This window comes from Lynx canadensis, chromosome E2 (assembly GCF_007474595.2).
Source record: "Lynx canadensis isolate LIC74 chromosome E2, mLynCan4.pri.v2, whole genome shotgun sequence".
Classification (NCBI taxonomy): Eukaryota; Metazoa; Chordata; class Mammalia; order Carnivora; family Felidae; genus Lynx; species Lynx canadensis.
Genome location: NC_044317.1, coordinates 17934270 through 18006358, shown reverse-complemented (window position 1 = coordinate 18006358; position 72089 = coordinate 17934270). Strand labels below are relative to the sequence as shown.

Sequence of the window (72089 nt, the reverse complement as noted above, 5' to 3'; positions counted from 1 at the left end):
TCGAGCAGTATTGCTCTGAAAAAGTGAGGAGGCCTCTGTATACAGTGACCAGGAAACTTTGCCCTGGCAACATTGGTATAGGGCTGGATTTTCTGAGGGATCTGGGTAGGTTGGGGGTCACTGGGCCTCAAGACTACTGCACTGATTCTAAGAGAAGACTGGTTCCTACTCTCAGCAAGAACTTGGGGTACATGTGATGGGCACCACAGGCCCTTCTTCCCTGGCTTGTAGTGTAACACAATCAGTTATAGCCCAGCTGGCGGGGGGCGCGGGGGGAGAGGGGCTGTGCAGCCCAGGGCTGACACTGGCCTGGCTGGCCTAGGTATCCTTGTCCACAGTGAGTCTCTATGGGTCTTTTGGGCTATGCTATTCCCGTTCTTTTCCAAATGAAGGACTTGAGGACCAAGGCAGGGAAACTGTTCTCTGGACCAAGCAGTGGGCCCTGTCTTAGGAGAGGGGAGTGATGTTCAGGTCTGCATCAAGGAAAGGAACCTAAGGCAGGGTCAGACCTCCCCTGTGAGCGTAGAGGAGGTGACCCTCAAGGTCAGGTTTGACTTGACACTGGCAGAAGCTGCCTAGCTCCCCCTCCCTGACCTGTCAGTCTACCTCTCCCCTTTCTCATTCTTCCCAGGAATTCCTGGGAACATTTTCCAGAAACACATAGGTCTCAGTAGAGCCTACCATGGGGTGCTCTGTGAGTATTTGGTACAGATGCTTTCTACCGCCTCCCCAGTCATGCTTTTTATCGACCGTAAAAAGGGCCATGGGCTGTGATTCTGTGGCAAGAATCAATTTCATAGATGTCAATAAACTACAAAGAGGATTAATTCAGACTGTGAGGCTGAGCATGACAGCTATTTTGGGTCAAGTCCACATTTTGTTCCTGAATGGACTCTGGCTTCTGCATCCTTTCCCCGGTCCAGCTCCTCAGCCTTCATTTTGAGTTCAGCACACTGAGTTTGGCCATGTGCCTATGAGGAAGCCCTGGACTAATTTCCAATCTTGGGGGCTGTTCCCTGCCATCTCCTGTTCATTGTAAAAACCAAGCAACATAGAAGAGAATTTGGAAACTTATCAGGCAGAATCCCGCCCCTCCCATAGCAACAAATTCTCTACAGCTTTCCTCTTCCGTCTGGGTCCATGTGTGTGATGGCTGGACAAGGACACTCGCTTTATGGTCTATTTATTCAGTTAATGTTAACTGTGTCTCCATGTGGCCTTTGAGTCTTTGAGCCCATCATTTCCAGTGGCTTCAAAATGTCATAGTCATGTCAAGTGGATAGACATGCATTATTTAATCATTTGCCTTCTGTGCACATTATTGCTGGAAGCCAGGTCACCTGACCTGATTTGGGCTCATAATGCACACTTGCTCGTCCCAGAGAAGGGAGGCACAAAAGTGGGGCCAGAATTCAAATGTATTTATTTATGAAACATTTATTAACTGTCTGCTAAAGACAAGGAAGTATACCAGGGAGAGCACGTGGTTTGGGGGGAGTAAGAAAATGTGGTTCTGGATACCCAATTGCTTGAGAGTCTGGGGTCAGAAGACAGGCCTCTGGTGTCACAGGACAAGGAGGGGGATGTTAGGGCTTGTGAGCTCCAAGGAAGCTGTGATGTGCCTGGTTCTGAGAAACTAGGTTCTCAAATAGTTGGGAGTTGTCTTTTAGACATTGGTGCATTCCCGTTTATTTGTCACTGATGGTACGATAATGAAGGTTTTGACTAATTTCCATGAAAAGGCAAGTAAGCAAAGATTCTGGGAGCTTTTCCTATTATCACTTCATTTCTAGTCACGTGCCTTTGGATGTTTCTTGAGTGGGCGGAGAAAGGTTGTGGAAGTAGAGCTGTATGGCTGGGAATTGTGGGAAGCCCAGGAATTTTTCCCAGAACGACTCGCATCCATTATGTGCAGTGGCAGGGGCACAGAGGCTAAAACGCGCTGCTTGATAGAAGCATAACTGCTATGTTTAACTGAGCTCCTGCTGCAAGCAGACACTGTACTAGGCATGTTGTGCAGGGAAGCACGATTTTCTTTACAGCAGTATTTTAAGGTAGGTAGGATTCCCTTCACTTTTAAGAAGAGGAGCTTGCAAATTAGACAAGTTAAGTGACTTGCTAGAGGTGACTTAGCAGCGTCTCTTCTCTGGAGCCCGGTAGCTGCACAGTATTTCATGAAACCCTGTTTCTAAAGAGTGGTCTCATGCATGTTTGCCTTTCAAAACAAAATGGTAACTAGATAGCAACCCAGACCTAGGAATGCAAGAGAAATTATATGCAATAATTTTAGAAAGCTCTGTTAAAGTCATTTACTTCCCATTGAGAGTATGTACTTAGAGCTGAGATTGATAAGAATATATGTTTAGGGTTAGTAGTTAAGTTTATTTTTATCATTTTCAAAAGAAACTGTACCTTAAAATTAACATACCACATCACTGGGCTAAAAAACTGATCTCATCTTTACTCTTTTGGCTGGTAGATTAAAGACTTCAGAGTTATTTACAGACTTTCTATTCTGCCCTGAAAAGTTAGGAGGCCAGACCAGAAACTACTGCCCAACAAATCTCGGTGGTGGAGCGGGTCTGTCCGCTGAACCAGTAGCTGGATGTGTGTGGTGGGCAGAAGAGAATTTGAGGGATCCCACATGAGTGTTCCAAGGGCCAGGTCAGTCTAAGCCTGGTTTTTATTTTTTATTTTTTTATTTTGTTTATTTTTTAATTTTTTTTAACGTTTATTTATTTTTGAGACAGAGAGAGACAGAGCATGAACGGGGGAGGGTCAGAGAGAGGGAGACACAGAATCCGAAACAGGCTCCAGGCTCCGAGCTGTCAGCACAGAGCCCGACGCGGGGCTCGAACTCACGGACTGCGAGATCGTGACCTGAGCTGAAGTCGGCCGCTCAACCGACTGAGCCACCCAGGCGCCCCTAAGCCTGGTTTTTAAATTTGATTTTGTTTTGCTTGATTACTGCCACAATCCTGATTCATTGCCCTGTACATCAGAGATGTAAGTGTTGTTTGCAAGTGGCATAGACAGAACTATGCCCAAGGTGATGGTTTATCTAATTCTTTCATGGAAACCTGCTTTGACCTCTGACCATGGATGCCTACATGCTCTCACCACTACCCCTTGGGGCATCCCTGCTTCACATTCAATCCCTGTGCCCTACCATCATGTGTTCAGAGAGGCTTCACTGACTGTTTCCTCTTTAGGCATGTCCACTGTGCCTGCCCCACATCTGTGGGTTGACCTGGAAACACACACCCTGGAAACTCTGTGAGGAGTCTGGGGATAGAGATGCATTCATGAGTTCTTGGCATACAGAGGGAACTGCATCCCTTTACAGGAGTAGGTAAGGTCACCAGGGGCATGGGAGGAGGGGAAAAGCAAGACCAGGTCTGTCTCTGGGGAAACCACAGTTAAGCTGTCACTGGAGGATAGAAGGGTTGCAAAGGCTCAGTAGAAGAGGTGGGAGTGGAGTTGGGAAAACACAGTTGCCCCCAGGGTTTTGAGGAGGGAGAGACCTTGTGGTTCTAGAAGGGCTGGGAGCCCCAGGCTGTGTGGGGCCTGCTGGGATTCCTGTTTGCTGTTCTTGTTAAATTTTACCGAAATTTTAAAAATCATAAGCCCTATGCCATGGGGATGAGTCTAAAACTAACTTTTTTTTTTTCCAGTTCACTTTCTTAAACTCATAGAATATTATATGATCATTAAAGAACATTTGGAAAGAGAAAGTGGAAAGAAATTTTAAATACCTAAATTTGAACCTTTCTGAACACACCAAATGTTAACATTTTGGTCTATTTTCTTTCAGTGGTTTTTCAGTGGCTAAGGGTTTTTAAAACTGTGATTATAATTATACTGTATATATAAATCTGCGCTCAATTTAACATTTATATCCCAAGTACCAATCTATGATGGTCTTTTAAAATGTGGCAAACATCATTCAGACTGGTATAAAGTTCAGCACCCACCTTTTAATTCAGTCTTCTTCAGAATATTACTCGTTTCTGTTGTTATATATGTTCTGGCTACTAGACATCAGGTTCTGAGAATAGTATGTAAATTAATGCCCACAACCGTCTTCATCTTGTATTTCCAATGGTGATGGGTTTTGCCTCAAGTGTCCTGATGCTAGAATACTGAGTGTACAAATGTTCAGAACAGTTAGGTTTTCACAATTGCTCCTATGAATATAAAATTGCCCTTTTTATACTGCTTGATGCTACTTATTGCCTCAAATTGTGCTTTGTCTGACATAGGCACTCAGGCTTTTTCTTTTGTTTGCATTTACCTGGTATAGCTTTGCCCACCCTGGCATTGTTTTATTTTGGGTGAGTCTCTTGTATTTATTTAATCTGGAAGCCTTTGTCTTGGAACAAGGGAATGTTAAATGCTTACATTTATTGTCCTAACCATTGTGGGTAGCCTCCTGTCACCCTGTTTTATGTTTTCTGCATTTCCTTTCTTTTCTGACTTTTGAGCCATAGCTGATGATTTCTTTTATCTTCTGCAGTGATTTGGAAGGGAGACATCTTGTTTCTCACTCCACTGATCTGCATTCTATTGCCTCCAATGAATGTTTTGATTTGTCTCTGTGTTCGGTTTCTAAGCAGCTCTGCTTATCTCAGCCTGGCCTCTTCTCATCTCCTTTGGTGGAGGCGACATCCTTTGTGGAATGGTTTTAAAGGCCCTCTGTTGATTTTTCTTTGTTTGCTCACTCTGGGAAGGGAGTCCCGCATAGCTGCCCAGTCGCGCTTCCTGCAAGATGAAGGGACCATCCAGGCCCCAGCCAGAGGGGGGGTGTGTTTGGTGACGGTGAGGTGGCAAGGCAGGAAGTATCCTCAGCATCACCTGTGGAAGCCCCAGGAAGAGGTGCCTGCTGGCTCTCAGTGGAGAAAAGCACCCTGCACAGACCTGGTCCCAGCTGGCAATGATGAGCTCTCTGCAGAGAGAGGGGCGCAGGGCTGAAGGATGAGAGGGAGAGTGGGGAGACCTGAGCTGGCTGGGTCTTGGCTCTGGCCTAGAGAGGTGGTTCAGAGCCTGTCAGTCTTCTGCATGAAATTTCCTGGGCACATGAATTATTTGAAAAAATGCTTTTTAAGACTGGTAAAAGGAATTTCAGTGAGGGCTTTTTCAGTGCGTCCATTTGTCTGCTCTCTTAACCAGGTATTGCTGTAAAGTATTGTATACTAAAATTCTCTCTATGGAGCAATTAAAAACTTTAAATGACTTGCTTAAATTAAACACTCTGGGGGCGCCTGGGTGGCTCAGTCGGTTAAGCGTCTGACTTCAGCTCAGGTCACGATCTCGCGGTCCGTGAGTTCGAGCCCCGCATCGGGCTCTGGGCTGATGGCTCAGAGCCTGGAGACTGCTTCCGATTCTGTGTCTCCCTCTCTCTCTGACCCTCCCCTGTTCATGCTCTGTCTCTCTCTGTCTCAAAAATAAATAAACGTTAAAAAAAATTTTTTTTTAAACACTCCGGCATTTTTAAAATTGATGCAAGATAGCTGCTCCTCTGTATTCCCAACACAGAGGTCCCAGTTCTGGGAAGGGCACTGCCACACCCACAGACAAGAGTGGGTTGGGTCCCCAGGAACAGCAAGGTGGGACTGGCTGGGGAGGACAGCCTGCCAGGGCTGAAGAAGGTCTCCAGAGGGAGACACAGGCTGAGTAAAGCTTTTCTTTTCTTTTTTTCTCCCCCAGCTTTATTGAGATCTTATTGACATACAACATGTTAGTTGAAGGTGTCCAACATGATGATTTGGTATGCAAGTATGTTGAGAAATGGTTGTCACAGGGCTTTGTCTTCTCAAGGGCCTGGAGGCAGGGGTGGGCTTGGTCTGCCAGCAGTGACCGTCCCATGATCAGGCCAAGGCTTTCCAAAGCAGGCCTCAGACCTGCTGGTAAGAAGGGAGCAGGGTAGCACATGCAGTGTAGAGTTTTGAGGGGGCCGGCCTGGCTTCTGGGATTGGTGGTAAAACCAAGTAGTGATTTAGAAGAGCTAGACCATTTGTTTGGATACCAAAAGCCCTCACAAATGACAAGTTCCTCTATGCCCAGCATCTCAGCTGATCCTCTGGAATCCCTTGGAATATTTCAGCCAGAATTAAAAAGGTCCAGACAGGGGTGCGTGGGTGGCTCAGTTGGTTAAGCATCCGACTTTGGCTCAGGTCATGATCTCACAGTTCATGGGTTTGAGCCCCATGTTGGGCTCTGTGCTGACAGCTTGGAGCCTGGAGCCTGCTTCAGATTCTGTGTCTTCTTCTCTCTCTACTCATCCCCCACTTGCTCTCTCTCTCTCTCTCTCTCTCAAAAATAAATAAACATTAAAAAATATTTTTTAAAAGAGGGTCTAGACAAGCAGGTTCCAAGGAGGCCTCGAGACTGGGACAAGTCCAGGCCTTGGCCAACAAGATCAAGCTCATCCCTCTAATCTCCATGTTGTTCCAGGCCCACATGGTCAGGATGGCCACTACCACATCCTTGGAGTACCTGATGAGGGAACTGAGGTCCAGAGATAGATACATCCAAAATCACTCAACAGGCCAATCCCAACTTCTTTCAGTGTCCTAATATTTCAACCTATTTGCTTTTTCCTTTCTATATGTGTTGGTGTAAAACCCTGTAACTTAGATGTTAACATCTGGGCCATGAGAGAGAGAGAGAGAGAGAGAGAGAGAGAGAGAGAGAGAGAGAGAGTGTTTGTTACTCCCCCTCGTCCCCCATGAGAGTTGGTCACTCCTTCTCTGTGCCTTTAGTGCTCTCTGCTCATCCCCCCATTGCACCACTTACTTTGCTGCGCTATAATTATCTGTCTGTGTTTGTTCTCCTTGTAGGAGGCAGTACCTAAGGGCAGGGACTTTGTGCCACTCTTTGTATACAGTAGACATACATGAATTTTGTTAAATGAATGTTGATGAATTCATAATTCCACTCACTGTATATACATAGGTTACAGTGCTTTGGTCCAATTAAATGTGCAATTCTTTTTTGATCAATTAATTTAAAATTATGTTCAACTGAAGGTTAACAACTGGAAAGCTATTTTGCTCAGCATGCCATGCCTGTGGAGGGTGTGTCTACTTGGACCACACTTCATGGTGCTTCATGGTGCTCCTTGTGGCAGCATGCTCTAATTGCAGGCAAAGCGTCTCAAGAGCAGGTCTTTCAAACAAAGCATGTAAAGGAAAAACATCTTCAGTGAGTGCACCCAACACATTTCTGCAATATACCAGCCTCTGCCTCCTTCACTTTCATGCTGCTATCTCAGCTTCCACAGCTGGACCTGTTCAGATGTGATGTGAGATAAGGTTGCCTGTAGAAGATCCCAATTTGGCTCACCTGCTGGGCTACATTATTCCGGAGGTGTGAGGAAGCACCTAGAAGGTAACATCATGAGGTAACCATGTTCATTTGCACATTTCCTACAGTGTATTCCTTGTTCTATTTTGGAATTGACTAACCCCCTATGGACAGGCACTGTGTTTCATTCACTTCCATCTCTCCATTGCCTGGCCACAGGGCTTAGCACACAGTAGTGTTAAATGCGTGAGCAAGCTGTGAACACTTGCTGAGCACCTACTGTGTGCTAGGCCCTGAGTTGGGGGCTGATCACAGGAACATCTAAGAATTGACCCTCGGGGTCAGAATGATGAGGTAAAAGGGACTTGGCTGGTAAAGTTATTCTGCAGTAACATCAGCTACACTTCCTGATGCCCAACCATTCTAAACATCTATACCTTTAGTATTATTATTTTGATTTTCCAGTTTGATTTTATCCTTCAGAAGTCACCATTCCACCCTGTTATATTCAGTGTCTGACACACATTAATCATTATGGGGTCAATGGCCAGAGGAGTCCTTGACATTCTATTACCAAGTGTGTGTCATTTCTCATTAGCAATACGTTTAAAATCCCTAGGGACTTATTCCTGGATAACTTGTCAAAATTTCTGTGGCCTTGCCCACCAGTTTATTTATCCTTCCAGAACTGTGGAGGGCACCTGGAATCCTACCATGACTTTCTAGAGAAAACATAGTAAGCACCATGATCTCTTTCATCTTCTATCATCTTGCACATCAGAACTCCTCCTTTACTCATCAAGGGGTTCTCTCAAAGCTGTGCAAGTTCCCTCCCCATTGCTTCACATCCTTCACAGAACCGCAGGTGCCTCTTGGAAGAAGTGCCCCATCTGTGCCCCTCTCCTTTCCCGCCTTTGTTTTCCACTGTTATTCAAAGTGTAGCCATGGAGAGAAATCTGGTGGTCAGCAATGACTGCAGCCATTAGAAAAGATAGATTTTTCTTCTAACCCCCCTAAGGAGAATAGGTTTGGTTTCTGGTCCCTGTAGTTTGCAGAGAAATGAACACAATGAATTCAAGATGGCAAATTCAGAAAAATCTCCTTTTGTGAAATAAGCTCTCTGCACGGGAGGGGGCCACTGGCTGACAGATGCTGCGTGGGGTTTGTTTGCAGTGACCCTGACTCAGGCCCTCACCACCACTCAGGGGTGTCACTGGGAAATCATGGACCAAAGGATGACACTGCCTGCTTCCTGGAGCACAGAGAAAAGGACTGAGTCCTGTGGGCAAGGCATCTGCCTCCTCCCCCACAGAAAAAGTCCTCCTAAGCTTTTTGCCTGGGTTTGAGCACTGCAGCTGTGCTTGGCATCTGCGTTTCCTGGCAGCCCATGCTGCCTGCCACTTGATACAGTCAGCAATGCGGGTAGCAGACCTCCCACCTGGCTCTTGCCTAGGGCTTTTGTGAAGACCAAATGAAAGAAAAGGCTATGCACATTAGATAGCAAGGAGCACTGGTAGGAATGCTAGACTGTGGTCTGGCCACACTCTCCACAAACTTTGGCTTTGGGCATGCTTGGTGAACCTGCTCCTCACTGCAACAATATGCCCAAATCCAATGAGATGCTTCAAACTGGTGCTTTCAGATTTCATATCCCATCTTTTTCCTGTGAACTTTTTTGTTTTTCTAACACTTGTTAGCCTGATATCCAAGGCTTTTCAAACTCTTCTTTCTAAACATCTGTTTCCTACTGAAAACCTCTTCTCCATTTCAGGACTCCCAGAACACATCATTGGCATTCCCAGCCCTGTTCATTGGATCACAGCTTTTCCCTGTCTTCCCTCTGTACCATACACACTCCTCAGAGCCTCTCCATATTGTACCCACTCCTGAAGACCAAGCAGAAGACCTCTATGCAAGTTGGTCAACAAATCATTTTGCCCTCTTTCACAATAAGTTACTGGGTTCCTGCTGACCTTGAACCAGGGAGGCAATGATCACAATGGTTAAGAGAAGATTTTGCAGTCAAATTTCCTGGGTTGGGATGCTCGTCCCACTCCTTACTGCTTCTGGGACCTTGGGTAAGTTACTTGAAGTATGTGAACATTGCTTTCCTCAGCCATAAAATAGGAATAATAATGGTAGCTTTTATGCATATAAGTTGCTAAGCACAATGCCTGATGTACTGTAAGCACTCCATTAAGAAAGGCTAGTATTACCCTAAGAAATTTCATATATGTTGTCATGTAATAGCCATAACAGCCCAGGAAAGTATGTTTTATTGCTCCAGATGGGAAAAATGAGGCTCAGAAAGGTTAAAGCACTTGCTCAAGTGCTTGCTCACATATTGGTTGTGAAGCTGAGATTCAGATTCAGGTCGGGGGGCTGGGATCTTTAGCCAACTGGTGGTAGCAGACCTTTAGCTTTAGCCAACTGCCATAGCCAATGCACCGTAGTCAAGCCTCTTGTGTTTACTTTAGCCTTTGTTCCTTCGTTCACTCTACACATGGGCATCTCCCTTCTCCCCAGCCAGACCCTAGGTTCTTCCAGAGCTGCATTTTCAAAATGCAGCATTCAGCATTCATTGAGTGAACAAGAGTGAATGGATGGGAAAAATCCATTTCAAGATCAGACCCTATCCCAGGAGAACTTAGTAATGGTACTTAGGTCCCTGGAAGTCATGGGTGTCTCAACAAAATCAGGGGTGAGCCTACCCTCCAGGCTCTTCCCAACCTCAATATACCCACCACACTTTTTTTTTCAATGTTTATTTTGAGAGAGAGAGAGGGAGTGAGTGAGCGTGAGCAGGGAAGAGGGGCAGAGAAAGAGGGAAAGAGAATCTTAAACAGGCTCCATGCTCAGCATGGATACCGACATCTGGTTTGATCCCATGACTGTAGATCATGACCTGAGCCAAAATCAAGAGTCGAATGCCTAACCGACTGAGCCAATTAGGTATCCACACCCACCACACTTTGACCCCAGACATCCGACCATGTTGCTCTCCTGCCAAAATATTTTTAGGGATTCCCCACAATTTCTGTGTGACTAGTCAGTATTTTCTCTAGAGTTCTACATGCTTTGTTAACATAAGTCTTCACTGAGCTTAACCTATATTTCTTTGGTCCAGAAAGCAAAATTTGGAAGAGAACTAGATATTCAAGGACAGCAGCAATGTTCTCCCTCAGAGCTATGCAGTGAATGGACCTATCACCTGCTGTAAGAGCCAGAAGAACATGATTCTTCTGGGGCTATGGTTTCTAGATTGATGTCCCATCTATTTTTTAAAGCAAAGCTGCATGTAAAGTGCTCTAACCACTAAGGTCAGAATGTCAGAACTTTAGGATAAATATGATGGAGAACAATGCCCATTTTGGTTCTTAATTTATCATCTCAGGAAAGAAAGCTTATGTATGTTAATGGGAGAGAGAGAAGAACCTGACAGACTGTGTAATATGCCCAAAGTTACTGAGACCCTACATTTTGGTGTAGGCACAATCAGATGAAACTGTCCTTTCAACCTTTTTCAGAGACAAAGCAAAGATGCAGAATGCAGCAGTGAAACTGTAGAAAAGAGTGAAAATATAAAATAATATCAACAGCACATGTTTTTATATGTCTAGAAAGAAATTCTATAAGTTAAAAATACAAACATAAAACAATTGGAGAAAAGACCATGGAGATTCCGAATGGAAAATTCTCTATTAAACAACCACAAGTTCTCTATTAACATTTGAAATTTCATTTCATCAAAGCTACCATCTTTTGAGTACCTACTATGTATGAGATGTTTTATTTGCATTATCTAATTTAGTCCTCACCACAGCCTGCAAGAGTGGTGGTACTATCTCCATTTTACAGAGGAGGAGATTGACAGTGTCTTGATCAAGACCAATGGATGGCAGAATGGCTTTGACCTCACATAGGTCTGACTCTTGTCCGGGATCTTTCTCCTAGAGCATAAGGCTTACATTTCTCTGAGGAATCTTGGAATCCAAGAGACTCAGAATTCTTGGGTCCTCTGTTATCAGTACACACTAATCATTCTCTTCCTCAACTTGTTAGCAGAGGTCAGGACCTGTGCATAATGCAGTTAGCTAATGTGTTTACCCATTGTGTACTTATGTAAGTGGCTTGAAGTCTTTCCTCAGTTTCATTTTCTGTCAGAAAATTGGGGCCACATCAAGGTAGTTCATGAGCTTGTACTGAACATGCATTTTCTTTTTTTTTTTTTTTTTCAACGTTCATTTATTTTTGGGACAGAGAGAGACAGAGCACGAACGGGGGAGGGGCAGAGAGAGAGGGAGACACAGAATCGGAAACAGGCTCCAGGCTCTGAGCCATCAGCCCAGAGCCCGACGCGGGGCTCGAACTCACGGACCGCGAGATCGTGACCTGGCTGAAGTCGGACGCTTAACTGACTGCGCCACCCAGGCGCCCCTGAACATGCATTTTCAATCATCTTTTAAGTAGTAGTAAATCCTTTCCTTCATGTATTTGAAAATTGTCTGCTTGTTCTCCTTCTTGTTGCCCCTGTCTTGTAAGATTCTAGAAGTCTCCTCTGATAATAATATTGAGTACTCCTCTGATAGCTAATACTGAAGTCTCCTCTGATAGCTAATATTGAGTACTCACTATGTACCAGCCACTGTTCTAAGTGATTTGACTCAACCAAGGAGGTAGGTTCTATTATCATCATCATTTTACAGGTGAGGAAATGGAAGCATAGAGATTAATCAACTTGTCCAAGGTCACACAGCTTAAGTGGTAAAGCTAGTATTCATCTCTGGCTGACTGATTACAAAACCTACTTTGCTAAATGCCTTAGTTTGTGAAGAACATTTTCTCCTAAATGGAAGCACTCTAGAGAAGTGTTATGCAGTAGAAATGAGTTACAAATGCAAGACATGTATATAATTATTAATTTTCTAGTAGACACATTAAAAGGAGAAACAAGTGAAGTTAATTTTAATATATTTTATTTAACTCAATATATCCAAGATAATATTTCAACTTATACTATTAACATTAGTGAGCTATTTTATATATATTTTTCATACTAATTTTTCAAAATCTGGTGCCTCAATTTGGACTAGCCACATTTCAAGTGCTCAATGGCATGTGGCTACTATATTGTACAACACGGATATAAGTGGGCATTCTTCTTTTCCCATTTAATCTATTGTATCTCTTTCAACTTAAGTTTTGCATTAAGATTAGATCTAAAAAGTCTCTGTTAATGGAAACATGCCCTTTGGATAATTTGGTGAGCAGAGCAGCAGTTGAGTACAGTGGAGAGAAGAAATTTTAGGAATTAATAAAACCTGGGTTCTAATCCCCCTCTTTGCCACTAACCAGGGCTGTGTGTGGCTAGTGGCAACACTCAATTTCCCTCAGCCTCTTTCCTTATGTTAAAAAAGAGATGATGGTTTATGATTATTAAGGTTCTTTCCATTTCTAAAAACTCTTAAAATTTTTTAATGTTTATTTTTGAGAGAGAGTGCGTGAGTGAGGGAGGGGCAGAGAGAGTGGGAGACACAGAATCTGAGGCAGGCTCCAGGCTCTGTCAACACAGAGCCTGATGTGGGGTTCGAACCCACAAACTGTGAAATGACCTGAGCCGAAGGTGGGCGCTTAACTGACTGAGCCACCCAGGTGCCCCTCTAAAGACTCTTTCTGCTTACAGCACACACCCTTGTCAGCGTTTCTGCATCTGTTTCCACTTTCCATTTAAGATTCCGATATGACAGGGCTTATCCCACGTTGGATTGTGTTCACTATGCAGAGCTCTGTGCCTGGCACATTGCAGGTCTAGGAAATATTGAATGAATGAAAGTCCTGTTCTTTCAGTGACCCTGGAGTTTCCCAGTTTTTGCCAGAATAACTATAGCAGCCTTAGCAATTAATTACAATTTTATTTCCTTTCTCATATTGGCATAAAGTCTTGACAATCTAAGCTTACTGAAGGGTTACAGCCAGAATTAAAAACCATTTCCTGATCCTGTTAGAAAAGGAGACAGTACTCAGCTGTAGGCATGGCTTCCTAGAGACCCCCACGAATGGCTCCCCTCTTAATACACGCTGTTCTGATGCTGAGGAGAGTTAATTAATGACTCTAAATAAGAAAACAATCAAATCTGTCTGCAGTCATATGAGTCAGAACAGACCCGGATGGGAGCCAGGTCCTTGGCCTCCAAGTGCACTCGGGAAAAGCAATAGCAGATTTGCTGCATGCATCAGAGTCCTGCAAAGCCTGAACCTAGAAGGGGAAAGAAAGACTCAAAATGGACAGGAGACCTAGCCTGATGTGAGGCATTTTCTTAAAAGGTGAGGCCCCCTTTCTATGCATTGTGCAGACTGGGGTCAAGAGAGGAGAAAAAGCAAATCTCTTGCTCTCTACTCTCTGTAGACACCTAAACTAACAGCCACTGAATGGGGAGTTCTCAGGCCCAGGTCACTTGTGTGTGTGGCAAGATTGGGGCAGTTGGCACTGCCACCCTGGGAGGACCAGAGGATGTGTGGCCTGAAGCCTATCACACCCCAAACTTACCAACCTGCAGGAGTCGTGCAGCCACATATGAAGGCAGAACACTGGTTATGATGACACAAGGGCAGGAATGTGGCACTTCCCTGGGATTAGCTGAGGCTCACAACAATGAAAACTTTTATTTTGGTGTTAAAGACCTTGCTGTAAAAATCTGAGAGTGGGAATAGGGAGAAGGAGCCTCTTAACAATATCCAAGTGTCCTCAGCATTGGAACAGGACACCAGTAAATAAATATAAGCCCTATTTCTTTGGCTCTACGTGTACTCTGTGAAATAATAACAGCCTCCTCATTCCCCACCCCCATTCTTGCAGATTATGAAAAATACATTTTGCTGCCATCCAAGCTTGGCTTCTTGTGAAATTGTTCCACTCTGGAAAGAAAACCCTGGGACACTGGCCATCAGGGTCATTGTACTCCTTTTTCTCCTTCTTTACCTATAACCAAGTACAGGCAACAAGCCTTTTGTCAGGATAATATGTAAAGTATTGTGGTAATATCCTTGATACATTTGAAAGGACTTTTTATGGCTTATGTCTGAATCTTTGCTGGTCCCCAACCCATTCCTCTAAAAGTTGGTTAGAATCTCATATAGGACAGTCCAAAATTTCAATTTTGCTTCTACAATAGCAGTAGGAAAAAATAATGGTAAGAGGAGACTCTGGAGTTTAAGAGATGAAGTTTGGAATCTAAACTCTATTCCTTCTGATCTGTGTAATCATGGGCAAGACCCTTTCCTCCCAAAGCTTCATTTCCTCTTCTTGAAAGTGGAAACACCACCACCACCTACCTCATAGGACTGTGAAGATTAAATACATTTGAAAAGCCTGACTCAGAAATGTTGTTTCTTATTATTAGCTTGTAATTCTTTAAATAGGGTTTGCCAATGGGTTCGTTTGAAGCAATACAATAAAAGCCTCTACAGCTCTGTTTCCTCCTATTTCTTTCTGTGATGAGCTTTGGGGAAATCCTTACAGAAGCCTTGGTCCTCAGAGCTTCCTTCTATTCCCTGCCCTGAATCCTGCCTTCTCCACTAGTGGGGTTGAGGCCAGAGTTCCAGAACCTTGGACAGCTCCACTCCTTCTTGGCTACTGGCAACCTGAGAGAACAGGAGGGATTTAGTGGATTTTTCCCACAAAGGCTGTATTAATACTTGGATTTAGGAATCCCACTCGTTCATTCTCACTCACAGCATGCATACTATTTGCTTGCATCCTCAGATTCTTCAACACGACCAGCACTCCTAGAAAAATTTTGAGGAGCTTCTCCTCTTCATGAACCTGTTAACTACACCCATAAGATTTACTAACTCTTCAGCCCCTTTACTACTCTCCTGTGAACTCCAATAATTTTTTTGAGCCCAAGAACAGAAACACCACCCACATCTTCCTGTATCTGCTGATATTTAATTTGTTTGGCTTTTGTACAAGGATTAAACATTCTTGATTAACTTCAAGTGAAAGTAATAATGTATGAGCATGAAGAAAGGTTTTACAAGACAAAGAGATTCAGGTATGAATTAAAAGAAACATAAAATAATGTTACTGCCTGTAGGTGATGTTAAGTGCCATTCTCTAATCAGAATAAGCAGGTGGTTCAATTTATGAGATAATTTCGCTTTTCACTCTTTCATGCAGAATGCAACACACATATGCAGTCACCTTCTGAACAGGCAAGGAAGAGATTAAGTCCTATTTTTACTTTATGATACTGAGTCATGTAGTTCAATGCAAATCACATGGATGCCAAAGTAAGAACAATACTAGGTATTTAAATACCTCCTTTCCTTTAAGGAGCTCTAAAGATTTTGTGGCTGTGTGAAATCTCTTCAGAGCAATTCTGGGAGAAGAGACACATGTCACCAGGTAAGTATTTAAGACAGAGCATATTTCATCCATCTCCCCTACTCCCGTTAGATCTAGGAGAGCCAGTGTTTGCCAGTTCTTTGCACTTAGTAATAGCCTTCTGATTTCTGCATTTTCTGGGCCACATTTTCAACAAGGTAAAAGAAGGCTTATCTTTCAAAATACATTATTGGCGGGGCACCTGGGTGGCTCAGTCGGTTAAGCATCCAACTTTGGCTTGGTCATGATGTCACAGCTCATGTGTTCAAGACCCACACCAGGCTCTGGGCTGACAGCTCGAAGTCTGGAGCCTGCTTCAGATTCTGTGTCTCCCTCTCTCTCTGACCCTCCCCCACCCCCACTCTCTCAAAAATAAACATTAGAAAAAAATTAAACAAAAATATGTTATTGGCTAATAATGAGGAAGAGAGGAGGAGAAAGTGGAATAAGAAGGGGAGGGTGGGAATCATAGTAGGAGAGGAAGAGATAAGAAAGATGCTTAAAACTCCCTGAACTTGATAAGTGTTTTCCATGCATTTTCCTCACAAATGGATTTGATGTCCGTCCCCAATTGGATGGAAACTTGGACAAAGGCCTTTTGGCCCTCTTCAAATACTTCTGTATGGGCAAGGACAGTGGCAATTTCACTGCTTGGACTAGTTTGAAGTCACTTCCATTAAGAATATCAACTTAGGACTCGAAAGGCTGACAGGGAGCCCCATATGGAAGGGTTTGTGATTTTTACCTAACAGTGCCCACACCCACCCTGAACCTCCACACTCAGGGGGAGTGTTAGTTGCAAATTTACTACTTTTCCCAGTAGAGGTCGCTGTGGATACTGGCAGTGGATACTTCAGACTGGATCAGGCAGGGCTGGGCTGGATGGTGGCTCCACTGTCTAATAATGGGTCTTTCTGTGGTTGCACTCAAAACGGTCTAGCCCCTCATCCTGTGGGAAGGGGGTCTCTGGTGGGTATTGTCTCAAAGCCACACAACACCTTTGCTGTAAAGTACTATGAAACTGAGGTCACTCACTGGGAATGGGCAGGTCTGGGAGAGCTGTCATCCTCTAGGGGTGTCCACTCATAGTGGTATCTGTGTGCCACACTCATACCCTCTCTGTGAGTATACCTGGTATTACTGAGAGGCCACCTGCCACTGACTGGCAAACCCAGACCTATAGACCTTCCAGGCATGGAGGCCAAATTGAGGAAATTTCCTTGCCACAATATCTTGCACCCCAAAACCATAAAAGACTATGCTGATGAGCCCCCCAAGCCCCACTTGGAAGCTCACGTGGAGAGGTGGGGTGGAATTCTGGGCCTCAGGCCAACCCCTTGCAGCAGGATAAGATTTCTGAGGGATGGGAAGGGCAGGGCAATGGTGGAGATGTTAGGGTCTGATCTGAGACCCCAGAAAGGCTGACGAGGGCTCCACATACTTGTGATGTCCTATCTTCTAGGCCACACCCAAGCATGCAGTTTAGGCCCAAGGCAGCCTGAAGCTACCTTCACCCTGAGGGCACCCACTGGAACCCTAAATTATTACTGTGGCTTTAGAGTGGAAGAGACAACCAACCTGCCCACACCCCCAACATCTAAGGTCAGCAGAGAGTGGTTCCTCCTCCCACAAGCACACACAGACAGATTCACAAGCTCATCATGACACACACATGAACATTGGAGCACACACTGGCACATTCACACAGTCATACACGTTAATATTCACACTCTGACCCACATCATCACCCATGCAAACACACGGTGACACATACACTCGAACCCGAGAATCAAACCTGACCTAACATGGTTGATGGAGCGTAGCGAGATCGAGTCAGGATGCCTCTCCAGACCCTGGTCCATCTATATCTCCTGAATCCTGGGACCCTACCCTCCAGGCGGAGCCCCCTGCCTGTCCGCGTGCGTCCTCGTGGCCACAGATCTTGAATGTCCCCCAGGAGGAACCCTGGTTACCACTGCACACACTGCAACCTGGGGTGCCCGGCCAACGTTAGGGGGTGATGTGCGGGAAAGAAGGGTGCAGGGCATAGTACTGAGCCAGGGCGCAGCCGCCTCCTCCCTCGGGATTTTCCATGCCGGCTCGCGCAGGCCCGAGAGAAGCTAGCGCGCTTTGTCTCCCGCCCGGCTCCCGGCGTGATTCCGCGGAAGCTCTCCGCGCCGCGCCCGGAGCCCCCCCTCCCTTAGCCGCGCCCCCAGCCCAGCGGGTGGCGCAGGCCCGCCAGTGCGGAGACCGCCGCTTTGTCCTAACGAGGATGCCTGGGCCGAGCGCAAAAACCCTGTTCGCGAAGCTGCCGCCGCGCGCCCTGGAAGCAGGTTTCGGTAGCCGGATCTGGGGCGCGCCCCGCGTGGAGCCGAGCAGTCCCAAAGGTCTGGAGGCTCAGGGGGCGTCTGCCTGGAGCTTCGTAGGGCTAGGGAGGGGACCCGCCCCGTTCCGCCCCGCACGTGCCCATCCGCGTCTGGCTCCCTGCCGCGGTGCAGGAGCCGGGTCGCCGGGCGGGGCGGGACTGAGCGGGACAGGGAGGGTCTTCTCGACTTGGGCCCCTGACCTGGATCCAGGTAGAGAGGGCCTGAGAGGTAAGGTTCAAGTAGGGGGAGGTCGGGTGGATTCCCTGCACCCTTCTTACTTTCCCCCACCGCACATCCACACCCAGGCCACTCAGACCTTAGGCGCGGGGCCCCGAGCATGGAGGACCCCAAGAATCCGTCAGTGCCTTCCTGTGCCAGCGACTTCAAGTACTGTGGGGAAGGGTCTCCCCGGCTCTAGTTCCTCACGTCCCACTCCCCTCCCCCAATAACCGAGGCGGGTCCAAGTGGGAGGGGGAAGAGTCCCGTCTCCATCTCCATCCCGTTTCTCCTCTTCACAAAAACCTAGGCTTCGGGAGAGGGGTGGGCGCGGAAAGGATCTTCCTGACATCGCAAACAGCCCCTCCTCAATAAGCCCAGGACGGTCTGAGCAGAGGAGGAGCAGTTTCCCGGTGTCATCCATCACATCTAGACCCCCTTTGTAACCTCAAGCAGTACAGGTGTTATGGGGAAGGGTCCCCCTGCCTCTGAACCTTTCATCCCATAACACTCCCTCCCATCCTCAATAATCCAAGCAGCCTCGTTATCAGGCACAAGGGTGGGGGAAGGCTCCAAGCTCCCCAACGCCCCCTCAGTAGAGACGGGGGGAGTTCCCCCAGCCTTTGCCCCTCACACTCGAGAATCCCCTCTACCATAGAACAAAAACTAACGCAAGCTGCTCCGACTTCAGGCGACAGGCCACAGAGAGGCCCGCAAGGAGTCAGTCAGCAGCTCTCCGGGACAGATGGTCTTGAGGGCGGTGAGGAGAGGTCCCATCAACTCCCCAGGCCCCCTCATCTCAGTTCATTCCGTCCCCAATAAAACAAAAGAGAATCCAGCAGCACCGACCTCAAAGAGGAGGGAGGGCTGTCAGCGCTCGGCAGCGCAACGAGCTCCTCTGGGCTCCTCACTGCCCCGGCTTTCCCGCGGTGGCTCTCGCGGTGACGGCGGCGGCGGTGGCGGCGGCGGAGACCGCGGCTCTCGCGTCGGGAGCCTCCCTCGGACTCAGCACCTGGAGCGGCGAACAGCTCCGCGCCTCATTCCGCTGACTCCGCCTCCCCTGCGCGGCCGTAGCCAATGGAGATCCTGGCCACGCCCAGAAGGCCGCCCATTGGGGGCGCCTTCTCCACTCTCTTCGGCCCAGCCGGCGGGTTTCTCTAGCTTTTCGTCAAGACCGCATGCCCTAGAGACTGTCGGAGTTTTTGTACTGCCTTCTGGAACTCGTAGTCCTTTAAGGACGCGAAGGGGGCTTATGCCGCGGGCAGGTTACCGGGGGTGGACTGCATTTCCCAGGGTGCATGAAGAAACCGAGGCGCTGAGGAGGGCGGGAGGACTGTTTCCATAGCAAAGGCGGCTGGTTGGGGCCGGCTGACTGAGAAATTGGGCAGGCCGCGGGACCCTCGGATTGTGCGTGACTACCGGCAGCCTCTCGGGAGGCCGTTTCGATTTTTTTTTTTTTTTTTTGTCCTCGGCACCCTCCACGGGACTCTGGGCCTCAGTTTTCCTACCTGAGAAGAAGGGTGTGGAGCCGTCCCCCTGCCCACAGTCCGCGGTGATGGGGCAAACCGAGGTCGAGCCGCTCTGGTTTGCCCAGCAAAGGTGAGAGAGGACGGAGGAGACCTGTGGCTTGAGAGTGTGGCATTCTGAACTTTATCGCTTTAGTTTTGTCTCGAACTTATAGAGGAGTGCTTTACTTTGGTCATATCCCTTGAGCCGTCAAGGTCTTACCCAGTCTTCCCATCCAGGATTCTGGTCTCCTTACGCCATCCCTGATACGGCAACATTTCCCCCAGAGTAGCCAGAGGGCGCTACTCCTTCTCATTATCTATGGAATTAAGCCCACACTCCTCTCAACATTGCTCAAAAGGCCCTTCTAAATCTGGTCTCCACCTTGTTCTTGCGACACTCTGAACTTCTTTTGGTGTCTGGGAAGTCTTAACCACCCGTTTTCTCTCACTCTGGTGGTTCCCTCCACCCTTGTACTCAGCTAACCCCTCACACTCTTCAAGCCCCAGCCTAGACGTTGCGTCTTCTGTGAAGCCTTCCTAGATGTCTGGCTCCATATTAGGTATTCCACCTTGCATATGAGCAGCACCCTCTACTTCCCCTATTCCATTTGTGTGCTTATGTATCCATCTTCCACATGATAAGATCCACAGAACAGGGGCCATGTCTATATTATTCATAGGTATAAGCCAGTGCCTATAGTGTCTGACACATAGTAGGTACTCTGAGATATTTGTTGAGTTGAAAATGAATTGAACACTAATTGAATTTTACTCACACCTCCGTGCTCTTAATTTCCTAAGGTTGTGTATTTTCCATTGCTGAAAACGTTCAACTAGAGGGATGCCACCCTCATGAGGAAATGTTTGTCATTCATATAATGGATTGGAATTTTGCCTGAGTGCTTTGAGAGTCCTTAGAATTCTATGACACTAGGGACTCATAGATTCATGCTGATCATTACTTGAAAGTCTTGTCAGTTCTCCACTAAAGGTCATCAGTTCTTCATGTTCCCCTATTTCTAGCTGTTTGCCCTTCTTTCTGTGCCTAAATTCCCTACCTCCCACTCCCTTTCTGGGAAAGATCTTCTGCCCCTGTCAGTTGTGAAGCAATGACAGTCTGAGATGCCTGCCCTTCTTTCAGTCTCTGCTCAGCATCATAGGGCCCTGGTGGTGATGTCCCACCTTGCTAGTTAGTTTTGTTTTTTTTGTTTTTTTTTTTGTTTTTTTCCTGAATCTTTTTCCACTCAGGGCTCTGGTGTTGGCCAGATGGTCCAATTAATCCCACACATGCTTCATATGTCACCCCACCAGACTTTTGGGTGTATTTCAGCTAAAGCATTCTTGGGAGAATATATGGGTATAATTAATTCATGGCCAAAGAAATAACCAGGGGGACTGTTACCCTGAACCTGTTTCAAACCCAAGAGACAGATCCTGAGAAAAAGCAACGCTGTCATCCTTGAGTTGATGATATCCACGGAGGGAAGGCTAGGATGGGGGAATGAGTAAAATGGGTTGCATTTGGGGAGGAAATAACAGGACCTCTAAGAGGCATGGCAGAGGGACTTTGATCCAGACCAAACCATAAGGGAAGGCCACTGGAGCTGGATAAACAAATGGGGCCTCATTACTGAAGATGAGAAAACTATAAGGAGGGGGAAGAAATAGGATTTGTGCTGACACAGAGTGCCTAGTTCTCTGGATGCAGTGAGAGCAGAGGTTTTTGGAAAAGTAGGTGGGGGAAGACTAGGCCACAGGATGGGCATCAACAGAGCATTGGCAGAGTTATCAACAGAAGGTTAACAAAGAATGCTGCGTAGAGCCACAGCTGAAACTCCGGAGGTCAGCGTAGCCGTAAGTAGTAGGGCTACTTTTCAGGAAATCATTGCAAATAGTGAAAACCAGGGTTCCGTGATTCTCCCAGAAAGTAGGGACTAAAATAGCATCATCCACATGGTCAAGTGAAGTCAGAAAATCTGGATTCTAATTCTGACTTTGCCTCCAATTCGATGTGTGACCCTGGGCTGGACCTGTTTCTTCAGTTGTAAAATGGTATTTATTGGTTTTATGGAGCAGCTAATAGGGTAAAGGTGGGGGGATTCAAACTTGCACAAACTACATTATCAGATCTGCAGTTTGCTTATTTGACAATGTTTTAATAGATAAATGAGATGCCTTATGTAAAGCACTTCACAAATATTAAGCATGTAATAAAATGTTCTTCATCTTGGATTATCAGAAATTGGTTTGACTGTGAATAAACAAGCAGGAGGTGGTGTCCTGGCTAATCTGGGTTCAAATTTCCGTTCTCTCTCTTACTAGTGGTATGATTTTGGTCAGGTATATGCTCAATATATTTGTTTTGCCATTTTTTAGGGGTGGTTTTAGAAAATAGAAGCCTAAGAGAATGGAATTCTAGCTACTTGGAACCTAGGGTTACAAAGGATTTTAGGGGAACATTGAGCTAGACTCCTACCATGTTAAAGGGGAAAAAAAGGTCTCAGTGAAGTTCCATAGGTCTTCTGATTAAATATTGTGGGGATTAACCAGAATGTTGAATCTCAGACATGGGGTTGGATTAACCAGGGCTGGGTTTTGAAGAGCCTAGTATACTAGGCTAAGGAATATAACTTTATTCTAAAGATGAAGATTTTTAGGGAGACATGTATTCTGAAAAGTCTGAGGCCTGTGTGGAAAATGACCAGGAGAAGATGAGGCTGGAATGTAGGTCAGAAGCTGCTGCAGTGTTCCAGCACAGCATCTATGAAGATAGAAAAGAGAGGGTAGATCTGAGATGTGTTAGGGAGGTAAATATTCAAAGGACTTTGTGAGTGATGAGTTGAGGGCCTGGAGGAGAGTGGTGTGTTAAGGATAACACCTGGATGCCTGCCTTGGAAAACTTGGTGGACGGATGGTGGTACTTTCCCCTGAGGTGAGGAATAGTAAAGGAGCAGGTGGGTTTGAAATGAGTGGGAGACAACCAGGTGAGATGTCCAGTAGGTTTGGCTTGGGAAAATGCCTTAATATTTGGGAATTCATGTCCAAAGAAGAAATAACCAGAGGGACTATTACCCTAAAACTAATTCAAACCAAGAAAACAGATCCTGAGAGCCTATCATACTTGAGAGATCTGATCTGGAAAAAAGAGTCATAAGTTAACAAGTTAGGAGTACATACATCATAATCAAAACCATGGGAATGGTAAAATCCTTCACCAGAGAGAGTCAAAGAGAAAACCAAAATCCTTTGGGAAATACCAACGTAGATAACTCTTAGAAATGGTTTTGAAGGGGAGGAGGGAGAAAACCAGAAAGGATGTAGAGTTGAGAGACAATTTGGTTTAAGTTGAGAGAGGTTAGGACATTTAAAAATGCTGATGGGGAAAAGCCAGTAGAGGGACAGTTGAGGATAAAGGAAAGAGAAGGGTGGAAGGATGGAGTGAGGTCAGCAAGATGGTAGAAGGTGGTAGAGTTCAGACTCAGCCTCAGGCAGGAGGAGGGCCTACTTTTCATTTAAGATGGGAGGGGAAAAAGGAAGGAGGAGTTGGAGATGCAAGTAGGTTGGTAGGTCGGTGGGTACCAGGTGGTTGGGAGATGGGATCAGGAAATGGAGGCAGTTCATACCCAGTGGCCATTACTTCTTATGTGATGTCAGAGGCAAGGATATCTGCTCAGTGTGAGGGAATTGGATGGAATGGAAAGCTTGGAAAAAGAGTGAAAACGTTCAAGATGGCTGCTGTGGAAAAGAGGACGGAAAGCTAATAGCAGCCCACACGCACCACAGGGCAGTAGTGAGGGCTTGCTGTGGTTGAAACCCATGGGTTTGTGGGGCACTAATTTGTAGGGTTCGAGGCTTTCTTCAGCATCCTATCAACGCTGAGATAGGCGTGGGAAAGGCTATTGGTGAGGCTGTTCCAGGGCTGGGCTTTGCTGGACAAAGGAGACCAGAAAGCAAGGAAGTTGGAGATGTTGACAAGAGAGGTAGGAGTGCTGGGCCACTAAGAGGAAGGAGGTGAAGCCAGGATGGACTGGGCAGAGGGGTGGAGGTGGAGGGGTGGAGTTCTTAGTATAGTAAGAAGAATGATGTGATGGGTGGGAGGGAAGAGCAGGGAGGGCAGGCAGTGCTGATCAGAGGTAGAGGAACTCTGGTCAGGGGCAATGGCAGGGTGACTGGAGAGGACAGAGGAGGTCATGGGAAGGCATTGAAAGGCAATTTTGTAGGTCATTGGCAGGTCACTCATAAAGATGGCTGCTTTGATGGAGAGAGGAATCCTGGTAGTTCTGTGTCAAAATATATAGTAAGTGAGAAGTTAACAGATGGTAAGAAGGAGGGATAGGGTGCAGAAACCTCTGACATGAGTGACACAGAAATCAAGATGTTGGAGAGCTAAGAAGAAGCCCTCTCACTCTCATAAGAGCCATGACTTTCTTGTACATTTTCATAGAGGTATCATCTCAACATGATCAGTTTTATACATACCTAAAAGGCAGGATGTCTAGGAATAAACTTAATGAAACCGAAAAACAATTCTAGATTTCATGGTGAAGTTGTATCAACCAAGTTCAATGTAGTGTTTCCTGCAGTTTATATTTTGGTGTAGTTTGTAGATTTAAGTATGTGCATATCAACTAGAAAATGTGTTTTAAAAATTTTGCAAATTTCATTTCTTAGCAACGATTTGTTTTCTCAGTTTAGAACATAAATTAGAGAACTTGTGTTGATTTTTTTTCAAATGTAGAGTTTAGAGCTTAATTCATGCCTTTGAAATGCCATGAATTTGAAATGCAGCCATTTTCCTTTCTGCATCCTTGAAAAGGATTACAAGGATTTTATTAGTTTTTCAGATAATCTTGCCAGCACATACAGACTTTCCACAAGGGCCTCCTATCAGTAATGTTGGGTTGTGAGTGATGCTGTAGGAGTGCTGTATGTGAGCTATGTAAGACAAGTCAAGTAAGCAGCCAACTTTAAGATTTTCCCAACAGAGACACCTGGATGGCTCAGTCAGTTAAGCGTCCGACTTTGGCTCGGGTCATGATCTCGCAGTTTGTGGGTTGGAGCCCCCCATCGGGCTCTTCACTGACAGCTCAGAGACTGGAGCCTACTTCAGATTCTGTGCCTCCCTTTCTCTCTACCCCTCCCCCACTTGTACTCTGTGTGTCTCTCTCTCAAAAATAAACATTAAAAGATTAAAAAAAAAAAAAAAAGATTTTCCCAGAAGCAGCTCAGTTTACAATTATGGGACTTGGTATAGAATATGAAATTGCATCTAAATGTTAATTGAGAAAAATGATTTTTCATAGTTTTTAAAGAAAAATAACAAAATCGCTGCATTGCTATGAACAATCTTTGTCTTAAAAAACCCAATGTTATTTAAAAATATTTTTGTATGGTTAATGTCTTTGTAATCTTGAAGTAGTTTTGCTATTCCAGACCCTGAGAATATTGGGGATGCTCAGAAAGTATTTTGTAAATCAGTTCATGAATGTTATGATAATCTGTTCTTTGTTTAAAATACTTCCTTTTATCTTAAACTCTCATAAAGTATTCTTGTAAAAAGAATGATTCTTTCTAAACGTAAGTCAAATCACATCACACCTCTGCTCAAACTCCCAGTGGCTTCTTTGTCTCACTGAAAGCAAACATACTCTGACTCCTGTAGCATCTCTGCCTTGTCTCCTAGTACCCCGTGTTTCAGCACATTGATCTCCTTGCTGTTCCTTGAGTGTACCAAGTACACTCTGGCCTCAGGGCCCTTGCACTTGCTGTTTCCTTTGCTTGGAGGCTCTTTTCCTAAATATCCTCATGGACACCCATATGAAATGACAGCCTTTCCTCTCCTAACACTCTCTATCCCCCATTCTGCTTTTTTTTTTCTTCCTCCAATAGCACTTATCACCATCTGACATATTATACATTCTCTTATCTGTTTATTTTCGATCTCTCTCCCATTCTCACACCTCCAGTAACCCACTAACATAAACTACCCATTAGGGTAGAGACTGTCTGTTTTTTTGTTTTTGTTTTTGTTTTTACTGTTGTATTCACAGCATGTGGCACAGCACCTGATATATAATAGATACTCAGTAAGACATGTTGAATAAATAAGAATAACACATCATCCCTAGTATGTAACCCAAACATCTTATTTAAAAATTCGTTCCACATTACACTCTACATGTAGGACACATGTATATATAGTCTTTCATATTCTGGAAATCATAGTTTAGATATAATTTTGAGTTCTGCTTTTTTTTTTTTAACATAACATGTAATAAGCATTTTCTCTTGCTAAGATTGAATTCATTTGTTCAGTTGTTCATTCACTCATTCGTTCAACAAATATTTAATGAGCTATTTCTGTGTTTCAGACAGAGCTGGATCTATAGTAGTAAACAGGATGCAGGACTTGCCCTCAAGGAACAAAGATTCTTTATAAACACCATCTGTAATGATTGCCTAATATTCCATCAAAACTATACTATATTTAATCTCTTCCCTATTTAAGGCTTACTGTTTATTATTAATAATGATGTAATGAGTACTTCCAAGTCAATAGCAATTACCCTTTAAATTGTTCCTTAAGGTAAATTCCCAAGTGAACAGTTATTGAGTTGAAGGATTAAAAATAATTTTGGTGTTTTGATATTACTTGCCATGTTGATTTCCAAAAAAGTGGTACCCACTTTATCCAGTCACCAGCACAAATTCCAATTTTATCCCAGTCTCTCCAGCATTAGACATTTCTTTTTGTTTTGGCTGATGTAAAGTATAAAATGATTCTTCTTTGTATTTTTGCATATAATTGATGTCTAGTAAAAGTGCCCATTTTTTGTTTTCTTTTTTTTCTTATCTTTTTGTCATTGGTTAATTCACTAGGTCCCTAGGAGGTTCTTGGAGGGCCATTGTCCTAACTTGTGGGTCATGCCTGCCCTTTTAACACACATCAGAGGCTTATAGCATCTTAGAGTTGGAAGAGATTGTGTTTATCATCTAGTTCAACTGAAATTTCTAGTAGATGGCTCTCTAGCCTCTGTTGGCAAATCCCTGGCAATAGAGACTCACAACCTCATGGGGAAATGTATCTTGTTTTTGCCAGGTTCTACAGGTACTTAGGTGGCAGCTCATCCCTGTGGTTCCCGTGTGGCCCCAGTTCTGCCCTCTGAAGCTCAGAGCCCACATACCAGATGTTACGGAACCTCTTTACCTTGGCTGCCCCTCTCGGCAAATATGTGGCCAGACTAGAATGTTCAAGCCCGGGTAAGTCCAGCAGGCCTAGAACCCAAGATGCTGTCCCACCCATAAATCTGCAGTGGTATATCAGCCACCTCTTCAGCTGGGTTCATATGAAGTTTAAGATTAGATGAGATTCTGAGACCTTCTTTAAGTGACCTGTAGCCAGGTCACACATTTCTGCAGTTGATCTTTTAAACCTGAAAACAAAACTTTGCTTTTCTCCCTGTTTTATATCAATATATCAGTAGAGAGGCTGCTCTGGTCACACTCCTGCTGTCTAAAATGGGGATAACAAGGGGCGCCTGGGTGGCTCAGTCGGTTAAGTGTCCAACTTCAGTTTAGGTCATGATCTCGCAGTTCGTGGGTTCAAGGCCCACGTCAGGCTCTGTGCTGACAGCTCAGAGCCTGGAGCCTGCTTCAGATTCTGTGTCTCCTTCTTTATCTGCCCCTCCCCCATGCGCGCGTGTGTGCGCTCTCTCTCTCTCTCTCTCTCTCCAAAATAAATAAACATTAAAAAATAAATAAAATGGGGAAAATAGGAGTCATTCTGACAACTTCGTGTGTTAGTGTGATGATTGAGTACAATGCAAAGTTGAACATTTGTCACCCATTTTGGTTGCCTAGCAACTGAGCCTCCTTCCTATGCTTGAGGAATCCTATGCCTCATGAGGTGGAGCCATCTTCCTTTACAGCTAGGGCGTGGACATTGGCTTGAGGCTCAGGCTCCTCCAGTCAGGCAGGCCCCCTTCCTCCTGCTACACCTCACCAATTTTGAATTGGAAGCCAATGACAGCAAAGGAGCAGCATCTATTTTTAGTGATTTGATGGGTACAATCTCAGTTTAAGTGGTAGCAGTTTTACCGGCAGCATCCAGTATGAGGGTGTCTGTGGTGTAGGTGGCAGGGATGGTATCCTGCCATTCCAGACTCAGTGGTCACAGTAATGTGTTCTTAGACCACTATTGAGTTGGGGTTTAGGGCATTGTTTCTGACTGCGTGCTTCCAAGCCTGATTTTCTACCTTCTTGGAAATTTTGTGAGCTACTTACTCACTATCTTTTAATTTATGTCCTTTGCTGTGCACATTAGCCAAAGTTAGTTACTTTTGCTTACAACTAAAAATCCTAATCAGTACATACAGGATATGAAAAGTGTATTGGAAAGCACTAAGCACCACACACATACAAGACGTTATTGTAGTGGGTGTGAGGGGAGTGGGGGAGATAGGCCTGAACTCTACCTGCGAGAGTTCAGACAGGCCTAGGCATGCCTGGAAAGCTGGCCAGTGGGAGGGTATGATGGCAGGAACTTGTGGCCTGTACCTTGGCTCAACAGTAAGGCTGCCCACTGACCCTAAGGCAATTGGTATGGGGATGGCAGCTGCCAGAGGTCCTGCTGGGCACACGTAAGTAGATTGGCTGCTTGCTGTCTCCTGCCCTTGGACTGTTACCAACAGCCAGGGCCAGGAGGTAGGGCTGGGCTGTAAAGCAAGTCTCTTGGGGTTGGACAGCTGCCCTTGGAGTGTCCTCACTGGGGTGGAAGAAGAATCCTGTCTGAATCTCTGCCCCCTCCCCACCCCCACCCCCCCGCCCCAATCACAAGAGGGATTATGACTGGGTTGGGGTCCTGTCCTGTGCTACCTTTAGGCTGCCCTTCATCCCACTGAGCTATAACTTGGCTTTCCAGCCCAGCTTGGCTATGCCTCCAGAGTCCTGCCTTGCAGGCTGCCATCTGCATCTATCAGTTCTGGTGTCCCAGAGTGGGGCTCAGGCTGGCACTGCTGCTCTGTTCAGATGTAGGCTCTTGGGATCTTTGTGACATTGAGGATAGCCTCCCTGGGGACTTTCTGTCTTGAACCCCTGATGCCTTTCAAATCAGCCCTGTTGGGTGTGTGTATGGGTGGTGGTGCTCTTGCTTTAGGGCATTCCCTGATTAGTCAGGGGTCATGTCCTGGGCTCAGACCATGGTCATATCCAAAATGTGGTAGCATCAAGCACTGTTGAGAGGAATCCTCGTAGGGAGTTGTAGGTTCTATCCCTGCTATAGCCATGGATTTTGTGATGTTAACATCACAACTACCAAATTTTAATCATTTTGCCAAATATGAATGTATATAATATTATTTTGATATCAAAACAAATAGAATAAAATCCACCATAAAAACAGCATAGAATAGGGGCGCCTGGGTGGCTCATTCAGTTAAGCAACCAACAGAATTTTGCTCAGGTCATGATCTCACAGTTCATGAGTTTGAGCCCCGCATTGGGTGAGCATGAACCCCACTTCGGGTGAGCTCTGCTTCTCTTGCTTTCTCTTATTAATCTTCACCATAATCCCATGAACTAGGTACTATTTTATTTTATTTTATTTTATTTTATTTTATTTTATTTTATTTTATATTTTGTAAAGATTTTGTTTTTAAGTAATCTCTACACCCAACGTGGGTCTTGAACCTATAACCCTGAAAACAAGAGTTGCATGCTCTACTGACTGACCCAGCCAGGTGCCCAGAACTAGGTACCGTTTTAATTCCCATTTTACAGGGACACCTGGGTGGCTCAGTTGGTTGAGCGTCCGACTTTGGCTCAGGTCATGATCTCGCAATCTGTGAGTTCGAGCCCTGCGTCCGGCTCTGTGCTGACAGCTCAGAGCCTGGAGCCTGTTTCAGATTCTGTGTCTCCCTCCCTCCCCCTTCCCCCACTCATGCTGTGTCTCTGAATCTGTCTGTCTCTGTTAAAAATAAATAAACATTAAAAAAAATTAATTCCCATTTTACAGACAAGGAAACTGAGGCCTATAGAGGTTCTAAGACCAGCCCAAGGTCACACAGCCAGTAAGTGGGAGAGATGGGCCAGCCATCCACTGTCAGAGCCTGAGTACTGCCCTTCCTACTGCCCATTCTACTGTGGAACATCTCTGGCTATTGAAACGTTTTCTCTCACATGGAGCTAAAAATCTCCTTCTCACTAAGTTAGTACCATTTCTGTTTCTGCTTATGCCAGTAGCCCACCATGGCAGTCCCAACATCCCAGGTTGAGGTATCTCAACCTTTTAGCTCAGCTCTCTACTCCAGTCATACCTGGAGCTTCTTCTGGGAACATCTGATATATATACTCCAGTCATACCTTTAGCTTCTTCTGGGAACATCTGAACCATTTTGTATCCGCTAAATCCTAAGACATTCACTGTAGGAAGGTTATGGTTGGGTAGCTCACCAATTTTCTAGTTACTTTGACTCCAAAGGTACTGGCATGCAGTCTGTCCCACTCCTAGCAGAGTTATGGCAAGAAACAGTAAGCCTAGCCACACTTAGGAAAGACTTGGTAGGGGGATACCGGGTGACTCGGTTGATTGAGTGCTCGACTTCGGCTCAGGTCATGATCTCACAGTTTAAGAGTTTGAGCCCAGCATTGGGTTCTCTTGCTGTCAGGACAGAGCCTGTTTTGGATCTGCGGTCCTCCTCTCTCTCTGCCCCTCCCCTGCTTGCATGCACTCTCTCAAAAACAGACAAACAAACAAATAAACAAGTAAATAAGGACTTGGTAGAAATTTCTCTTTCTCTAAGTAAAATGGCAATAAAACAGTCAAAACAGTAGAAACAGTATTAAAACTGTGCTAAAGATTGTTTTGCTGCATGGGAATCTTCTGCTTCTCTGACCAGAAGGCAAGCTTCTTGAGGGTAGGAATTTTTGCTAGTTTTGTTTCCTGTTGTATCCCCAGTGCCTAGAACTATGTATGCCTGGAGCATAGTAAATATTCAAATATTTGTTAAGTGAATTGCTAGAATTAGGGGTGCCTGGGTGGCTCAGTCGCTTAAACATCCAACTTCGGCTCAGGTCACAATTGCACAGTCTGTGGGTTCATGCCCCACATTGGGCTCTGTGCTGATAGCTCGGAGCCTGGAGCCTGCTTCAGATTCGGTGTCTCCCTCTCTTTGCCCCTCCCCTGCTCACACTCTTTCTCTCTCTCAAAAAAAAAAATAAATAAATAAAAGCACTAAAAAAATTAGTAGAATTAAATGAATCCTTGTCTGTAAAAAGGGAATTAAAATCTACATCTGAAAAAAAAAATCTACATCTGGTGTTACTTCCTTGGGTTACTAAGTTGTTTTGGAGAATAATGTGATCTCCCAAGACCATGGCTTTGAATTTCTTCTTCCATTACCTCACCGGCAATTTTTCTAGTTTTGTTGTGATTTTGGTTCATAGGAAGATAACCTTAACTGTACGTAAAGTACACTGAATAAATAATCCTATTTTAAAAACAATTTCATTTAGGAGTACCTGGGTGGCTCAATCAGTTAAGGAACCGACTCTGGATTTCGGCTCAGGCCATAGTCTCTTAGGTTCATAAGTTCAAGCCCTATATTGGGCTCTGCTTTGGCAGCGTGGAGCCTATGTGGGATTCTTTCTCTGCTGCTCATGTTTGCTAGTTTTGCTCCCCTGCTCATGCTCTTTCTCTCTCTCAAAATAAATAAATAAACTTTTAAAAATCTTTCATTTGTTCTTGTAAACCTAAGGATAAACTGGAAATTGGTTTAGCTTGGTAAAGGGCAATATGCAGGAATTACTGGATTTCTTTTTTTTTTCTTTCCCCCATTCTTTTTTTTTTTTTTAATTTATTTAAATCCAAGTTAGTCAACATCTAGTGTAATAATGATTTCAGAAGTAGAATTTAGTGATCCATTACTTACATACAACACCCAGTGCTCATCCTAAGTGCCTTCAGGAATCATTGGATTTCTCGTATCTTATCTTTCGGAAAAAACATTCTGTGACTTTCTGCTTTGAATGTTGGGCTTAAATTCAGAATGTAAAATCATTAAGAAAGAGCTAAGCGAGAAGATTGCTGGTTCTTACATTTTTCTCATTGTTTATACACAAATATTACATGCTCATTGTTAAAAATAAAAAAATATGGGTAAGCAAAATGATGAATATAGAAATCACTTCTAGTCCTATCACTCAGAGGTGATCACTGTCACCATTTCTCTGTTTCTATCAAATACTGAAATTAGTTAACATGGTGATAGATTCAGGGAAGGAGCTACATTTTTCTGATGAGAAAGTAAACACAGGAGATCTGGTTTCCAGCCCATGTCAACCTGTGTTAAGAGCAGCAACAGATGTGAGTCCAGCAAGACACAGGTAACAAATAGATAGGGTCACTCCAGTTCACACCCCAGAATCTGACCTTAGAAGGTGACCCAAGAAGTAGCAGAAGGCTAGAATGGGAGGGAGTAAGGAAAACAACTTTGAATTGGCTGAACATCCTAGATGTGACAAATTTCACAAAGTTTTCCTAGAATTGGGAGTGTCTTTTCATGAGAATTGAGGATAATCTTGGAAGAATCTGCCCTGATTTTTGCTCGCAAGTCAGAAAGACAGACTGTGCAAGTGAGGCTGTCGGGACAGTGAGGGTGGTGAGCCCGAGGACTCACTGTGTAATTGTTTGGTTTGTCTTCTGGGCCAGTTTGCTTCTACACTGATTTCCTAGGAAGGGGCCGTGTCACTTCTGGTTCATATCTTACAGCAGGAAAAGGTGGAGATCTGTGTGAATCGCACCTGAGGTCATATTCTTGGGCATCTTAGCATCTTCAAGCTGCCCTGAATGGGATCCCTGGGAAGTCCAGGGCATGGGCCTAATGACTTATGTTTTTCTTTCAAATTTAATACAAAATTTGCATTCTCCTCCATAATATTTGTCTTAGTGTTAAAATCATATTTTAAAAACTTTAAATGAAGTTGATATTCCGGGGTGTTAGATGTATAGACACTTTATGTAAATGTTGGTTGAATGAATGAATGTTGTTCATCTCAATATCCAGGATGCTCCAGGTCATGGCAAGTCTGAAAAGTCCACTGGGCTGGGAGGTAAAGAAATTAATACTTGGGGCGCCTGGGTGGCGCAGTCGGTTAAGCGTCCGACTTCAGCCAGGTCACGATCTCGCGGTCCGTGGGTTCGAGCCCCGCGTCAGGCTCTGGGCTGATGGCTCAGAGCCTGGAGCCTGTTTCCGATTCTGTGTCTCCCTCTCTCTCTGCCCCTCCCCCGTTCATGCTCTGTCTCTCTCTGTCCCAAAAATAAAAATAAACGTTGAAAAAAAAAATTAAAAAAAAAAAAAGAAATTAATACTTAATTGGGCATCACCTATATGCCACGTAAGTTTCCAGGTGTTTTACCTATGTAGTCCCAGTTTCATCCTCATGACCTTACAAGAATCCCTATTTTATAGGCAAGTAACTGGAGAATCAGAGAAATTAGGTAAGTTTCTCAAGGTCTGGAATGGGGCAGGACCAAGTTGAAAATCCTGGTCTATCTGGGCCTCTGCTCTCTCCATACACCATGTGGCCACCTGCGGCCAGTTTACCCATCAGTTTCTTAGAGACTTCATGGGCAATGCGGCCCACTGCTATGTCCTGGGGGCATGAAAGAAACACCATATTCTATCTTCCTGGTACTGAAGGCTGAAAGAGCAGGGGTCACAGGACTTGACTGCGGGCAGAAGAAGGCAGTACCTCTGGGGGTCTGGAGCACATCCCCTCATTCCTGAACAGGCCAAGTGAGAGTACACTGGGATGCTCCATGAGAAAAAAGGCTCACTTGCTATGTTATTTTAGGATAACAACCATTCAGGGTCGTTGTTGGCATTTTTAACAGGTTTAATCTTTTGAACTTTGTTCCTACTTTGTTATGGCTCAGGTTCAAGTTTCACTGGCTCCTCTCAGCCATGAGTTGAATGCCCCTGGTTGAGGGACCCACACCATGGCTTTGTGGAACTCTCCAAAAGCACAAATTACAAGGTTCCAGATTATTCACAGATGTCCGGAGGTGGTTGTTAACATGATTATTCAGTGAAGGCATTGCGGTCCCTGAAGCAGAAGTGGCCATTTCACCTTCCAGGGAGAGCCCATAGTGTCTTTCTTCTCCTTAGGTTAAGCTCACAGCACCCTCTACTCTTTCTTCTAAAACTCCTTCCCTAGGGCCCAGGGCAGGCAGATATGTGTCAGGTAGATAGGGCACTTGAATCCTGGAGAGCTAGATTCCTTATAGGTGGTTGAAAAAAGTAAATACAGTATGAACCCACTGTATACAGGTTAGAGAAGGAGCTGGAAGACATATTCTTACATATTAACTAGCTGCCAGTTTTCCTTCTACCTATCTGTAGTTTAAAATTTTCCTGTCATTAACATGAGTTATTTTTCTCAAAAGAAAAAAGAAATTCTCTCTCTCTCTCTCTCTCTCTGCCCCTCTCCTGCTCTGGTGCTCTCTTTCTCTCTTTCAAAATAAATCAACATTAAAATAAGGAACTATAGGGCGCCTGGGTGACTCAGTTGTTAACCATCTGACTTTGGCTCAGATCATGATCTTATGGTTTATGAGTTTGAGTCCCACATGAGGTGAGATTGAGCCCCACTTCAGGCGACCTCGAGCCCCACTTTGGGTGAACATGAGCCCCACTCTGGGTAAGCCCTGCTTCTCTCTCTCTACCGCTTGTGGGATTCTCTCCCTCTCTCCCTCTCTCTCTCTGCCCCTTGCCTTCTCTCTCTCTCTCTCTCTCTCTCTCTCTCAAAAAAAAAAAAAAAAAAAAAAGAGAAGGAAGGAAGGAAGGAAGGAAAGAAAGAAAGAAAGAAAAAAAGAAAGAAAGAAAGAAAGAAAGATACCACTGATAAGGAAGGGAGTCCTAGCAATTCAATAAAATATTCAAACATTTAAAAAAAAAAGAGCTATATAACAAATCCTATTGTTGGCTATTTAAGTAATTGTGACTTTTACGAATATAAAACAGTGCAGAGCAGGAATAACTGGCTGAAAATAGTTAAAAATTATAAAGCACAAAAAGTAGACTCCATCTCTAAATTCTGAAAAAAGGATAAAATTGCTGAAAGATGTTTAAGAGGGTGATAAAATTGCTGCAGTGTTCAGCAGCATGGTTTCTATTCAAAAAGCAAGGACTTAATCATTCTCATCCCCCTTTTCCAATAATAGTTCATCAAGTTGACCAAATTACTGCATTTTAGAAACTTGTAAACTTATCTTTTTAAGTACCTTCGACACCAGTCATCTGCACCGGGGTGGGAGGTACAGATAAGAATCTCATCCCATTGTTACCTCTGAGTTTGTGGGGTGGACATAATGCTGAGAGATGTGGGCAGGCAAGGTCATGTGCCCATAGAAGCACTTGACCTTGATTGCTGACCCAGAAGCAAGGTGGGGTGTGGGCTGCTACTTCAATGTTGAAAACATCAACTCTATTCATTCGAATGGCTTTTCTATTTACTATATTTTAAGTTACAACAGACTATTATCTCTTCTATAAAAGAAAACTGGAGGGGTGCCTGGCTGGCTCAGTTGCAACTCTTGATCTCGGGGTTGTGAGTTCGAGTTGGGTGTAGAGATTACTTAAAATAAAATCTTAAAAAAAAAAAAGAAAGAAAATGAAAGAAAACCATAAAAGTCTCTTTTGTCTAGCAACTGCAGATGTTCCCAGATTTGTTGTCATCTGCCCAGCACTCTCTGTGGCCTTAATCCTATGTCCAGCTGTACCCACTTTGCCTACCCTAACCTGGGAATAATCCAGCCTCTCATCTTGTCTGCAGGACTTCAGAGCTATTGAGCTCTACTGGGACAAAAGAAAATTAGTACCACACAGAGATGTGGTTTCCAACTCAGCCAGCTCTTTGCCAGTCCTTTTATTCACACCTAGCCAGACACTAATGCCATTCCCAATGGTGGCTTGTTTCCTGCTTGTCTAGCTCTCCTCAAATTGTCCACCCCACTGCTGTCTTTATCTCCAATGACCTTAACTTCTACTGTCTTGGGACAATGAAGCATATCAGGTTCTCAGCTCCTCTCTTTTTTGTTTCTAAAAGGATCCACATGGCATTTCTAAGATGAATCCTCCTAGGCGCCCCTGCCCCCTTGACTCTTCCAGGATCCAGGACAATAAATTACCTTCTTTCTCTGATTTTCTAATCCTTCCTTTGTGTGTTTCCTTTCCTCTACCCTGCACACATAATTCTTTCCTATTCTAGGCAGGTGCTCTAACCTTCACTTTCTCTTCCCTGGCAGCTCCCATCCTGCACTTTATAAACAAACTTCTTGAAAGTAGCCTACATACTGTGCCTCCATTTCCTCAGTTTCTTTTATTCCCCACCAAATGTAGGTTCTACCCCCATCATTCTACCAAAGTGGCTCTTGCTAAGGTCACCAGCAGCTTCTTAATTGTCAAATTATTAAATGAAATCTTCACTGATGTACCTCTGATATGTGATCAGTTTCTATAACTACCCCCCCTTTTTATTGTTTATTTCTTTTCAGGGAGAGAGAGAGAGAGAGAGAGCAGGAAAGGCGCAGAGAGAGAGAGGGAGAGGGAGAATCCATATTGTTAGCACAGAGCCCAAAGTGGGGCTTGATTCCACCAACTGTGAGATCATGACCTGAGCCGAAATCAAGAGTCAGGCTGTTAATGGAGCCACCAAGGCACATGTATAACTCCTCCTTAAATCTCTGTGGTTTCTTTGGCATTTCTTGTCCCCTGATGCTTTCTACTGTCTCCTCTGACCTCTCTTCATCTAACCAATCCTTCAGTACTCGTGATATTGACCCGTCCTTGACCCAGCTTCTCAACCTTTCTACCTTGGCTTTCTTCCATGAGCTTTTTAGTGACAAGGGGTTTGGGCCAGTGGCTGCCCAGCAGAGTTCTGTAGAGCTAGATACCATCAGTCTCTTTGATTTCTAACACAGAGCCTTGACACAGAGGAGTAAATTTCTAATAATGGAAATTCGCCATTGAACCTTTGGTGGATTGGATGAGGTAAGTCTTCTAAGTGTCTGATATTCAACTATAGGAGGCCATCCCCTTCCCTGCTCAAGGACTCAACCAACATGGGGGACATAAGAGCTGTCACTCCTGAAGGCTGTATGCCCACAGGGCTGCTTCATGTTACGGTCCAGACTCTTCTATGTTGGCACATGTAGCTGTAATTCATTCATCTTCATTGCTCTGTTATTCCACCATGTGGATATACTGCTATATCTATTCTCCTGATGAACATTAAGATTATTCCTAGCTTTTTATATTCCCACAATGCCCTGTAACACTCTCATATGGGTCCCCTGTACATATGTGCAGACTTTCTCTAGTATGTGTGTATCTTGGATTTTACTAGTGGGTGGGATGCGAAGTTGCTTTCCAAAGATTGTACCAATGTGCACTCCTACTGGTTTGCATAATAGTCCCCAACATTTTAAACCAAAGGTAAAGGTGAAAGCTCCACCTTGACTTTTCCTTGCTCCCAGGCATCTCCCTGCTGCTAGAACATTCCACATGGTTATGTGGGTACCACACCAGACCCTAGTGTCTGCTTTCCATCTTTGCCTGGGCCCTCAGTGCTGTTGGGCTGTCTTCTTGCTTAAGCCCTGCTGGGAGAAGTCCCCATGCTCCACACTGAAGCTATTTCCAACTTTTTCAGGATTAGAACTTTCTCCTATGAGTGCCTGTTGCCAGAGCTAGCTTTGTAATTTGTAGGAAGTGGGGCCCCTTGCTTAAAAAGCAGGAATTGTCTTTTTCTTCTTCTCCTCCTCCTCCTCCTCCTTCTCCTTTTCCTTCTTGTCTTGACCTGTAGTGGTGTTTTTATTTTTTTAATTTTTTAAAGTTTATTTATTTATTTTGAGAGAGAGAGAATGAGTGAGTACAAGGGAGGGGCAGAGAGAGAGGGAGGGAGAGAGAAAGAGAATCCCAAGCAGGCTCCTCACTGAGAGTGAGGACCCTGATGTGGGGCTCAAACCCACGAACCACGAGATCATGCCCTGAGCCGAAATCAAAAGTCAGATGCCCAACCAACTGAGCCACCCAGGTGCCCCATGTAGCAGTGTTTTTAATTTGTTGTTTAATGTTGCACTTCCTCAGGCACAAGGGTGACTCACAGTTGCATATGTAGACCCTCATAGTGCCTAGGCCCTTGCCCTGTGATGCGGCACACACACCCAACCATGATCCTCCCTTCCAGGGCTGGTGCGGCCACTGGGTGGGGACAGTGGGCAGACAGCAGAGAACCTGTCCCAGGAAGGGTGGCCACAGGGGAATCGAGGTGCCCTCCCATTGGTGCATGCTCTCTTGTCGCATTGGACTTCGTTTACAAAGCATGAGCTCAAAAATAAAATTATTAAGGACTTTGAGGTAGCCACTATAGAGTATTAAATCCTGAGTGGAGAGCCAAGCACAACTGCACTGTCGCTTATCCATGAAGCCAGCCCTACGTGCCACACCCCTCAGACCCAGCTGCCAAGATCTGCTTGCCTGCCATATTCTGGATTAGCTGGAGAACTCACTGTGAGTGTGTTGAATTTTATTGGCACAGGCATCATGGTTTTTGCAAAAAGATCCCCAAATTGTCAAGTTTGGAGTTTGCATTCTTCCTTTTGCCCCAACGCCTTCAGTCACTTAACTTAATTCTTCTCTTGTTTTTCTTTGTTTTAATAATGTAACAGTATTTTTATTCACTAAGGTTAAGTCTTCAAGTACCAAAATAATGTTTAAAATTATTTGGGTGTAACTGGATTGCTCAGTCAGCTAAGCATCCAACTCTTGATTTTGGCTGAGGTCATGATCTCACAGTTCATGGGATTGAGCCCTGCATCGGGCTCTGTGCTGGCAGCATGGGGCCTGCTTGGTATTCTCCCCCCCCTCTCTGCCTACCCCCACCTCAAAATAAATAAATAAACCTTAAAAAATAAATTAAAAAAACTATTTGATGGAAAAGCATGGAAACTCCCTCTAGAGACTAAGCCAGCTACAGCTCTATTTGGCTAATACAATGTGTGGCTCTTTGTCTAATCTTGTGAAATACAAAGTCGACATGATAATCACCAGTAAAAGTAAGGCAATTTTGATTAACACAACTATACTCCACCAGAAATAATAATAAGGCATGATGAGAAATAGTGTAAAAGCTAGTTTTGCAATATTTCTAAACAAATTTGTTTTTAAAATTGTAAGACTATTTTCTCAACAAATATTGAGAATAGAAATATTAATTTCATATTCTGTTCATATGAGTATAAGCATTCTCAACGTGATCTAAAATTGGATTTGGGTCAGAATAGAAAATTTGAAGAGTTATTTGGGCAGGGTGCTTGGGTGGCTCAGTCGGTTAAACATCGGGCTCTTGATCTCAGGTCAGGACATGATCTCACAGTTTGTGAGTTGAGCCCCATGTCAGTCTCTGCTGGGATTCTGTCTCTCCTTCTCTTTGCCCCTCCCCTGCTTGTTCTCTCTCTCTCAATAAAAAAATTAAACTTAAAAAAAAGTTATTTGGACTAACAGTTTTTTGCTATTCCTGTCCACTGAAATTTTCCAAAATACTGGGGTCTTTTACGGCTACCAGTAGAGTTTGCTTAAAAAAAAATGTAAAGGAAGCAACTGGGAACACCCACATGTTTGTTTATTCATAACGTAGCCACGCATTTTTATAGTCATTTCTTAACTGATTCACCCAGAATCTGGGGGTCAGGTTCTGAATTTGTCTTATGATAAACAAAGCAGCAGAGCCGCAGCTCGCCCTGCCTGAGGGAAGGTGGCTGTGAGGTTAGAAGAAAAGCAAGGAGGGAAATTACATTTCTATGACACTTGTTTAACACATCTCCTTATTTAATGCTCACAACCGAGCCACTTGCAGGTGGAGAAACTGAGGCACAGAGCAGGGCAGTCACTCAGTCGAGGCCCCGGTGTGGAGAAGCCCTAGAGGCTGTCAGTTCAAACTACTGTCTCCCCCAAGAACAGCAGGGAGTCTGGCAGTGCTGAGCCCAGTGGTCTGGGGGCAGAAACTGTGTTCTCTGAGTCTGGTTCTCCTTTCTCTGTTCTCCTTTCAGCTAGCCATCCTTGGTCACTTAGGGCCACACGGCTAGAATTGGCTGCTTCCAGAGGAAGGCCCCTGAGTGCTCTGTGCTGGCTGAGCCTTCCACAAGCCACAGAGATTTAGAGGAAGTTCAGTTTCTCGGATGGGGGGAGGTGAATGGCCCAGACAGCCTTTACCCAGAGCTCAGCCTGTGCAGAGCAAGCCATGCTCAGTGGGCAGGATTGCCCCAGGTAGCCTGACACAGGGCAGAAGGCTTTTACAGATCCGGAACTGAGGCCAGGAGAGAAGTGATCTGTCCAGGATCCTGCAGTAAACTGGCAGAGCCTGGCTCAGCGCTAGGCCGCTCTCCGTCTTCACCTTGGTTAGCCTGTGCCATGCAGCTGCAGGTGGTTGTGGATGGCACTTGTAGGACTGGTGGGTGCTGGCATCGCCTTGTCATTCTCACTTATTAGGAGCCTTGGAGCCACATTCTCCTTGGGAGTTGATGACATGTTTCTGAAATCAAATTAACTCTTTGATATCTGAGATCCGGAATCTGGAATCGTTACATGTCTCATGTCTTGTCCCAACTCTGCTCCGGATTTTGGGTGACGAACAGATGGGAGCAGTTAATCTGAAATTCCTCAGGGCAAGATTTACTAACTGTATCTTTGTGACCTGCAGGAAGTAAGGAAGTCTTCTGAAGTGCTATACCCACAGTGTGCCATGCCCCGGGGAGAATGTAGCTCAGGCTGTAAGGTGAGCAAGGTAGCACTCTATTCAGAGCACCCAACAGGCTTCTTTACCCCAAGTGTGGAGCTGTCTTGGTCACTGTGGCTCTTCTTCCTGCTGGCCTGTCCCATCTGTCTTCTTTGCTTTGCTAGACCTTTAGGGGCCAGCAGTATAACTCTGAGATGCCTTGGGACAAGAGCACAGAAAGCCCAGATGAGAAAGATGCCCAATTTGATAGTTGTCCCCAGCTGAGTTCCCTGCAGTCTCTTAGGTTCCTGGCCTCAAGCCCCACTTAGTGACTCTTGACACCTCTCACCTCAGCTCCTGGGGTCTCCAGGAGGCTTCCCAAATTCAGTCATGAGTGCCCCCCAACTCTGTCTCTTGAATCTTGAGGTAGACCTGCCTCCACCCCATGCCTGTTCAGGTGTCCTTGGTCCCCTCCCCATTCAGCTCCTGAGTGACCCCTAATTTCGTAACAAAAGTCCCTGTACTTTGCTCTCTTCCCTAGAGCCACACCATCATTGATCTTTCTTGACCAACTCCCATCAACTAGAGTTAAGAAAGCCTTGTGGGGCACAACCAGCTACTTTGATAGTTTGGCAGGTGAGTGTGGGGTGGGAGTCAGAGCTGCATCAGATAGGAGCCATAATAGCAGGAGGATGAGGAGGGTGGGTGAACTGGTGCTACCCAGGAGGCAGGCCATGGAAGTCCAAGTCTGATGTGTAGTTCACAAGGCAAGCTCTAATTGGGCACAGGCCAAGAAGGCCAAAGTCTCGGGAAGGGGGATGGGAGGCAAGTGGTGAGTGAAAAGCAGAGCCTGGAGGCCAGTTGCAGCAATTAAGTGTTTCTGGTTCTCGTGCATCTCAGCAGAAAATGTGTGGGAGATGTAGCCATGGTCTATAGTCCTGACTATCGTGTGCTGCTTGCATTGTCAGGCCCACCTTCTGAACTTCTCTGCTCACTTGTGTACTCCTCACTACATCCCTGAAAGCCCAGCCTTTGCTCCCAGCCCACATTGCTGGCCCTCTGGCCCAAGGCTAGTACAGGAGCTGCCCTGCTAAGGCCAAGAGCGGTACATCAAGCCTTCGGGAGAAGCTCTGGTGGGGGCCCTCACTCTCTTTAGACTCCTTGGCACCCAGCCAGCCTTGGCCACTTGCTAAATCCTACCAGAATTCTCACTCACTCACTCACTCACTCACAGATATACTCCCCATACACATCTCTTTGCTTTTGGCTGAGGTGTCGACGGCTTCTTCCTGTATCTGGCCTTGCCCTATCCTGTCCTGAGTTCTTTCTCCCTTCACTCAGGGATGGGATTTTGGAGTTCTACCTGGGCTGCTTCTGGTATCCAACCTGGTCAGCCCTGTTCATGACCTCTCAGGGCTAATGTTACAGGGCTGAGGCTGTGAGAACCATGAGGGCAGGGGCCTCATCCATCTGAATGAGGCTGAATCCACAGTAACATCACATAATAAGGGCCCAGTAAATATTTGATCAGGGGCCTGAGTTCCTAATCAGGTCAGGTCCCTGATGCCCCCTCCACCCTGTGCTGCATAGATGTACATCTGTGTGTGGTACACATTAAAGGCCAGGTACTGGGGCACTGAGACAGATAGCAGAGCCCTGTGTCCTTGCACACATGACTACAGTTGGCTTTAGTTCCCTCTTGTTCACACCCTTATTTCTCTGAATGCCAGCAGGGACCAAAGCTCCCCTGAGAAGACCGTATTCTGTTACAACACAAATGGGAAACGTGCTGTGCCAATGTGAGCCCTGGACAAGTGCTTGGTTAGAAGAGAGGCCTTCTAGTTTTGCCTTGCCTATTGGGATGGCCATTCTGGGCACATGATTTTAATTAAAATTCATCAGACTTTGCCTGGTTATCTGGCCAGGTGGTGAGTTGTTAGCTAGTGTCTCTTGGGTGAGAGATCTAGAAAGCAAGCTTTCCCCGCCATTCGGATGGCTGAGCTCAGTCAGGAATGTGTGGGAGGATGGGGAGTGATCCCAGGTTCTGAGCCTACAGAGACAGTGAGCTGAGGAGAGAACATGGATGTGGGCCTGAGCCAGAGAACAGAGCAAGGCCTGTGGCATCCACAAAGGTCACTGGAGCACTGATAGTGACCCAGAGAGAAAGCTCAGACTGTCTGCCATGCACAGCCCCTTGTCCCTGCAGCCTGGCCCTTGTCACAATCAAGGTGAACTTCCTAAGGAAATGGAACCACATTAGAACCCAGCGGGGAGAGGATGACTGTCACTGGAAGAGTCACCCTGCTTCTCAGGCATGCCTGAAAATCTACCTGTAGGCAGTTTCTGGAAACCAGATCATTTTGTGGATGCTGGTGATGGAGTGTGTGATTTAAAGGAACACCCAGAACGTCTGTCCATCAGGTGTCTAATTCCTTTGTCATTGTAACTTTGTGATATAATAAGAAATAGATATTTGGTCTTTGTCACTGGTTCCTAGCACAGAGCTTCTCAAATCCTTGCAGCTTCCTGAGTGATAGAGGTGAGAGGGGTATTTTTTGTTACTCCTATAAGCCCTTGCAACCATATCTGAATTTATGTTGATGAGATGGTTCTTGGGGAATGGGGGTTGGTTTCCAGAGGAACCAGCATGTGATTAGAGCTTTGGAAACTTCAGTCCCTGCCCTGCACCCTCCCCCATCTCTGGGGAGGAGAAAGTGGCTGGGGATTGACTTAAACATCAACAACCAATGATTTAATCAATTTGTGCCTTTGCAAAGGAGCCTCCATAAAATCTGTGAATGAAGGGAGGATCAGAGAGCTTCTGGGTTGGTGAACACACTGAGGCGCTAGGAGAGTGGTGCACCCAGAGAGGGCATGGGACCTCCATACCCTTTCCCCAGACCTTGCTCTATGCAACTCTTCCATTTGGCTTTTCCCAAGTTGTGACCTTTATAATACACTGGGAACAGTGAAGTGTTTCCCTGAGTTCTGTGAGCCATGTAGCAAATTATTGAACCTGAAAAGGGGCTCATGGGAACCTTTGATTTATAGCCAAGTTGGACAGAAGTGTGGGTTACCTGGGCACCCACTACTTTCAGTTGGCATCTGAAGTATATGCAATCTTGTGAGCCTGAGCCCTTAACCTGCAGGGTCTGCACTAACTCTGGGTAGTTAGTGTCAGAATTGCCTAAGGTGAGGGGAAAACCCACACATTTGGTATCAGAAGTGTTGTGAGTAGAGGAAACAGTTTTTCCTTTAGTCATGTGAGTAGTAACCCTAACACGTAAGTCCATTTTAGGGTTGGATTTTTTTTAGAAACATTTTTTTTTATGTTTATTTATTTTTGAGAGAGAGAGACAGAGCACGAGCAGGGGAGGGGCAGAGAGAGGGGGACATAGAATCCAAAGCAGGCTCCAGGCTCTGAACTGTCAGCACAGAGCCTGACGTGGGGTTCAAACCCATGGACCGCGAGATCATGACCTGAGCCGAAGTTGGATGCTTAACCAACTGAGCCACTCAGGTGCCCCTGGTTGGATATTTATGAATCCAGCTTTCTTTTAGTAAGGCTCATGCTATCAAGGAAAACACACAGAGGTTGAGGGCCGGTCACACATGTTGGCAGGACTGCCAACAGGGTGGAGGATTGCATTCTTAGCCTAGTTGAATGCCATAGAAATTAACTCCCTCGTATAGAGTCAAGTGTTTAGCCCTCAGGAGTCAGTACCTCAAGAGACTTCAATCAGGTCAGCGTAGGAAAGATTGGAATCTAGGTTTAGCCAGTTGCTGCAGGAGCACCTTGCACATAGCTTTGGCTTTCTGGCTCCAGAATTTGACGAGTCACTGTAGGTTATATAATGACCATCTTGTCTGACAGCCCCAACCTGAAGGGTAAGCCTGGGTAGTTCAGTTCCTTCAAGAGCCAAGCATGGCTCAGCACCTCCCCTCTTCCTTATCCAGCTCTGCAGCAATGTTGGGACTATTTCCAGAGTCAGTTGTTGCACATTCCACAAATAAGGCAGGAATGACAGTGGCGTACATGTCCCGTGGTTGGGTAGATTCCTCCAGGAGCCAAATGTAATCACCACTGGCCTTCTGCTGCTGCCCAAGGAGTCTCCTCCATCATATGATGTCACCCTCTTCCTCTACAGGAGACTTGACACAGAAGATACAGCCCTTTCCCTTGAGAACCCTAGAACAAGTGAGAGAGGTATGGATGAGTAGGTGAAGAGTGACTGGTCTCCACCAAGGGGCCAAGTGTGGACACCTTCTTCCCCCTCTTTTGAACAGTTTTATTGAAACATAACTTATGTACAGTAAACTGCATATATTTAAAGCATACAATTTGATGAGTTTGACATATGTCTATCCCTGTGAAACCATTACCACAGTCAAGACAAGGAATGTATTCATCACTCATTTTCCTGTGCCCCTTTGAAATCCTTCATCCCTGTCCTTCCTGTCCCACTTAGCCAACCACTGATCTGCTATCAGCCACTGTAGATCAGTTTACATTTTCCAGAATTGTATATATGTGGAATCATAGTAGGTGCACTTTGTCTGCCTTATTTCATAGCTTCATTATTTTAGTGTTCATCCATGTCATTACATGTATAAATAGTTTCTTTTTATTGCTGTGTAGTGGTCTATTGTGTGGATATACCACAGTTTGTTTATCCATATCCAATTGTGGATGGACAATTGAGTTGTTTCTGGTTTCGGGCTACCACAAATATAACTTCTATGAATGTTCATGTACAAGTGTTTGAGTGAATGTGCGTTTTTATTTTTCTTGGGTAATTACCTAGGAGTGGAATGGCTGCGTCATATGGTGTATGTACATTTTAAATTTTTAAAAAACTGCCAAACTGGGGCACCTGGGTGGATTAGTCAGTTAGGCATCTGAATCTTGGTTTCAGCTCAGATCATGATGTCCCAGTTCGTGGGTTTGAGCCCCATGTCGTGTTCCGAGCTGACAGTGTAGAGCCTGCTTGGGATTTTCTCTCTCTCTCTCTCTTTCAAAATAAATAAATAAACGTAAAAACCTGCCAAACTGTTTTCCAAAGTGGTTGAATCATTTTATATTTCTACCAGCAATTTCTATGAGAGTTATAGTTGGCCCATATCCTTGACAACACTTGGTATGATAAGTCTTTTTAATTTTAGCCATTTTAGTGGGTGTGTAGTAGTATCTCATTATGCTTTTAATTTACATATCCCTAATAACTATGATGTTGAGCATCTTTCCATGTGTTTACTTGCCATTTATATATTTTCTCTGGTAAAGTGTTTCTTCAAATTTTTCCCACTTTTAAAGTTGGGGTGTTCATATTAATATAATATATAAAATAATTATAATTTATATTATATGATACGTTATGATACATTAAAATATGTTACATATTATAATGTTACATATTATATAAAATTATATATATTATAAATATTTATAAACTATCCACCAAAAGGCTTGTATTTCAAATATATATTCAAATATGTTATATTTCCCCCTTGGAGTTTATTGACAAGTTCCGTGATGAAGTGGCACAAGGTGACAACTATGTTGAAATATCAATGAAAAGACTAATGTTTATATTTGTTTATAGATGGATGTATGCTTTGCAAATATTTTCTCCTAGTCTTTGGCTTACCTTTTCATTTTTGTAGCAGTGTATTTTGAAGTACAAAAGTTTAAAATCTCGGTGAAGATTTTTAGATCAATATATTGATTTTTATCTTTTTTTTAATGTTTATTTATTTTTGAGACAGAGAGAGACAGAGCATGAACGGGGGAGGGTCAGAGAGAGAGGGAGACACAGAATCTGAAACAGGCTCCAGGCTCTGAGCTCTCAGCACAGAGCCCGACGCAGGGCTCGAACTCACAGACCATGAGATCATGACCTGAGCCAAAGTCGGATGCTTAGCCAACTGAGCCACCCAGGCGCCCCTTGATTTTTATCTTTTAAAGCCTGTGCTATCGTGTACTGTGTAGGAAATCTTTGCCAAATCCAAGGCCATCAAGAATTTCTCCTATATTTTCTTCTACTCATTTTGTAGTTTTTGTTCTTACCTTTAAGTCAGTGATCCATTTTAATTTTTGTATCTGATGTGAGGTAAGAATCTAGGTTCATTTTCTTTCAAGATTCCTAGTGCTCTGGGTCAGTACTGTCTTCTCCCCACCACACCTCCATCTCTACCTCTTCATGAAGCCACCATCCTGTTCCAGTCTCTGATGTCCCATAAACTATTCAGCCTCTGACTTCTTGCTGGACACTCAAGCACTTGATGGGGATCGTGCTTTGGATGCTCTGGTGTTTCTCTCTGGCATTGGTCATGGAGGCAAAGACCAGACGACATCCTTTTGAGGCCATTCTGCGCTTGATGGTCATGTGGTTCTGGTGATAATTTGCCTTCCGTGACATCTGTTTCCTGTAGTGACAGCCAAAGGATCTGGAACTCCCCAGTGGGAGAGACAACCACTCTTAGGGTTCTAAAAACCAACTGGAATCTCAACCTGCCTGACATCCTTGTTGGCACTTGCAACAACCCACGTGTATGGAAGGGAGGCAGTCTTTCTGAGTGGGACCAGCTGTTGTTGTTATCATCATACCAGGAGTGAGCAAACTGAGGTTTCATAAGATTCAGTGACCTGTCCAAGATCACTCAACTGGCTCATCACATAGTGCCTTAATCCCTGGGTCCACAAAGGACCCAGGCTCCCAGGCCAGCAGTTTCCACTCTATAAATGTGGCAAGTTGCGTGTGGGATTTTCCTGCCAAAAGGACAAACTAGTCCCGTGTTCTTTTATGGTTTCAAAGAAAAGGAACTTCAATGGGTGAAAGGTTTTAAAGAGCATACTTAATTAGGTCTTGGGTGTAAGTTGAAGAACTAGGTTTGGGAGAGGCTGGTTTTCCCTTTGTGAGATGGGTCTGGGCTTTATTTTTTCTTCTGCCCTTTGTTGGGTTCAGAAAGGAAGTGCTCCTGTAGGGTTCAGGGCTCAGCACATAGCACTGAGACTGTGGAGGAAAGAAAGTAGGGGCTACCTGATGTATATTCCCTTCAGTCCTGCACTCATCAGGCCCTCCACAATGCCTCACTGTCCCCATGAAGACCCAATCTCAGCCTGGTGTCATCAGCCTGGCCCATTTCCAACCTCAGCTTCTTTTACCTGGCTCTTTCATCTAGCCTCCGTCCACCCAGACAGGCTGGTGGCCTCAGGGACATCCATACCCTTTACCTGGTGTGCACTTTTCTCATCCCTCAGTTTTGTGTACACGAGTACCCCCTGCACTTGGTCCCTCTTGAGCCAGCTTGCATTTCAGTTTCTGTCAGCTGGTTGGGCCTGCTCCTGCCTTGGCACCTTCAGATGTACTAACCCTGTGTCCAAGGCTCAGTCTTGCAGAACCTCTTCCCCTGTGGCCTGAAACTGGTAATTAGGCCTCATCCCATTTCCGTGTTCATAGCTTTTCCACGGGACTTATCTCTCCACCTAGATTGTCAGCTCCTTCTGGACACGGACAGGTCTGTACCTTCCTCATTGCATCATAGCCCCTCAGCACCTTGTGTCATCCACACAGCACCGTATCTATATGGATTGCTTCAATTGGGTCTGAGTCTTGGCGGAATGGTGGGTGGTTTGCAGTGTATAGTTTTGTTATGAATTCTGGAAAGGAATTCTAAAACTCTGTGTGATGGTACAGAGATGCATACCACTGTCCAGGCTGGAGACTTGGGGTTAATAGAAGCCAGCGTTCACCTCTGAAGGCGAGAGGGGTAAGAAGGTCCACATAAGACAATTCCTAAATTCAGACCCAGCCTTTAGACCACCCAGGAGTGCCCATGCCCACAGAAACTTCCCTGTTGCTTCACACACAAGGAGAGCATGTGGCTGGGAGGGTTACACAGCACAGGCATGAATGCTGTACATGCCAAGATCCAGGAGAATGTGCCCTGGTCTCCCAAGCTGTGCTTGGGAAGGGGGAAGTTGTTAGATGGGCACAGAGTTTCAGCTTTGTAAGATGTAAAGAAGTTTGGAGATGAATGCTGGTGATGGTTATGTAACAGTGTGAATGTACTTTTAATGCCATGGAACTGGACACTTAAAAATGCCTAAGATGGGGGTGCCTGGGTGGCTCAGTCGATTAAGCGTCCAACTTTGGCTCACGTCAGTGAGTTCAGGCTGCCACGTCCGACTCTGCTGACAGCTCGGAGCCTGGAACCTTCTTCAGATTCTGTCTCCCTCTGTCTCTCTGCCCCTCTCCTACTTGTGCTCTGTCTCTCTCTCTTAAAATCAATATTAAAAAAATTTTTTTGAATGGCTAAGATGGTAAATTTTATGTTATGTGTATTTTACCACAACTGAAGAAAAACAAAACAAAACAACAACAACAACCTTGAAAGCTAGCTAGCTTAATGCTTAAAGGCATGGGACCTCTGAGTCAGACAAACAAAGCCAGGTTTGCTGCTTTTATAGTTGGGCAACCTTGGGCAAGTTAGTTCATTTCTCAAAGCCTCAGTTTCCTCATCAATGAAACTGGGATGATGTTAACACCAACTTGTGGAGTAGCTTTGAGGAATGAATGGAGGTATTGCTGCACCAGGCAGTTGTTAATGCGGTGTCTGAGTCTCTTGCCTCAGGGAGCCCAGCACTGCTGGGGGTTGTGGGAGAGGGCACCGGAAGGGGTAGGCTGTGAAGCCTGGTAGCGTTCAGATGTCTAAAGTGGACAAGTAGTGTGGGGGCTGTGTCAGGAGGCAGTGGGGGTCCCCTGGGGAGGGAGGGTGACTTTCCGCAGCCGTGCGGAGCAGGGAACAAAACCCGGCTCCATTACACACACACACACACACACACACACACACACACACACACACACACAATGCGATGTTGAATCCTCTATCCTATTTTGTGCTTTTTATTCTTCTTATCTTTTTTGTGTTTCTCTTATGGACTGATTTTTTTTTTTTTTAGTATTATTACTGTCTTTTTTTCTCCTCTACTAATTAGAAGTTACACTTGTGTTTCTTTTTCTTTTTCCTTTTAGTGGTTACCTTGAAATTACCACATGTATACTTACCAAGACCTAAAGTTAGCTAGTTACTTTACCTTCCTCTTTGGTAGTGCAGAACTTTAAAGCATCTTAACTCTGTTTTCCCCTTCATTATATGTTTTGTGCTTTAATTCTGTCTTGTTTTGCTATAACCTCACAAGACCTTGTAATTATCATTATAGTATAAGCCAACATTTGTTTAGTTTTACACACATATTTACTACTTTTTTGGCTCTTCACGTCTTCTTATATCTCAGATCTTCCATCTGGGATCATTTTCTTTCTGCCCAACATACATTCTTTACAATATCCTTTAATGAGAGTTCTCTGGTTACACATGCTCTCAGTTTTTGTTTGTCTGAAAATGTGTTTGCTTTGTGGTCATTCATGGAAGATGTTTTCCCTGGTTGAAGAATTCTGGGTTGTCTGGTCCCTTCCACCCCCAGCTTCTACTGTTGCCATTGACAAATGAGCTGTTGGTATAAGGTACGCTACTTTTTCTTTGCTATTCTCTCTCTCTCTCTCTCTCTCTGTCACTGTCTCTGTCTCTTATGTTTGTGTTCTGCAATTTACTATATGTGTTTCTTTATTTTCCTCTTCCTTTTTAAAATCCTGCTTGAATTTTCTTGTTATTCTTATCTCTGAATGACATCTCTTATCAGTTCTGAAAAATTCTAAGCCAGTATCTCTTCAAGAATTGCCAAGGGGCGCCTGGGTGGCGCAGTCGGTTAAGCGTCCGACTTCAGCCAGGTCACGATCTCGCGGTCCGTGAGTTCGAGCCCCGCGTCAGGCTCTGGGCTGATGGCTCAGAGCCTGGAGCCTGTTTCCGATTCTGTGTCTCCCTCTCTCTCTGCCCCTCACCCGTTCATGCTCTGTCTCTCTCTCTGTCCCAAAAATAAATAAACGTTGAAAAAAAAAAATTTTTAAGAATTGCCTCTCTCCAGGGGCGCCTGGGTGGCTCAGTTGGTTAAGCTTCTGACTTCCACTCAGGTCATGATCTCCTGACCTGTGAGTTCGAGCCCTGCATCCGGCTGTGTGCTGATGGCTCATAGCCTGGACCCTGCTTTGGATTCTGTGTCTCCCTCTCCCTCTGCCCCTTCCCTGCTCACACTCTGTCTCTCTCTCTCAAAAATAAATAAACATTTTTAAAAAATTAAAAAAAAGAATCGCCTCTCCAGTCTCTCTCTCCTTCTAGAGGAGAATCTTAGGCCATTCTTTTCCATGTCTCTGAGCCCTTCCTCTGTATTTTTTTCTTTTTTTTAATGCAAATGTTTATAACAGCATGCTTCTTAATAGCCAAAAAGTAGAAACAACCCAAATGTCCATCAACAGATGAATGGACAAATAAAAATGGCATATCCACACAATGCAACATTACCCAGCCATTGAAGGAATGAAGTATGGCTACAGCTACAAAAGGGATCAACTCTGAAAACTTTATGCCAAGTGAAAGAAACCAGACACAAAAGGCCACTTATTGTATGACTCCATTTATATGAAATATCCAGAATAGGCAAGTCCACAGAGACAATAGACCCGCAGGGTCTGGGGGTAGGAGAGAATGGGGAGTGATTATTAATGGTATAGAGTTTCTTTTTCAGGTAATGAAAATATTCTAAAATTAGGTAGTGGTGGTGGTTGCATAACTCTGTTAATACACTAAAGACTACTAAATTATTTATTTTATTTATTTAATTTTTTTTAAATGTTTATTTTTGAGAGAGAGAGATAGAGTGCAAGTGTGGAAGGGGCAGAGAGAGAGGGAGACACAGAATCCGAAGCAGGCTCCAGGCTCTGAGCTGTCAGCATAGAGTTACGGGGCTCCAACCCATGAACCGTGAGATCATGACCTGAGCCAAAGTCAGACACTTAACCAACTGAGCCACCCAGGTGCCTCTAAATTGTACATTTTAAAGGGATGAATTTTGCAGTATGTGGATTCCATATTTTCTGTCTTTTGGTCTCTCTCTGCTCATTCCTCTTGCTTTCTTTCTCATCCATCTGCCAGTTTGCAAATGGCCCCTTTAGCTAAATCTAATCTTCCACTGCATTTTAAAATTACAGTTATAGTATTTTCGTTTCTGGAAGTTCTGTTTGCTTCTTTCTCAGATCTGTTAGGTCATTCTTTATAATTTCCTATTTTTTGCAGATATTTCCAAACTTGTCCTCTATTTCATTAAACATATTAAATATGGTTGGTTTATAATCTGTGCTTGGCAATCCTGTCATTTGAAGGTGTAGGTTCATGTGGGCTATGTGCTGTCTTTTCTGGTTCTTGTTCATTGTTTCCTCATGTGCTTGGTTATTTCTAGCTTGTGTACCACTGAGTATATTGGAAAATTTATTAGTGGTGTTTGTTGAGGCTTAGGATGAAGATACCTTCCCCCAGGTAGGATTTACACATCCTTCTGCCAGGTGCCCCACAGTATTAGCAGTGCAGGAGTACTTTGAACTAAATTCATGACTTTGGGTTTTTTGAACCATCCCATTGATGTGAATTTGGGCTGCTACTCTGTGTGAAGGTCAGCTGATGGTGTAACTTCTCAGGAACAGCCTCTTCCCCTTCTTTTTCATTCCCTGGGTACCAGTTTTAGGGTACCAGTTTAATCTGGGAGTGTCTTTTGGTAGATTCCTTACTTGAGTCAGGTCCTGAGTTTTGACATTTATCCACATTGCCCCTCAAGGCCATTAAAACTGAGATTCAGATATGCCTATATTAGCAAGAGCCAGAAGGACTTCAGTTTTCCTTACTTCTCTAGGTTTTTGCCTCTCCTTCCATTTTGACCATATTCTTTTTTCTTTCTCCAGTTCTTCATTGTTCTCAAGAAGGCATTTTTCATGTTTCAGCCAGCATTTTTTGTTATTTTCAGCAACTATATTTCCTAAAACAGAAGTTGGCAGATCTTCTCATGCTATTTGACCTTACATAAGTCACTTCACTTCTCAGGAGAGGCACCTGACCAGCAGCTCTAGTGCTGGGGAGCATGAAGAGCCTCTCAGGAAGTCTGGACCATGGCCTCAGTAGTATCTCTGGAAGTGCCATTAGGCCTATTAGGATATTAGACTGCAGATGGTTTGGGGTGCCTTGGCTTACGAGCTGAACTTCTGGGAAAATCACTCCCCCTGGGTCTAGAAGGCTACTGGTGAGTGTCCTTTCCCAGAGGAACCGGCTTCCTGGGGCCAGGAGGCCAGGAGTGTCCATCCCCATCATGGGAAGCTGCAACAAGAGACTCCCCTGGGGGCTAAGCAAGCTCTTCCTAGAGTCACTTCTGACCTTTCTTCCCACTCCATTACAGCCCCCCACCTGGCCACCCCTGCCAGCCCAGCTCACAACAGTTCTCCCTGACACCAGAGGGTTTTGTGTTTCCAAGGTCACAGACACTGTTTTCTGTGGATAACGTTTTCTTCTTCTTCTTCTTTTTTTATAATTCTTTTTAATGTTTATTTATTTTTGAGAGACAGAGAGAGAGACATAGCTTGAGCAGGGGAGTGGCAGAGAGAGAGGGAGACACAGAGTCTGAAGCAGTCGTCAGGCTCCGAGCTGCCTGCACAGAGCCTGATGTGGGGCTTGAACCCGCGAACAGTGAGATCATGACCCAAGCTGAAGTCATACGCTTAACTGACTGAGCCACCCAGAAGCCCCAATAACATTTTCTTCTTAATAAGAGCTCCCAAAAGGGACACCTGGGTGGCTCAGTTGGTTCAGCATATGACTCTTCATTTTGGCTCAAGTTGTAATCCCAGGGTCATGGGATCAAACTCCACGTCGAGCCCTATGTCAGGCTCTGTGCTGAGTGTGGAGCCTGCTTAAGACTCTCTCTCTCTCTCTCTCTCTCTCTCTCTCTCTCTCTCTCTCTCTGTCTCCCTCTCCCTCTCCCTCTCCCTCAGCCCCTCTCCCCCACTCGCATGCACTCTCTCTCTCTAAAAAAAATAATAATAATAAAAATTAGAAAAAATAAGAGCTACCAAAACTCAGATGACACTGCAGTATCCTGTCCCTTCAGACCATTTGGTGTTGGTTAGGGAACCCCCTGTCCTTTCCTGAGCTTAACCTCAGTCATTCCTGTCCCTATGGCCCTTATATCAGTTCCCTGGGAGGTGAGGTCTGGACACGTCCACTCTGACAATGTTTATTGCACAGTCCCTGCCTGGAGAGACCTTTCTAGATTTCCATCAGGTGGGGTAGGCAGCAGTTTGGAAATCATTGTGCTGGCTATAGAGCAGCCCAGGTCTGGAAGAATGAGCAGTTCTATGATCCAAAATCATTATAGACTACATTGTATAAAGCAACCACTTTCTTATCAAATGCGGCACTTTATGCCGTTTTACTCATATGAATGTATAAAATAGACAGCTCTTTAAATAAGCTCAAACAGCTAAAAAAAAAAAAAAGAAGGTGCATGCCCTTACAAAATAGAATACGAGATTCAAATGCAGATAAAATACATCAATTAAGGAGCCCTAGTCAGTCCCTGGACTGCCGCAGTTTATACCCTTTAGAGAAAACAACTGTTCTCCAAAGGTTCAGCTACATCCTAATTATCCAGTGGGGAATCGGTGTGTCTTTGGAAGAAAACATTAACAAGGGCTTTTAGCATTAGCTATCTCCAAGAAATTCCCTGCAGAGACAGAGGGAGGAGAATTAGGCCAGTGCCAGACTCAGGCGCACATTCTTGTATCAAGAGGCCAATATTACTGCATCTTTTTTTTTTTTTTTAAATTTGGGGAATTTCTCTGGAATTCTTTGAATAGCAAAGTTTGTACTTCTTTTAAGGCACATCTTATCTCATATCTTAAGACATTTCTCTCAGATTTGCTAATCTTGTTTTCTTGGCCTGGGCTTCCCTTTCACCCTTTATCTGTCTGGCAAACCTCTTTTTATTACTCAGAGACTGTTGAAACAGCCCCTCCCCACAAAGCCTTCCCTGACCCTTGACACTCCCGGTAGAAAGACCAGCTCATCTAATTCTGCTGGAGAGTGAGATATGAATGATAATGACATAATCCAGATGCCGTTCCCACTTTGCTCCCACTACACCTGCTCTGGAACATCTTTGATCAGTTCATAGAGCACTCTGAATTGTGTTGTGTGGCCACTGTGCTGTGAGCCCTTTGCCCTTGCCCTCACTTTCGACATCCCTAAGCACTCTCACTGGACCTGGCTCTCAGGCTGTGAGGGTCAGTGAGTGTCTGAGTGCTGGCTGCAAGCCTCTATCTGGTAAGGTATTCATCTCTCTTCTTTGAGATACCTAGCACAGTGCTCCACATGCAGCAGGAACCTAAGAACATTTGTGGATTGAAAGAAAAGAAGTGAATTACAGATGCTTTGCCATCGAAGATGCTGAGGTGCCGAGAGTCTTAGCAACTTTTCTAAGCTAGAGTGTGTGGGCTTAAGAATGAGTTTGTAGGATCTCACTTTGGGATGCCAGCTTGACAAATTTTCAAACAATGTGACATTAGAAGGCCCATCTCCAAAAGAGGTGCCACAAGATACCTTCTAAGAGAGGCTGACCTTTAAGGAGCCCTTTGGTGGGAAGCCACTTACTTAACCAGCTGGGATGGGACCCAAGAGCAACAAGGTCATGGCTGGTTCTGCTCAAGAGTAAATAATGGGATCGGCCCCGGTGGTATCACTTGTATTTTGAAAGAAGAACTTCACTTATGATTATCTGCCTGTGGCATCAGAAAATAGTTTGATGATCATTGGACAAATGATGCATTTCTGACTTGGGTCCAGGCTTGTTACCCCGGGGCAGTGCCTCTGGCTCTTGGCTGTCCCTCCTCCTGAGTATGCTCCAGTGGTGCAGGGACTTTCAGCCCCTGGCACACACATGTGTCTCTAGTTACCAATCTAGATGCTTGTGGAAATACCCATCATTGCTGGGTATTTATTCTCCCAGATTTGATCCCGAAGACTGATTTCCTCTGGGCCGACTGTACTAGGCCCTGGCACTGTTCCCTGATTGATCAGGAAGAGTGGGAGCTCTCTTCCACCTGTGTAGCCCAGCTCCTAATAGGTTACAGCTGAATGGGAATGCCAAGGCTGCAGGGCTAAATGGAGAAAGGGTTGCCCCCACACAGTCATCCAGTCAGAAGGCTGCGTAGGACCCCCGAACACATGGAAGAAGAGGTGGCCAGGACTGCTGGGCAGTTACTCAAGTCATCAGGGCTCATGGGGTTCCTTTTGCAGTGTTTCTCTCTCTTACTGTGTCCAGGAGTCACTGAGGGGCCTGCTGCCCATTCCACCCCTCGGAGCTGTTAGCTGCAGATGGAGTCTCTGATGCCATTTTTCACCAGGCCTGGGGAATGGAGGCAAACAGTTGTTGGAATTTCCTGATGAGCCTTGGAGCAGAGTCCTCAGCTCCTTGTGTGGGGAATAAGGGGGCCCACCTTACCCAACCCCACCCATCTGAGGCTCTGGCTGAGTCCTAATAGTATAATCTCTTCTCTTTCTAGGGAAGCAGTCTGCCTCTCCTTGGAGGCTGTGCCTTCTGCCCTTCCTGGTTCTTCCCACCTCTTAGCTCCTGTTCTTCTGAATCTCTCATGCCCCACCCCATGCTGACCCACCCCACTTTCCTGGGCATATTAAATTCACTGAATAAAGCCTCACGGATGCCCATGGGCCTGGCACAGACAAGACAGGGATGTATGTGATGCTGTCGCTAGCCTCAAGGATCCCATAGTCTGCTGGGATGAACGGATGCTAACAGCAAATTGTGTACTTGGACTGTGGAGTACAGAGGAAGTTGCTGTTCACAGTGACCTGCTAGGGCTGGGAAGGCTTCTGTGGAGAGGGCACTACTGAGCAGGGCCTTGACAATGGAGTAGGAGTTTTCTGGGTGGTTGAGGCAGGAGACAGCCCTGCTGGCAGAGGGCACAGCGCGCACAAGTGTAGAATAGCATGGTACATTCAGGGAGCCACAACTGATTCATTGCCATACAAGAGAGATACAAGAGATGAGTCCGGAAAGGGTGACCAGGCTGCTAGAAAGGACTTGCAGACTGAGCTGGGTGCTCCTTATATCCTGAGGGCAACAGAAGACCACAATGGGGATACAGGGAGACTCTGCCCTTTCCTCTTCTTCTTTTTAAATAGCTTTATTGTTATAATTAATGTATATAAACTTTATTAAGTTATATATTATATATATAAACTGAACATACTTCAAGTATACAATATGGTGAGTTTTAACACATGTGTCCACCTGTAATACCATAACCACAATCAACATAATGAGTATATCCATCACTCCCAAAAGTTTCCTCATGTCCCTTTGTCATCCCTCCCTCCCATCCCCACTATCTGTAGTCAACCACCCATCTGTTGCCCTGTCACTGTAGATTAGTTGGCATTGTCTGAAATTTACATAAATGAACTCATCTAGTATGTAATATTTTTATTTGTTCTTCTTATCAGTCAGCATAATTGTTTTGAGATTCATCCATATTGTGTATATTAACAGTTAATTTCTTTTCATTGCTAAGTAGTATTCTATTGCATGAATGATACAACAATTTGGCTATCTCTTTACCTATCAATGGACATTTGGGTTGTTTCCACTTTCAGGCTACTACAAATTAAGTTGCTATGGATATTTGTGTACAAGTGTTTGTGTGAATATGTGCTTTTATTTCTCTTGGGTAAATCTCTAGGAATGAAATGGTCATGTCATATGACAGATGTATGGTTTTTTTTCATATTTTTCTTTTATTTTTCTACCTGAGTACTTCTACCTTTGAAAACCTCCATCTTGGGGCGCCTGGGTGGCGCAGTCGGTTGAGCGTCCGACTTCAGCCAGGTCACGATCTCGCGGTCCGTGAGTTCGAGCCCCGCGTCGGGCTCTGGGCTGATGGCTCAGAGCCTGGAGCCTGTTTCCGATGCTGTGTCTCCCTCTCTCTCTGCCCCTCCCCCGTTCATGCTCTGTCTCTCTCTGTCCCAAAAATAAATAAACTTTGAAAAAAAAATTAAAAAAAAAAAAAAAAGAAAGAAAACCTCCATCTTGTGTGTGTGTGCATGCACATGCACGCATTTATTTATTTTATTTTATTTTATTTTATTTCATTTTATTTTTTAAATTTACATCCAAATTAGTTAGAATATAGTGCAACAATGATTTCAGGAGTAGATTCCTCAGTGCCCCTTACCCATTTAGCCCATCCCCCCTCCCACAACCCCTCCAGTAACCCTCTCTTTGTTCTCCATATTTAAGAGTCTCTTATGTTTTGTCCCCCACCCTGTTTTTATATTATTTTTGTTTCCCTTCCCTTATGTTCATCTGTTTTGTCTCTTAAAGTTCTCATATGAGTGAAGTCATATGATATTTGTCTTTCTCTGACTGATTGATTTCACTTAGCATAATACCCTCCAGTTCCATCCATGTAGTTGCAAATAGCAAGATTTCATTCTTTTTGATTGCCGAGTAATACTCCATTGTATATATGTACCACATTTTCTTTATCCATTCATCCATTGATGGACATTTGGGCTCTTTCCATACTTTGGCTATTGTTGACAGTGCTGCTGTAAACATTGGGGTGCATGTGTCCCTTCGAAACAGCACACCTGCATCCCTTGGATAAATACCTAGTAGTGCAATTGCTGGGTCGTAGGGTAGTTCTATTTTTAGTTTTTTGAGGAATCTCCATACTGTTTTCCAGAGTGGCTGCACCAGCTTGTATTCCCATGACAGATATATGTTTAACTTTTATTTTACTTAAATTTTTAAAAAATGTTTATTTATTTTTGAGAGACAGAGACAGAGCATGAGCAGGGGAGGGGCAGAGAAGGAGACAAAGAATCTGAAGTAGGGTCCAGGCTCCGAGGTGTCCGCACAGAGCCCATTGTGGGGCTCAAACCCACAGAACTGTGAGATCATGATCTGAGCTGAAGTCAGCGCTCAACCAACTGAGCCACCCAGGTGCCCCATGTTTAACTTTTAAAGAAATTGCCAAACTGTGTTTTATATTCCCATACATATCTTTTTCTGACTGCCTACAGACTGCAGGATGAACCTTCAGGACTGAGTCTCCTTTGGATTTGCCCAGCTAGTGACTACAACTGAAGCCCTGAGACATGTACTCCTTGGGACCAGGAAAGGTGAGAAGGGCATCCTGAAAATCCTTCCTGAAGATGATAAGACTTGGCATCATTTCGAGAGGCTTATTTGTCATTGATACTGCCCCAGGAGCTGGGGGAATTGAGTGGCACCTGAGGATAATGAACTAAGGACACCTCTGGCTCAGAACTTGAGAAAATCCCTCTGGACCCAAAGAGGCCACAAGCCCACAGATTAAAGCCCAAATTCTACAGAAATGAATTTTTGTGTAAATAAATGATTTTAGCTTATGTTGGATTGGGGCCCCAACCACTTGTGGGAGTGGCCGTGGTCTCTGGGTCAGAGCCCTGTTCTAGGGAGGTGGCATCCCAGCCACACTGTTCTAGGAAGAGCCATAAAACTGAGGGTTCCAGAGCTCTGCAGACCTCCCAGGTGAAGGTTGCTAATCTAGGTACATTCCCCACAGATATGAGCTGTGGAGCAGTATCAAAGAGTAGAGAGCAAGACCAAGTCTGTGTCCTTCTGGCCACTGCTGGGGCCTGGCTTTTTTGGATGCTAATGTCTGTAGGGTGTGAGCCCTGCCAGAGTTTTGAGTGTGCTGTTCATTCATTCACATTCATTAGTGCCTCTTTGGAAGTAGAGATGACTCAGGCAAGTTGGGGTCAGGTTGTGAAATCTTCCAGTCTCTGCCAGACTTTTGAATGGATTTTATGGAAGGGGCATAACCTGGTGATTATATCAGGCTTACGTTTTAGAAAGGGGCCCTGGCAGCCAGTGTGGAGGATGGATTTGAGTGTGGCAGACCTCAGGTAGGGAGGTCATTAGGAAGAGGTAAGGGAAGATCTGAGTAGGCAGTGGCGGTGGGAGGACAAGGAACTTGGGACCAATGTGTGGTTGAGAAAGAGAAGAGTCAACACCACCTCACGGCTGTTAGCTCTCTTCTCTCATGACTTTAGTGACATTGCTGTCTCCCAGTTCCCACCAACCACGGACTGCATGAATAATAAATAAGCAGAGGGATGTTTGGAAGGATAGCGTGATGGCTGTGTGGCTCAGGAGTGAGCCAAGACATACATCTCTCCACACGTTTCCATCACCTCCTGCCTGAGCAGCCATCCTTCAGTGAGGTGAAGATGGGGACTTCAGGTGTCCTCCTGGTCCAGCAGGATGTCACTGACTCATGGCTGACAGCTGTCAGCATAGACTGACTCCTGGAAGCTCAGTTAGTCACCTGGGAAACAAGGGCACTGCAGTCCCTTCTTGTCCTAGATTCCTAAATTAGTGAAGGAGTCCCTGGAACCAAAGCTTTAAACCTCTAGGAAGGAAAGACCTCAGTTTCTCATGAAAACCCCATCCTTGGGGGTAGGAGGGGAGGGCAAGACAAGCCAGATCCTGGTAGGAAGGTCAAAGGTCTCAGTTTGATGCCTGTTAAGGAGTTGGGTCACAGCCGTGATCGCTGAGTGTCAATGTCATGTGATCTTTGTCTGGTTAAGCACAGTGAATACAGCACTGTCCAGACACATTTCTGTTGTTTTTTTTTTAATGTTTATTTATTTATTTTGAGAGAGAGAGAGAGAGAGAGAGCGAGCATGCAAGTGGGAGAAGGGCAGAGGGAGAGAAAGAGAGAGAGAATCCTAAGCAGGCCCCATGCTGTCAACACAGAGCATGATGTGGAGCTCAATCCCACAACTGTGGGATCATGCCCTGAGTCAAAATCAAGAGTCAGATGCTCAGCTGACTGAGACACCCAGGTGCCCTGCTTTTCTGTGGTTTTTAATGGCTTCGTGAAAGCTCCATCCACAGGGGACCGCAGAATGGCATTCACCATAACCAGAGTTCATCCCCAAAATAGTGTGCGGGGGCAGAGGGGGAAGGATGGAGGGGCTGTGGGCACAGGCCACTGGACTTGCATGATGTGGAGGAAAGAGCACTGCTGACATGTAGGAAAAGCCTAGCATCCTTGGTTCCAATCCCCTGTGCCCCCTCCCCTGGGCGACCACAAGAGAGAATCACTCCACCTGTCTGAGCTGATCTGGGCTCTGATCTCATGGCATGGTCTGCAAGTTGACATCTATGTCTGCATTCCCTCATTTTCAATCTGGGCCCCAAGAGGGTTGAGGTACCAGGTTTGAAAAGACAGATCATAGATGTTCACTCCTGCTTCTGCTCAGGCTGCAACTTGTTGGGAGTTGATGCCAAGTGTTGAAAGTGAGTGAATTGCTATATTTCTAAATCTAGGGCCCGGGCATTAGCTCTCAGCCTAGGTTCAGGGTTTTGATTTGGTCATGAGGAACATGATTGTGTGGTCATCTGCTTCTGGCCTGGGGGGTGCTCACAAACCTTTTGAATCACCTGGAATTTCAGTCTTAGTGTTTCAGAGCTGGGAGAGCACCGAGTGGCTTCCCCTCAACCCTTTGCTGTGAGAGGAAATAGAAGCCCTGAGAAGGTGGAAGAGCAGCTGAGGCCGAGCAGCAGAAATGGCCAAGCTTGTCCACTTGGGCTCTGAGGGGGTCTGGGGGACCTCAGTGCTTGGTGTTCTGGGCTGCTGTACAGGAGGCACCCAGTGGTCATGGACTCGGAACAGCCTTGGCCCTGTTCCCTGCCCTGTGGCACCACCAACAGGGCCCTCCTGCCCTTGTCTGTTGAACCTTTTAGAGAAGAGAGCCTGCCTGGTCATGCCTAGTTGGTGAATGTGGCCTTCCTGTCCGCCAGGCTATATTGCAGCAATAATAGCAGCAGGAGGGGGGAAAGTGGTCCAGGTACAGACAATGGAGGTGAGGAGCCCAAGGGTGGGGAGGGGACGGCAGAGGCCCAGTGCTAGAAGATAAGGCTTATGATGAGCTGGGTGGTGCCTGGCACACAGAGGAGGTAGCCCGGTTGTTGTTATTCTCAGTCCAGGGTACTCGCCTGGATTTGATGGTAAAAGCCAGAGCCAGGCACCGAACGGTGATGCCAGCCTGAGAAACCCTGGGAAGGAGGCCTGGTGATGAGGTGTTTGGCCCCAGGCCAGATGGTACAGGCTGGGCATCCCTGGACCCAGGGCATGGATTCCTGCCAGTGACTCAGACACTTTGGAGCAGAGGGGCAACCTGTAAATCTCCATGGCTCTGCCAGGAGGCCTACCTGGGGCAGCTGTCTCAGATGAGTGGGGAGGAATGCGGAAGGACTGGGTGGGCCATGGTCTGAGAAGAGAGGCCGTGATCTTTGTGCTATATTTGTGCCACAAACACTCCCCCAGGCCTCCTAGTGCCACCTGGGAGCTGCAGATGTGGGGTGTATAGTTCAAGTGGCATGAGTCACCTCCACCTCCTTCTTCTGGGCTTTTCTCTTTATCCTCCATGCCCTGCCTTTTCAAGAGAGAGGAGATGCCCCTGGCTGCTTGCTGCATGAGTGATGGAAAGGGAGGAGCAGGTGGCCACACAGAGGTCCCTCAGCTCCCAGGCCTTGCACCCACAAGCATGGGCGGGGGGAGGATGACCCAGGGCTCTAGCGTATCTGGATTGGGGCATGGTGGGGGAAAGGAGCAGGCTGGATGAGCTTCCGACCCTGGGTTCTTGATGGTCATTGAGCACTTCCAGAGTTAAACCTCAGATCCTTCAGATGTGGACAGATACTACCCTTTCCCTCTCCCCTCATGCCCTTATATTCCCAGCAATGCTCTTACTCCTGGCTCTTTGCCCATCCTTTCCTCCTTCTTCCAAACCTTCCCTGCCCCCTGGCCCAGCTCAGTCCTCTTCCTAACCTGCTGCACCAGGCCTCGCAGACTTCCTGCCTTTATCTGTTCCCATCTGTACCAGTCTCAGATAGGGCAGGGAGCTGATGGAGGAGGCATCCAGGGAAGGAAGGTAGGAGGAGAGCAAGACACAGCCAGCTCATCTACAGCCAAGCAGGGGCCTGGAGTAGAGAGCTCCCAAGAAAGAAGGCCTGAGGGGGTAGTCATCTCTCTGAAATCTGTACCAGCAGGGGTGAGGAACAGGGATAGACGAACAGTGGGAGCCCTGGTCAGAGGGCCAGGCCGATAGGGACAGGCAGACGCTTCACTGGGAGTACTAGTTGTGGCCATGGTCAGTGGAATATATAGCAAAATAGAGGAAAGGCAGACACCTGGGTCTGGGTCTCTCTGGATGGTGAGGCAAAGGCTGAGGTCCTACCACATGCAGTCTCCCTGGAGACTTGGTAGCAGGGGCCAGGCAGTGGAGCAGAGTGACAAATCTGATCGTGAGTCACTAGAAAGCCCATTTTGGGTGCAGAAGCAGACACGCACACCCCCATAAGCTCTACTTTTTAAATGGGACAGCACCTCTTTCTGGCAGTTTTGGAATGGCACTCACTGAAGGCAACCATAGGGCCTTTGGCATGGGCAGCTCCGCCCCATCCTTTACTCCTACTTCTCGTACCACAAGTGCATCTCTGCCTGAGCAAGGCCACTGTGGGTAGCTGGAGGTATTCTCAGCACCAGTGGTCACAGCCTGGCCAAAGTCATTACCCAGCCAACCAGCCCACACAGGTGAGGAACTCGGCATGCTGGGACTGCAGGCACCCACTTATTTTGAGCAAAATAGGGCTCCTGGCACAGCCCTGAACCTGTCATCTGCCCCTGAAAAGGTCTCATGGTGTCTTGGGTTCTCCCAGCACTCCAGGGAAGCAGTGTCTGGGCCTGAAGACCTGGCCAGCCACAGACCACACACTACAGGATTAACTAGCAATAACACACATCAATTTAACCTCATAAGGGAAGTTCACATTAAGGCCACAAGGAGATACCACCACACAACTATTAGATTGGTCAAAAGAAAAAAAAAATGATATCAAGTCCTGGTCAAGATGCAAAGCAACTGGAACTCTTAAACATGGCTGGAGGAAATGCAAAAAGGTGCAGCCACTTTGGAAAACACTTTGGCATTTTCTTATAAAGTTAAGCGTTCTCTTACCATATGACCCAGAAATCCCAATCCTACATGTTTACCCAAGAGAAATGAACTTGCCCTTATACAAAAATCTGTATACAAACATTTATAGTGAACTTACTCCTAATTGCCCCAAACTGGAAATAACCCACATGTCCTTCAACCGGCAAGTAGATAAACAAACTGTGGTACATCCGTACGGTGGGATATTCCTTGGCAATAAAAAGGAAATCAGACTTTCAAATGTATGATATGATATGAGTAAAAATAGGGATCAATCCCAAGTGTGTTGTGCTAAGTGAAAGAAGCCAGACTCAAAAGGCTCTATGATGTTATTCCACTTATATTTTGGAAAAAGCAAACCTACAGGGACAGCAAAGAGATCAGGCACTGCCAGGGGTGGAGGTGGGAGTGGGGGTAGAGAGGCTCGACTACAAAAGAGCACCAGGGAACCCTCTGCGGTGATGGAAATATTTTCTGTGTTGGTTGTGGTAGTGATTATACCACCGTGCATTTATCAAAACTCCTGGAACTGTGCACTACAAAGGGTGGATTTTACGGTCTATAAATAATACTACATTCAACCTGATTTAAAACACACACACGCATACATTAATCACAGCCACTGTTTCTGAGCACCTACTAGGCCCTGTGCCAGGGGCTCTGAGTGTTTTCTCATCCATCCACTCATTTGCTCGCTCATTCAGCAAGCATTTATTGATGCCTCCACAAGGTGCACAATGTCTAATTACTCCTCTCTAACGCCTTCAAGCCCCACGGCTCCCTAAGTCGTATAGAGAAACTGGCAGGAAGATGTGGTGAGAGCCCAACCCTGGGGGCCTGCAGGCGAGCTTGAAGGTTCTCTGTGGGTACATTTTCATGAGGAGAGGAATTCCTAGCTTTGTCACCCTCACAAGGGATTCTGCAACTCATAAAAGAGAGACCAAGGTGAGGAACAAATCATAAGGACCCAGGAAGGGTTTGCTCTCTCTCTGAGGTGCTGATCTTGCACAAGCTGGCCAGGCCATGCCCCTCACAGCTCTGAACATGGAGCTGAGCTGAGGCAGAGTGTTGGGGCTCTGGGCTCACTTAGGTACACAGTTTTATTGCCGGGTGGCTGGTTCTCTGCTTGGGAACTATCTGTGTCTGCCCAGCTCAGATAGGAGTAACGCTTGCTTCTCTGGTAAGAATCCAAATGTGGGAACCCCCTGGATAAACCCAGCACGTGGGGTATACAGTCACAGGAACACTGTATAGCAGCAATAAAAATGAGCAAACCAGGGCTGCACATGTCCACATGGATCGATCTCAAAAATACCATGTGGAGTGGAGAACAGATGACAAGCTAGACAATATATGACACCATTGAAGTTTTTGTTTAGTAGTTGGACACCTTGTATTTATATGTGCAGATTCTTCAAAAATATCAAATTACATTTAAAAACACTTTTTAATTCTTTTCAGTTTTTTTGAGATAATTGGCAAACAGTACTGTGTAAGTTTAAAATATACAGCAGGACTCACATATATTGTGAAATGATTACCACAGTAAGTTCTCATATAGATACCAAAAAAATTTTTTCTTTGTGATGAGAATTTTTACAATCAACTCTCTTAGAAACTTTCAAATATATCATATGGCAGTGTTAACTATAGTTATCATGTACATTAAGTATGTTTTAAAGACACAAAATAGTACCATATATTGTTATGATTATAAACTTAGAAATATAAAAACATGAACAAGAAAGATGAATACTAACTTCAGAACTGAATTAGCTCTAGGGAAGGCATTACAAAAAAACCAAAAAAACCAAATATGGCAAAAGGCTAGCAAATAGATTTAACAAATCTGAGATTTAGGACTTAAATCACAGGGGTGTGTTGCATATTGTTTTCTGTACTTTTGGTTGAAATGTTTCATAATTTAAAAAAATACAAGCCAGAATGAACTTTGAAAACAGTATGCGCAGCAAAATAAGCCAGACACAAAAGAACATAGGGAGGGGCAGAGAGAGGGGGACAGAGGATCCCAAGCAGGCTCTGCACTGGCAGCAGAGAGCCCAATGCAGGGCTTGAACTTGTGAACCACGAGATCATGACTTGAGCTGAAGTCAGACACTTAACCAACTGAGCCACTCAGGTTCCCAATAAATAAACATTAAAAAGAAATCCAGAATAGGCAAATCTATAGAGACAAAAAGTAGATTAGTGGTTGCCTAGGGCTGAGGAGGATGCCAGGAAAAGGAGAGGTCATGGGTAAGGAGTGCGGGGTTTCTTTTTGTGGTAATGAAATGTGATGATGAACTGTTCTCAAATTGATTGTGGTCATGGATGCACAACTCTGCGAATATACTAGAAGCCATTAAATTGAATGCTTTAAATCGATGGAGTTTATATCTCAATTAATCTGCTTTAAAAAAACATAAAAAGCCAAAAGAAGGAAAATCCTTTCTGTGTCAGCTACTCTAATAGAAGCCGAGGTCTGTGTGCTCTGACATGAGTTTCTTAGAGTCATCAGGAACCTTAGAACCTCCCCCACCACACCACCCACTAACATGAGGAGGGAACCCTATTGGCCTGGCTCCCTGGGCTAGAGCTATTGCCACATCCATGGGGTTCTAAAAAGGAAGCGGAGTCATAGCCTCTACAGAATGAGGTTAATGAGAATCTGTTCCAGACTCCAGGGGTTCTGAGCCTTAATTAATACTCACTGTGAGGCTCTCTGTGATTGTGAAATCAGAAGTTCTGTAAATCTATACGGCAGTGGCCTTATTAGTACCAGCACATTACTCAAGAGAAAGAAGCCAGCCTTCTTATCACTGACTTAGCTCCCTGGAAAGGCTGGGCCCCCAGTGTCCAGGCCAGGCTGAAGCTATCTCTCCTGCTCCCTTGTCTTGCTTTCTAGGCCGCTCCTGGGGTCCGAGTGGTCTGGGCCAGTCTGGGGCTTCAGGGCATCCTCCTCCCTGCCCTGAGCACTGTGGCCAGGCTCCTGATGGACAAAGACATCTGATTTGCAGATCTGAGGAAGGAAACCAGGTAGATTCCCCCACAGTACCCCACAGGTGATTTTCACTCCAAGCCTAAAGAAAGGTAGAGTGTTTCCTTTTTTACAAATCTCAGGACTTTGTTGAGAGCTCCTGACATCTTCCCAGATGGCCATCCTTTCTGTATTACCCAGTCCCTGAGTGGGGGGACTGGTTCTGCCCTCTGCCCATAGCAGCCTGGGGACATGGAACCATCCTATTTTGCCTTAGCTTGGGTCTTTACTGCCTGATGGCTCCTTCTTGGTCCCCTTAAACACCCTCCCCCAGCAGGACTCTGTGTGGCATAGCCTCTTTCCTCCTTTGTTTTGGCACTGTCCCTCAAGATAATTCCTGTCAGACCACATCATCCTTTGGGCCCCTCACAAGAGAGCACCTCACACCAGCCTGTTTATGCTAGATATCTTGATGCCATGCAGAACCATCCCCACCTGGCAGAGCCTTGTTGCCTTGGATTCTGTGAACTCGTTTGTAACCTCCGGGATGGTTCTGTGGCCAAAGCAGCGGAGGTAGATGGAGGCATGGGCTGGGAGCCAGTATCTATGGCCCTAGATGCTCTCAGCTCTGGGGCTGGTGATCCTTGACTTTAAAGACCCTGGAGGTCTATGAACTTAAAGATCTGCAGCCCAGGTTACCTCCCTCAACCCAGGAGACTCATAGCCCCCAATGCCTGCTGACCTTGGGGCTTGTGACCCTGGGCCAGCTTCTAGTATGTGGACCTCTCTAACTGACCCCTTCAATGAGTACCTGTTAAGACCTGGCACATGGGGTGCCTGGCTGGCTCAGTTATTAGAGCAGCATGCATATCTTAATCTTGAGGTCATGAGTTTGAGCCCCAAGTTGGGCACTGAGTTTAATTTTTAAACATTAAAAATAAACAAAAAATAAACAAAAACAAACCTGTTAACAACAACAAAAAGACCTGGCACAGCCTTGCCCCACATTAGATTTTGTTTCCGGGGATTAATCCTTGCTCTTCGCATTTCCCCCGGGAATGTTACAACCTGATGGATGCAACTTGTCACTCCTGCTGGGTAGCTCTGAAGATCCTGAACATCATCCTCCATGTCAGCAGCCCCTCCCTTCCACTCTCCCTACTGGCTTCCTGATGTACTCAGACATTGCCAGCGTATTATTTATCTCTTTCCTTATCCAGGGCCTGTCAAACCAGATGCAACTGAGGCCAGAGCCCAATGGCCCCTTGCCAGAGACCCCCTCAGGGCTGATATAAGTCTCTTCCACAGCCTTCTCAGGGGAGCAGTGTAGTATCATGGTTAGATCTACAGGCACTGGAGATGGCTTCCTGGGTTCAAACTCTGTCTCCACCTTTTACCTGCTGTGTGGCCCTGGGAAAGTTGCTTAACCTCTCTGTGCATCATCTGTAAAATAAGGGACATCATAATACTACTGCACAGGGTTGTCGGGAGAAATAAATGAGATCGTTTATTGGCAGTGCTGGACCTGGCATTCAGTAAATACCCAAAGAAGGTCAGCTGTCAATGGTGCTAAACTTGCTTTTTCTGATTCTCCTTGAACATCCATGGTTCTTATCTAAGAATATGTATTTGCGGGGGGAGAAGAATATGTACTGGGAGGGCACCAGTCATCTTGCCCAAGCCAAGGTGACCCCTGTCCACAACCTGACCTCCTGCCTGCCCTTGACCTCCCACCCTAGCTGAGGGAATGCCACCCACATTAGATGGATGCTGAGGCTCCCTCCCCAAAAACTTGTCTGTATAGGTCACCCAGGAAGTGCCTCCCTAGCCCTACTGACTGCCTCACACCCCACCAAGCGGCTTGGACTCTGAGGGTCCAAGGTAGGACAGTGAGGCTGCTTAATGAGAGGGTACAGGCCTCTGTCTAATTAGACCATCCCAAGAGAGGCCAGTTTTCTCCTATTTATAGTTAAATTTCTCTGCCATTTTGATGCATCTCTAATTTGGGTACTCTTTTATTATGTTTTCTTTATGTCTTCTTCATGTGGATGAGTAGAAAAATAAATGGAAGGGAAAATTACAGTTTTGTGGTTAGAAAAACCTGCCAGGGGAGATGGCAGGCTTTGTGTTCACTGACTTGGTGGCATGTCTGAGGTGTCCTGAGGCATCAGAACAAGACAAGACCTTTCCTGGGCGTGGTTATGGGGTGCTCATGAGGCAGGGTGCTGTAGGAACAGACTGGAGCTTGAATCCTGGCTTTGCCCTTGGGTAGGTCCTACGCCTCCAGGTCTCACCTGCTTTACCTTAAAATGGGATTAAAGGCTGGCTCAGCTTCCTGGTGGCTGGAATGCACAGTCCCCTTGAAGATGATAAAAGGCAGCTTAGCAGCAAGAGCAGGAAAGGTTGAGGCCCAATTCTGGCTTGCCCTAGGTGCCCAGGACTCCTGTCCCCATGCCTTTTGTGATCCACAGAACTGCTCCCCCTTCCCACTTTTCTGCTGTGACCACTCTCCCAGAAAGCAGGGGAGCCCAGAGTGACCAGGCCAGGAAGGGAAGTGTGGTCCTGTCTGGAATGGGGGCTGTCTTGCAGCCCCCCATGGAGAGGCAGGAGTTAACATGGTCACAGTGGGTCACAAAGTTGCAGCCACAGATCTCCCTGGCTCATGAGTCCATTTTAGGAGGGTGGCCTGGCAGTTCTCACTATGGAGCAAGGCCTGACTTATTTTAAGCTGGGCGGAACAAAGGCCTCGGTGTCTCTGTGGTCTGTGGTCTGTGCACATGGCAAGGCTGTGGTGGGAAGGACACCAGTAGGCTTAGATCCCAGGTCCCCAGCTGACCTACTGTGGGTCAGCATGCCTGCGGGATGCCCATTCTCCACCCCAAAGGTGTGGCTTGACTCCCCTCAGACCAAATGGACTGGGAAGGTCCATCCATAGGCTCCTGCCTGAGGCACTTGAGCAGGGCGAGGTAGATGCTAGGGGTTGACTGGATAGCCAGGGTCATGTCTGAGTCAGAGGGCGTGGCTGGGTCAAGGTCACTCAGCCCTGGTCTGTACCTAGGTCTTCAAGCAAAAGGATTTGGGACCATTTTGTGAGAAAGCTGGGGAAGGGATGCAGGCAGGGGAGAGCTGAGGAGGGGTGTGGGAGTAGTGAGTAGCTCTAAGCACACAGATATTATACTTGAGCCAGGTCACCTTGGTTCAAGCCCCAGCTTGGCCAGTTACCAGATATTGTATAACCTTGGGAAATTATTGAACTTCTTTGTTCCTCCACTTACCTGTTTATAAAATGGGGATGATGACAGTAACTTATACCAAGGGCCACTGAAATGGTTAAATGAGTTTAGTGTAAATCACTTAGAAATGTGCCTGACACTTGGGCAGTCCCCTATGGCCCAGCCCCGACCTGACCCTGCTCTGACCCTTTGTGAGTAGATGACAGGACAGTCAGTCACCTGTGACCCTCTCCTCTCATAAGGGGCAGGAAAGGAAGGACCTTGGCCTTCAGGCTGGCAGTGAGGCCAGGGCAGGCTGCCAGCTGCATAGCTCCACCTGGTTAGGGCAATAAGCTTGTGTAGGATTTGAGCCCTTCTCTCCCTGTAACTTCTCAGCCCAAGTTCATCTGCTTAGGAAGGGACCTTGGCCAAGTTCTCAGTTTTGCTCCACAACCTTTGTCCTCATTGTTCTTCTCAGTGTGCACCATGTCTGGTGCCTGCCATGTTGGTCAGGACCCTCAGTGTCTCTCTGGGACTTTGGCTTTTCCTCTCAGTGCCCCGGCGAGGGTGTACCTGGCTGCCTGTATCGACACACCTGATGTCCTTCATGTGAGGTGCTGCTCCCAGCTGTCAGCAGGTATATCTGTCAACAGACTCAGGATTGTGTAGGCCGGTGCCCCTGCCTTGGGACAGGTTTGGATTCCAGTCCGGGCTGCTTCACTACCCAGATGTGTGACCCCCAACAAGTCACTGGGCTTCTCACTGGCCATGTAGGGATGATGATTTCTACCTCAAGGGTCATTTGAGGATTGGGTGAGAGAACAAATGGAAATACCCAGCCTGAGGCCTGGCATGCAGTAGCTACTGAGCTCGTCCCACAGGCATCAGTGACTCATTGGGGTAGCAGGGGACCCTAGGACCAATATAGCATGCCCTCCCAGTTTCATTTCCTTAATTTCTCACCAGTCCACTGCCATTTGCCAGCCCCACCATCTTTGTCCTTGTTCGGGCCTCTTCAGACCTCTCTTCTGACCCTCAGTCCATTCTCCACACTCAGAATGAACTTTAGCACACATGAATCAGATCATGGCCCTCTCTGCCTACAACCAGCCATGGCTTCCCTCTGTCCTCAGGGTAAGGTTCAGATTACTTGACCAAACCCATGAGACCAATGTGATCTGTCCCTGCCAGCTACTCATCACTACTCTCCCAAATGCCCCCAGCATATTCCATATCCCACAAGTTGCGTGGAGTGACTTGTCTCCTGGACATGCCTTGCACTTTCTGTCTCCAACTTTCATGCTGGCAAATTATGGAATGAGCTGTATTTGGCTTCTGAAAACCCCCTCTCCGTCAACTCTCTCTATTAGAAAAACTCAGGTAGACACAAAATCTTTTCCAGCCACCATTACATAACCAAATATATACCCTATTCAGACCTCTCCCTTCTGCAACATGGGAAGCCTGAAGTGGGGATAGCAGGTTGCACTGTGCCTCTAATTTCTTTCCTGCTCCAGCTTATCTCCATTTGCTAGCTGCTATGTTGTCCATGTCTTTGGGGATGGACTAAGGTGGGAGAGTGAGGTGGGGAGAGGAGCACGAGGCCCCAAAGGGCTTCTTTTCACTGAATCTTGGATCTGACATTCTGGCTTTCTCCGTGGCACATGTATAACTTCTGGATCTTTCCCAGCTGGGCACTTTCGTGGGTTCCTCAAAGATTCTTCTCCTCCTGTCCCACTAAGAACCCCCAAACAGTTCTCTGGCATGGTGTTCACCTCCTCAAGTGGCTGCTTGTGGCCCACCACAGCCTCTTTCACTGCCTCCTCACCTGGAAGGATGCTCTCTTGGGCAGGATTCCTTTATGATGACCCCAGGCCAGGTCCTGCCTGCTGGTGGTTTGGGGTTGAGTGTGGAGCCTAGGCACCTATAAGCCACTGTGAGAAGTTTGGATGTTAGCACTATAAAAATGTGGAGAATCCCCCAGAGGGATTGTGCAGCAGTGGAGGGACATGATAGGTGTCTACTGTAATAGTCCAGGCAAAAGACTATGCTATTTTCCCTGGGATGGGAGCTGTGGAAGACAGGGTAGCTGGCTTGGATGGTGTTGGAGCTGACAGACAGGCTGCTGGTTTAGATGTGAGGGGCAATGAAAGGGGAAGAGTCCAGTGTTTTTGGATTGAGTAACTGGGTAAACACAGATGCTACTCGTTGAGAGGGGGAAGTCTGGGGTGGAGCAGACTGAGAGGACCAGAAATAAGGGGTCATGCAGTGTTTGAAATGCTTGTCAGATATCAAGTAGAGCTGTCCAGGAGCCAGATAGATAAATGCAAAGCTTCCATGGAT

General features: G+C 45.7%; 1 long non-coding RNA gene across 1 annotated transcript; it reads left to right on the top strand.

Moving 5' to 3' along the window:
* The first annotated feature begins 19625 nt into the window (after positions 1-19625).
* LOC115503377 lies at positions 19626-58990 on the top strand. Its single transcript, XR_003965359.1, has 3 exons — positions 19626-19872; positions 26881-27041; positions 58590-58990. It is a non-coding gene; the product is annotated as an uncharacterized LOC115503377 (long non-coding RNA).
* Positions 58991-72089: the final 13099 nt, after the last annotated feature.